The sequence below is a fragment of the Pelophylax lessonae genome (genome assembly GCF_965119305.1).
Source record: "Pelophylax lessonae genome assembly, chromosome: 1".
Taxonomy (NCBI): Eukaryota; Metazoa; Chordata; class Amphibia; order Anura; family Ranidae; genus Pelophylax; species Pelophylax lessonae.
In genome coordinates, this window is record NC_138768.1 from 181,754,245 (window position 1) to 181,806,044 (window position 51,800).

Consider the following 51,800-nt stretch of genomic DNA (forward strand, 5'->3'; position numbering starts at 1 on the left):
TGCGGCAAATGTGTGGTGTGTCGCACTGCAAAAACGAACCTCAAATGCAGGAAGGAGTTCATAGCTAATGCTACAGGGAAGAAATACGAAATAAAAGACCTGATCACATGCTCAACTACAGGTGTAGTATACATGCTCGAATGTGACTGCGGTCTGCAGTATGTAGGCAGGACGTCCAGGGCTCTGCAGACCAGGGTAGCGGAGCATGTACGGAGCATTAAAAAAGGCAAAACCCCCCACCATGTTACCCAACATTTCAAAAAACATCATAATAAAGACCCAAGGAGTCTGAAATTTTGGGGAATAGAAAGGGTCAACAAACATTGGAGGGGAGGAAATTTCATCAGGAAACTCAGCCAGCGTGAATCTTTCTGTATATACGAAACTAAAGTGGGGGTACCTCGTGGGTTAAACGTGGAGTTTGACCTTAATTGTTTTATTTCAGATCGGTAAATTATATATATTTTTTTCTGGTTTTATTGTTTTAGTATTTATGGATATTCATTTTATGGATGTATTTTAGTGTATTTTTATTGTGTTTTTATGATGTGATCCAGACGACAGAGGGACGTCGATAGCTCTTTTTATAATTATATATAGTCTTATATAGGGGCTCCCTGTATATAGATATATATTATTAATGTCTGCAGATTATTGTCTGCAGAACATTTACATTGATGGTATCTTTTGTGGCCGAGGGTTGATCGCAAACACTGAGAGCGGTATCATTGCAGCCATAATAAAAGATTTACCAGCTGATTAAGGGTTAAGCATAAGGTAAACAAAGGCTAATAGTCCTGTGCACCAGCTGAATTACTTCCGCCCACTAGTGGAATACAGCGTTGGTGTAGCTATGACCACCAGGAATAGCCACTATGCAGATCCTTAGTCCGCAGGGCCAATCAGCGAGCGGTGTAGCACGTATGAAGGGCTTATATCCCAGCTAGGCTGGCCAAATTTATACCTGCATATTCTCCCTTGTGTTTTCGTGGTTGCACTCAGGAGGGGACCATGGCGCATATCTGGTGGACATGCCCTAAGGTGTGCAGACTATGGATCAGGATCTATGCTTTGCTCCGTAATATTTTTCAGGTCACTTTGAAGAGGGACCCATATGAGGCGCTTCTATGCAAGCCTATACCTGACCTATCCCGTAGGCAACGCCAGTTGGCCCAGAATTTATTTACAGCTATGAAATTGACAATAGCCCGATCCTGGAAGACCCCGTTGCTTAGCTTTGAGGCGGTCAAAAATCGTATGAATGATATTCTAATCAATGAAAAATTGACCGCTATAGCCTCTGATTCTCATGACAAATGTCTTAAGGTGTGGGACCCCTGGATCTCGAATGTTGCCCCTTCCAGATTTCAGACCACTCTCCTCTCCATATAATGCCCCCCGAGTGCTTGCCCCGCAGGACCCACTCTCCCTTCCCTTCCCCACCCTTCTCTTTCTTTGGTCTTTTCCCTCTTTGTTTGTCTTCCTTTATCACTTCTTCTTTCCTTTCTTTTTCCTTTGTCTCTTTATGCCGCTCCTTCTTTTTGCTCGGTACTCTAAGACCATGACTATATCTGATTAATGGAACACCCTCGGATTTCTCCTCCTGTTGTTTTTTGCACTATGTGTCACTGAGGGACTTTTGGTCCCCGCTTAAAGCGGAGTTCCGGGCACAGATCTAATTTTTTGATGAACATACCCCCGGGACAGTCAGGGCTAGCACATTCCACAATGGCTAGCCTCTGATCTGTCCCGGTTCGCACTTACTTGCAAGAAGAAATACTTACTTTGAAAATTTCTTCCACAGCGTTTCCATCTCTCTTGTGGGCAGCTGAAGCCGACGCGGTCCTCTTCGGTGTCTTCTTCCGCGTCTTCTTCTCCCAGAATGCGCCGCACCGCCCCTCTCGTCACTTCCGGTGCGGCGCCGCATTCCTAAACAGCTTCTGGGCATGCCCAGAAGCTGTTTAGCAGGGGAATGCGGCGTCGCCCGGAAGTGACGTGCGGGGCCGGTGCCGTCGCATTGATTCCTGGGAGCGATGACGTTCAGCTCCCAGGAATCATCGCGGGGCAGGAAGTGACGGGGTGAGCCTCGGCGCTGGAGGAGGAAGTACCCCGAGGTGAGTATTTACGATCTTCGATTACAAGGTGAGTGTACAAAAAAAAAATAACTATCCAATTCCTTTTCAGGTTATGTGTAGCTAGCGGAGGGGCACAAAAAAAAAAATACCGATTTTGTGCCCGGAACTCCGCTTTAACTATTTTTTGCTGACAAATTCCATCTAGTTTACAGTATTTTAAGATGGGCTCACACACTATGTTTGTATCTTGTTTTGCTGCTACCTGCTTCATATGTTCCATTTTTCGCATTGTACGCACATACCTTGCTCTGATATGTTTATGCTTTTTCTTTAATAAAAACCTTTGTACAAGAAAATTGATGGAGGAAGCTAAAACTTCAAGTTGCCAAGCGACAGCCAAGAAACCTTAAGGATTCAGAGAAGATCTGTAAAGAAGAGTGGACCAAAATCCCTCCTGAGATGTGTGCAAACCTAGTAACCAACTACAAGAAACATTTTACCTCTGTGCTTGCCAACAACGGTTTCTCCACCAAGTACTAAGTCATGTTTTGCTTGAGGATCAAATACTTATTTTACTCACTGAACTGCAACTCCATTTATAACATTGGTATTGTGTTTTTTCTGGATTTTTGGTTGATATTCTCTCTCTATGATTTAAAATACACCTGTGATAAAAAATTATAGACCTTTCATTTCATTATAAGTTGGGCAAATTTACAAAATCTGCAGGGGATCAAATTATTTTCTTTACACACATATACAATTAATTTATTGTATATGTGTGTAAACGTACATACTCTCTCCTTAACTGACATAACATTTTCTGATCGAGCAATGATCATCAAATAGCAGATCCAGTTGAAGGTGTTGGTCTAGCCGAAAGCTATATTCTGTAAAAGGTATTGATTTAAAATATGTTGAGAAATGAGGAATGCATACAAGTGTGCTTGGCATTGGATTCACCAATGCTTATGTAGTGTCAGACTATCTAAACAATCCATATGGTTTACATCCGATAAGATGGGCTCCCCAGCCAAAAGAGTAGCTGTTATAGAGTCTTGTTGAGCATTCTATTTGTGCATTGTGGGTTGCAAAGGAATGTCTTGGGTTACTGTGAGCTCTGGCCAGCCTATGAATGTGCCCACGTATTACACGAATGAGCATTCTTAACCAATTCAATAGCCTCATGGGCTTTATTAATACACGTTGGTGCATAGATTATATTCTGTAATCAGCCTTAACTCAGAGTATAGGAACCTTTTCACTTCTAATCTTAGGATTTTCTTCAAAAAGATATATTGTCATAAGAATTTATGTTCTTTTTCTGTTTTATGTTGCGAATCTTCTCATATGTCAAATTTGATGTATTCATCTCTTTGGTGAATTATTGTGTCAACTATTTTGTTCACAATAAAATCTTTGTAAAAGAGAATGTGCCCAGTTGCCCACGTGGTGTTAGCGCCTGCAGGAGCTGGTCATAATTACATCCCGTGGAGGTGGGTTGGTTGTGAGCGGTGAGTATTGCAGCCAGAGCTGTTTTTTTCATTTTATATAGGAACTGAATCCGGATGTGGGTATTTGTGCTATCACCAGTGTGCAAGTACGAATTATGGCACACTTACCTCTTACAAGGAATGAACGGATATGAGCTTTGTTGCACCAATTTCTGTATGCACACTGATCAACCATAACAATATAACTGCCCACTATGCTGTCAAAACAGCCCCAACCTATCAAGGCATTGACACTACCAGACCTCTGAAGGTATGTTGGTAATATCTGGCACCAAACCATCTGGGTCCTATAGGTCTTGTAAGTTGCACATCCCACACATGCTCGATGGATTGAGATCTGGAGAATTTAGAGGCCAAGTCAACTCCTTGAACTTGTGTCCCTCCAACCATTCTTGAACCTTTTTTTTTTTGCAGTGTGGCAGGCTGTATTATCCTACTAAAAGTGGCCACTGCCATCAGCGAATACTGTTTCCATGAAGGAATGTACCTGACCAGCAATAATATTTAGGTAAGTGAAACGTGTCAAAGTAATATAGCACTGCCCCCTTGAGACTCCTGAATAGAACACTTTCCGGTCTTCCTGGGTTACCACTAGAACACTGTCATTCACAATTTAGTACTTGGCTCAGTCAATGATCAGTCCAGGGCTATGTCGTTTTTGGTGTTTTATTTCAAATAGGGATGGGAGAAGGGAATAGTGGGATACTCCAAATTACCTATTCACAAGTTGCAAGGACTCCTATCTGATGATCCACCTTGCCACATAGGTAGATTTGGGTTTAAATCTCTTGCCAGAAGACTTGGTGAACTACATTTCTCTTCAGGACACTCTCCTTAGTATCCCCTTTCTGGACTGCTGACACCCGTCCACTGACTATCCTACTTTTTGGGTGGCCCCTTGACACGATCCCCTGTACTCATGATACTGTTTTTCTAGGGTCTTCAGTGTCTCCCCACTAAGTCAGCTCCTGGACCTCTGGGTTCAGCTCTGTTGCTCTGCCCCTCAGGACGACTTCCTGATGCTGCGTGCCACTGCTACAGAGGAGGAGGCCGCTGCCACCCTCCCTCTGGGACTCTGCTCTCCAGCTAAAGACCCCGCAGCACATGTACTCCTAGCTTTTATACAGCATCCCATAATGCACCGAGACAGCCAGTCTCTACCAATCACTGGGACTGTATCAAAGCCTGTGCACCCATTGGTCAGGTTTCCTCCCACTGTCCAACATGCCTCCGTATTGGACCAGTGTGAAACACTAGACCCAATGAATCGTACACTGAGCAGTCCTAACTCACAGATCCTGCTCTCTGGTAGACAGAGCCAAAACCATACTTTCTCACTAGCACCTACAGTAACATCCACATGAATGGAAGGCACAAGGTTTCCCAGCAGAAAATTGCCCAAAGCATCACACTGCCTTTGCCAACTTGTATTCTTCTCATACTGCATCCTGGTGCCATCTCTTCTCTAGGTAAGTGACACATATGCACCCAGCCATCTGCATAATGTAAAAGAAAATGTGATGCATCAGACCAGGCCACCTTCTTTTTTTTTGCTCTGATGTCCAGTTCTGATACCTGCCCATTGTAGGTGTTTTTTGGCTGTGGGCACTGATCAGCATGGGCACCCTTATCGGTCTGTGGCTATGTAGCCCCATGCGCAACTAACTGCGATGCCCTCTTTTTTTTTTTTTTCTCCTTCCTCTTTCCACACATCAAGTTTAGTGGCAACTTGTTTGCTTGTTGCCATATGTAGCCCACTGAATTTCAGATGCCATTGTTAGTGGTCATGAAGTTATAGTTGATCGGTGGCACTTTACAATTCATTAATTTGATGCATGATGGTGGTGTGCCCTTCTTCCATAAACATCTGCCTGTCCTCTCCCTCCTCCAGTGCTGCTCATACTTTACACCACTGTTGTAATTGTGTACATTTTAGGACTCATTCACCTAGGCGCACCACACCATACCCCTGCCGAAGGCTGTGTTTACCCACATAGGTATTCTGTGCATCCCCATTCATGTCAGCTGGGACGCAGTGGCTGCATGGACACCGCCGCTCCTCCTAAATTGACAGCCATGCGGGTGCACACTCTGGAATGCAGACAGCGTGCAATCTGGGCCATGTACCTGTACAGCTGTCAAATAACAGGTTTTCATTTTAGCATTGCACTATCGGACCATAAAAAGAACTGCCACATCAGCACAGAACTCGTGTAATAGCATTGTGGATTTTGGTGCACCGCTAATACTGTCATACTGGCATGTACACTGTATACTGGGTTTCCTATTGTTAATCCCCACATCTGCAGCAATAAGTGGTTTAGGCTCCCACTGCTGCCACTTTCCCTGTTGTTTTGCCATTGATGCCCTCTCTGAGGAGTTATCGCCAGCACTATTCAGTTTGTATACATCATGGCGTACACTAGAAAGGAATGGAGTGCAGGACAAAATCTTTTTCATATAGCAAAACAGACTTTGCTTGCCTGTTTATCAAAAAAATAAATAAATAAAGTGTCAGCTTGCCATTTTATTAAACAATTATATGTTATTCATCGCCTAAAGATGGAGTTGGGTAAACATGACTCCCACAAACGCAATGCACCCTTCACGTTACAGATAAATAGTAAGCAACTGCGCATGTGCAGTATCACCACGCTGCGCTGACCCATTTCTCCGCCTCCTGTTACACAGACAGCCAATCATCAGAGAGTGTTTTGCTGGGAGTGAGGCTAGACACGCAGGCGGATGGTTTCGTGTGCACAGCGTGTTTCCGCTTCCTGTTTGTGGGTGCCCGGAAGTGCCAGTCAGCAGCAGAGAAAAAGGTATGGAGGGAGAGGGTGAAGGTATAGATGGCAGCGTGTTCTGTGTATGGTACTCCTGGCTCGTCCGATATATTCCTCCTCCATATGGAGCAATATTGTCCTATTCCACAAGTGTGCTGTGTGTTCCATCCTGTTATTGCAGTATGAATGGAAGCTAGTAATAGGGAGCAGACTGTACAGACACTGTGTGTTCTCATGTGCCACACCACCCTCCAATCTCCCATAGCTGGGGGTGATTGCTGGCCGTTTGTTAACCTTCACCATTGTGTGATCCCACAGTGCCAGGATGTCTGCACCTAGGCATGGAGGATTGCAGCTGCCTGCATCCATCAGGAATTAGTCGTGTCCTCCCTCATAGAAGTGAGTAATTGTTCCTAAACAGCTCTGGTCATTGCTGCTTGTCTGTTGTGAGGGATATTTCACTGAAAATGGCTATTATGCCCTTAAAGTGATATTAACCCCAAAAAACGTTTATTTAAAGCGGAGTTCCACCCTGGGACATTTTTTTTTTTTTTTTTAATAAAAATACCCCTGGGACAGTCAGGGCTAGTGCATTTAACAATGGCTAGCCTCTGATCTGTCCTGGGTCGCACTTACCTGCAAGAAGAAATACTTACCTTTAAAATGTATTGTCCAGCGCTGCCATCTCAGGTGTGGGCAGCTTGAAGCCAGCGCGATCCTCTTCTGTGACCTCTTCCGTCGTCTTTGGTCCCACGATGCACTGCACCAGCCCCGCCGTCACTTCCGGTGCCGCAGCTGCCCAGAAGCTGTTTAGCAAGGTATGACGGCGCCCGCACCGGAACTGACGTCGGTGCAGGCGCATTGATTCCTGGGAGCCATGACGTTCAGCTCCCAGGAATCATTGCAAAGCCAGGAAGTGGCGAATCGCCGTGGCCGCCGAGGGGAGGAAGAGGAAGTAAGGTAAGTATATTTTCTTCTAAACCAGGTAAGTAAAAAAAAAAAAAAAAAATTTGCGATTAGCCATTTGTTTTTCAGGTGGCCCGGAGCGAGAAGATGGAGGTAAGTTTAATTTTAGGGTGGAACTCCGCTTTAAACTGTAGCTGACCAGTTCTTACCAGTACCTACTGCGCAAAGCACGCTGTGTTTTGTAATTGGCCTAGCGCCACAGGAAAAAGGAGGGGGCCGAACTTCAGAGGGACAGCGCCGCAGCACTGTCTCCCGAAAGTGGGGAAGGGTACCTGTCAAAAACAGTTACCCGTTCTCCCCCCCCCCCCCCCCCCCCCCACCACCTGAAAGGTGCCAAATGTGGCACCGGAGGGGGGGGGGGGGGGGGTGGAGCATATAAGCGGAAATTCCACTTTTGGGTGGAACGCCGCTTTACGGGCTCATGCACACTGCTGCTCCTACAGGCTTTTGAGCTCTCGTTTTTTTCTGCCTAGAAACTCCCCTCCATGTTAGCCACGCACACTTTGGCTTTTTCAGGCAGAGCCCCCCCCCCAACTTGCAAAAACATTTTTTCCAGCTTTTTGTTTTGCTTATACAGTGGTTAAGAAAATACTAACTAGGAGGGTTTGTAAAAAAAAAAAAAAAAAAAAAAAAACACTTATGCTCAAAAAAAGCTCAAAGGAGCTTGAAGAGGCGCATTAAAAATGTGCACTAGAGCAGTGGTCCTCAACCCTGGCCTACAGGGCCCACTAACAGGCCAGGTTTGCAAGATAACTAAAATACATCCCAGGTGATATCATTTGCTGCTCAGTGATTGCAGTACTCTTGTCTGCATCTCCCCAAGGTAATACATAAAATCTGGCCTGTTAGTGGGCCCTGAGGACCGGAGTTGAGGACCACTGCACTAGAGCACAAAAAAGCACAAGCCTCTTCAAGCTGAAATAAAACCTCAAAGGCCTGAAAAGCAGTTTTTTTTTTTTTGTTTCCCATTGCTGTGTTTCCCATTGTTGGTGTCATTGGGAGGAATTGTACCCCATCATTGATGTCATTGGGCCCCATTATTGGTGTCAGTGGGAGGAATTGTGCTCCCTTCATTGGTGTCAGTGGGGGGTAATATGCCCCATTGTTTGTATCAGTGGGTGAAGTAGTGCCCCAAAGGCCGCAGTTTGGAGACCACTGTGCTAGAGCATCTAATGCTCCCCTGCCCCCAGACTGTCCAAAGGTGCCCCCTGTGCTCCTTCACCCAGAGTGGGCACACTCTAATACAGGAGGTGTTACTGGCCTGATGACCAGGTGAAAACAGGAGAAAAGCCTAAAAAAAACAAAAAAACCCCAATGCAGCCACATTACTTTCTGAAAGCGCACCAAAATCAGACCTAAAAGAAGTCTATGGGAAAGAGCAGCTAATCCACATGAAGATCGCAGGTTAGCTACACTTTGCTGTAAGCGCAGCAGGACAGTGTGAAGCCGCCCTTTGCATAAGTGTATTAACTACTTCCCACCTGTAGGACATCATATAACATCCTGGACTTGAAGTGGAGATATCCGGATGATACCTGCAACTACAGGCATCATCCAGATATCTTTATTTTCAGCCGGTTAATCCCTCTAATGTAAATGCCATCCTAGCAGCAGATTAGCCACTAGATTGCTTTTACATGTAGTCATCAGAGAGCCCGGGATCCAATCCGGTGGTGGGTTACAACAGAGCTGGCCATGATTTTTTCCTGGAAAGCAGAGATCAATGTTTTTTTTTTTTTCTTATCTTATTCTCCCCAGGGTAGAGGAGAGATGTGGGGTCTTACAGGTGTCTCCATAAAGAGGACCTGTTATGCCTTATTTCTGTCACGAGGGATGTTTAAATATCTCGTGATATAAAAAAAAATCAAAGGGACAGTGAAAAAATAACATAAAACAACATTGTTAAATCGTCCCCTCTTGCTCGCACGCAAAAGCGAACGTATTCGTAGGTCGTGCCCGCATATGTCAACGGTGTTCACACCACTCATGAGGTTTGGCCATGAGCGTTATAGCGAAAGCAATAATTCTAGCGCTAGATCTCCTGTGTAAGGCCCGGTTCACACCTATGCATTTTTAGTGCTTTTTGCAGAAACACGCCGCGGTCCATTTAACATGGTTTCCCATGGGACACGTTCACATCTATGCTTTTTTTTCAGCTGCTGCATTTTTGAAAAGAGGGCCAGGGACTTTTTTAAATAAAAAAACAGTGCGTTTTTGGTTCATTAAAAAAAAAGTGGGGACGCTGCAGAAAAGTACTGCATTTTTACCGCAATTTGCATTTTTATAATCTGCCCAACAACAAATTTGACAAAAACGTACCGCATAAAGCAGTGCAGAAACGTATCAAAAGCAAACTGCATAGGTGTGAACCAGGCCTTAATTTAAACTGGTAACCTATGGAGATTTTTAAGTACTGTAGTTTGGCGCAATTCTATCTTGGATCAGTATTGCTTGTTGGGGTTCAATACCCTGAGCAGCAGCACCATTCTCTACACCTACCTCATGCCTGGCTTCAGAGGTGGAGCACAGTTTTTGGGTCTGAGGATTTATATAGAGCAAACCGTTTGCATTGCGTTTTACATTATAAAGGGAGACAGTACATTTGAATACAATTCAATAAAGAGAAATAGGGGGGACCCAGCTCCTGGGAGCTTACACTTTAATCAAAATAATCTAAAGGCAGAATTTTTTCTCCTATTGTGAATACAGTGGTGTTTTTTTTTTTTTTTTTTTTTTTTTGCTATCTGTCTCCCTGTGGTGAGATTTCCATTAATTTCCTGTCCTGTGGACACAACAGGAAGAGTGAGAAAATCCAATGGGAGGAAAACAAATCACTGGAAGAAGTGTCCCCATTGAAAGAGTTACCCTCCATTCCTATTCTTGTGACAACTCAAAATTTCGGACTTTCCTTCACTGTCAGTAACTAGGTAGAAAGGGTGAACCTTCTTAGCAGGCTGGGGGTGCACACAGACAACAATAAACACCAGACGGGCTCTAAAGCCTCGTATACATGCAACGATTATCGGCCGACCGATCGGCTGTCTTTTGTCCAGTGTTGTTGTGTTGGTTGAAATGTGCTCTAGACTGCACACAAATTTTCTCGGCCAACAACAACCAACTTCAGAAGTAATGTCATGTGATGGTTTACTTTTCGTGTGTTTTTTCTTCTCTGAGCATGCCCAGTGTTGCTCATCTGATTTTTGTCTGCCGAAATCTGTACTGACTGACGGAAAATCGGCCGTTCTGTTGACGGCCAACAAAAATTTTATAGCATGCACACCAGATTTTGTTCGGCCGAAAAGTCGCAGTCGGTTGTCGGAATCATCATACTAACAAGCCGATAATCGGCCGATCGGACGTTGGCCGAAAATTCACGGCCAACAATCGTTGCGTGTGTACGAGGCATTACTCTTCACCTGTCTGTGAAAAACTGAACAAAAAAAGTTGACTTTAGATGCACTTTAAAGTTAAATCAAATTTGTGAATGAGCACTATTGGATGTGAAGGAGATGGAAGTGAAGCACATAAGTTTGCAATCTTATTCCTCTACCCCCATTAAGGCAGAAGATTTCACTTTGCTCAGTTCCACTGAGAAGAGACTGAAAGTAAATGGCCTTTTTATAATGAACGCTCAGCAGTTTATTAATCGTTTATTGTTCTGTACTCACCGCAGGTTTCAAATTCATTGTCTTCTCTTTTTTCTTCCTCAGGATATAAAATATTAATATGCAACACTGAGGAGACCAGACCATGGCAGACCTGAAGAAACTGTATACTGACCCATCCAGGTGACCAACGGGCTGGAAACTGAATTCTAAACATATATTTTAATGGGCAGCTCTGAAAAAAATGACACTACACATCCAGTGGTAAAGAGGGCAGCAACAGTTTTAGGACCTGTTCACATGGTCAGCTGCCAGTGAGAACCTATAATTTCTTGTTGGTGGAGAAACTACCTCCATGTGTGAGGGGCAGAAGCGTGTCTAAGTTTTTTCCCAGTACAAATAAATGGGCAGTGCCACTGCTGTTCACATGTAAACACTCAGATGAGGGCTCTGGCCAGCTCTGGACACACACAGTTTGCATCCAGGTACTGTAGTTCTGGCTGCACTCAAACGGGACACAGGTAATCCGTTAATTTTTATGCGGAAATTGGAGTGCTACTCCATGCAGGTCAGAGTTGAGCCACATCTTAATGCTGCAGTTTAGTCCCATCTAGATGAGCTTGAAGGGCTTATGTACATGGAATTAGACTCCGATACTTCTGAGTTGTTAAGGGAGTTACTTTTGGGTGTTTTTTCCCCACCACCATTAACTTGTATAGGCTCAGACACAGAGAAAAGCTTGCGTACATGAGCCCTGCCTGTGTAACCCTGTCTGTTTCATATTCCGTTGATGTCTAATAATGAGTGGCATGTGTTATTTCTAATAAGATAGCAGAGAATACGCTGTGAAAAGTACGATCATGAACAAATAATTAAGCAAACAAAATCTGAATAATTTATATATCGTGTATTTTCTGCTTTTAGCCAAGAGACTGTAAAATCCCATGTGAATACCAGCTTCTGTTCCATCGGAGCAGCTTGTTTGGTGAAAAAGGGCAGATTTGACTTTTTGGAATTTGCCAACAGTGGGTTGGTGGGGGTTTGACCAAGATACCTGCATCTTGGTGAATTTCGGTAAGCTCAGGGCTGCATACTTGACTCCCCCTTTTACTTTTTCTCAGCAGTGAGATACGATTTTTTTCACCAGTAAAATCTCACCGCTACAGCTCTGCAGGTTATTCGAGCTGCCATTTGCCCACAAAGAGGAAACCACAGGGTAAATGTTGGCATCACAGAGAGCACTCTAGTCGCCCATGCTGTGTCTGGATAGGGGTTTCATTGATAAATATAGATGAATAGAACTGTTATTCATGCAGAAAAGTGGTGAGCTGTATCTTCTGAATGATAAATGAATACTGTGGAAAAACAAATAAAAGTAGAACTCCAGAAAGAACACTTTACTAGAAAAAAAAAAAAGGGTTTAGAACTGCTCTCAGGTTTTTCTTGCTGTTTATACCCAATGAGCAGATTTCCCCTCACTACCTTTCTGCCATCAAACAAGTAGCTAGAGGAAATCTTGCCAACAGGGCCTTAAACCTTGGTAAAAATCTGACTGTTTAATGGCGCTTTTCCACTGCATGGAACCGAACGGTTCGGCTCGCTTTTGTGCTTTTCCACTGCTGGTACCGCATGCAGTCACTACTAGCCACTGATTGGTCAGAGAATCCCACCCACTTAACTTTAGTACTACTTTAGTGGAAAAGCAAACCATACTGTACCGAACCGTTCCAACACCGTACCATGCGGTACCAGCAGTGGAAAAGCAAACCGGGCCAAGCAGGGCCGAGTAGAGCCGAGCCGGTACTTGCAGTGGAAAAGTGCCATAACTTTCCCTCCATACTTAAATGTTGTGTTTGTTGTCTCCATCTAAGAACTTTCTCTCACTTTGGTCACCAGAACAGCTAATAAAGAGAAATCTCTCTAACAATGGCGACACCAACTGCTATTAAAAGTTGGCAAAGGGTCTAACTCGGAGGTCAGCAACCTGTAGTTTGTGTTCTAGCTGTAGATCGTGGCTAGGTGACTGGTAGGTCATGCTATGGGCTTGCTGACCCGCCATCCCTGAGCATCAAACAGTGCAATGCAGAGGGACTACTTGAAAAATTTGAGCTGTAGTAGAACACAAGAGCCACATAAGGTAAAACATTCCCTGTAGTGCTGGCTTTTGTCTCATGGGGAGTGATACCAACTGCACTCCACATCTTAACCCAGATAGCGGTCTCCAGAGTGGTGCCAGCAGCTGGAAAGAAGAGATCTTCAGGTCAGTGTGAAGCAATACACTGGGCATAATAGTATAGGGCTGCTTGTGCTTCAGTTTACCCACACTGCGAGTGCAGTGCAGTGTTCCTGCGAGTTTGCTGCACTTAACCATAGACGCAGAAGTCTATGGCAAAGCAAGGGTGACCCAGGAAAGTTGCAGAAGCACTGCGCTGTACCCATGGCGCAGGTAAACCGCACTGCACCAGTGTAAAAGCAGCCTTATAGGGAGGCTTAGCACAATATAGGTTCATTTACATTTTCAGTTTTGGGGGTGGTAAAACCCCATAGTTAAAACTTGTTTTTCAACACCCCCGCCTTTTTAGCTGCTTTGGCCAGGTGTGTAAACATGTCACAGACGTAGCAGGAGGTATACGTCCTGTCATGGTTAGTGAGTGTAACACCTGCCAAGCATGACCCATTCAAGTAAATGAGGCCACTCTGCAAGTGCCCTGCAACCTTGTGCAGTACAGTAAACGGGTTTAAAGCAGGTAGCATTGTGTTGCTTTCTCTCCACCTGCTTTAACCCCTTGGACCCTGCAAAAGCATGCAGTTGCGGGGCACTTGCAGAATGGCCCCATTTACTTGAATGGGTCATGCTTGGCAGGCGGTAGCTTCCACCAAAAGCAACGGGGTTTAATTCCTGCTGGTGGCATGCGTACACCTTTGGCTGCAGAAAACCCAACTGAAGGGTTTTACCACCCCCCAACTTTATATGTGAATGAGCCTTAAGGGTGCCACTTTGGAATGCAACTAAGGGCTCATTCACAAGTGCAGTGGGCACTGCTGCTACTCTGAAAAGTGATCTGTGTGTGTTTGACAGGTGGTGAGGAGGCGATGTGTTGCCGCCTCATCACCTGATATAAACCCATGATTGGTGTGCAATGTACGCGATTGTGACACGGTAGTATGGCAATTAGAGCTTTAAATCAGGTGTGAGGAGGCGACACTGTGCCCGGTGATCTTTGAATTCTCCCATGTTGTTGAGGTAGATCTCCACCTCTTTTGGGTTGCGTACTCCTGTTCTAACTTCCTTTCTGTATCCAGAAAAAAAATACAAAAAAGTTGTAGTTACAGTACATTTTAATCTGAATGATGGGAATAAGGGTACATTGACATGACCGCACAGGTGTGTGTGTGTGTGTGTACAGTGGATATAAAAAGTCTACACACACCTGTTAAAATGTCAGGTTTCTCTGATGTAAAAAAAAAATTAGACAAAGATAAATCATTTTAGAACTTTTTCCACCTTTAATGTGACCTATAAACGGTACAACTCATTTGAGCAACAAACTGAAATCTTTTGGGGGGGGGGGCAGTAAAAATAAAATCTAATATGGTTACATAAGTGTGCACACACTTAAACTAATACTTTGTTATAGCATGTTTTTATTTTGTTTACAGCACTCAGTCTTTTTGTGTGTGAGTCTATCAGCATGGCACATCTTGACTTGGGAATATTTGCCCGCTCTTCCTGGCAAAAACACTCCAAATCTGTCAGATTGCTAGGGCATCTCCTGTGCACAGCCCTCTTCAGATCACCCCACAGATTTTCAATCGGATTCAGGTCTGGGCTCTGGCTGGACCATTCCAAAACTTTAATCTTCTGGTGAAGCCATTCCTTTGTTCATTTGGATGTATGCTTTGGGTCCTTGTCATGCTGACAGATGACGTTCCTGTTCATGTTCAGCTTTCTAGCAGAAGCCTAAAGGTTTTGTGCCAATATTGACTGGTATTTGGAACTTTACATAATTCCCTCTACCTTAACTAAGGCCCCTGTTCCAGCTGAAGAAAAATGGTCCAAAAGCATGATGCTGCCACCACCATGCTTCACTGTGGGTATGGTGTTCTTTTGGTGATGCACAGTGTTGTTTTTGTGCCAAACATCTTTTGGAATTATGGCCAAAAAGTTCAATCTTGGTTTCATCAAACCATAACACATTTTCCCACATGCTTCAGATGTGTTTTTGCAAAATTTAGCCGGGCTTGGATGTTTTTCTTTGTAAGAAAATTCTTCCGTCTTGCCACTCAACCCCATGGCCCAGACAAATGAAAACAGGAGATTGCTGTCACATGTACCACACAGCCAGTACTTGCCAGATTTTTCTGCAGCTCCGTTAATGTTGCTGTAGGCCTCTTGGCAGCCTCCCTGACCAGTTTTATTTTCATGTTTTCATCAATTTTGGGGTGATGTCCAGTTCTTGGTAATGTCACTGTTGTGCCATATTTTCTCCACTTGATGATGACTGTCTTCATGGTATATCTAATGCCTTGGAAATTCTTTTGTACCCTTCTCCTGACTGATGCCTTTTAACAATGAGATCCCTCTAATGCTTTGTAAGCTCTGTGCGGACTGTGGCTTTTGTCAGGAAAGACCTACTAGAACAGCTGAACTTTATTTGAGGTTAATCAAAGGCACTTCAAATGATGGCAGGTGTGTACTGACTCCTATTTAACAAGAGTTTGAATTTGATTTTAAGGGTTATATGCTGTGCCAATCCCAATAGATAACACAAAAGCAGCTAGCACAAGTCCTGAATAACGGATACAAAAGAAGAAACAAAGAGGTGCAGCGCTTATATAAAATATATAGTGAACAGTTTGTTTATAGTCCACAAGCAGAGATGAAATGGGAGATCTGTGTTATCCCAATTCCAGTACAGATAAAAATCCAGGGGCCACCAAAAGTAATCACCCAGGTGTTCAAGCCTCTTACCAGATTTAAAAGACCCCCATTACAAGGGTCAGTCAGGCACATATAATAAACCTCCTGGAGAGTCCACACCAGTCCCCTCAGCAATCCTTGTCTTATAGTCCGATATCCACCGGTACCAGACCTCAGAGGGAAAAGAGAGAAAGATCAGAGATGATCAGAGAGAAAAGGACACACTCCTCATGTTGTAGTATAATAACAAGCAGGTTTATTAAGCATAAAATTGGCCACTTACACATTAAACAGTAAAGTGTTCATCTCATCTTGTGTCAGCTGCTGCTCTGGTAACCAAAAAGATGGCCGCGGTGTCCTCCGATGTACTGAGCGTCACGCCAGCCGAGCTCCGCCTACGTGTCTCATCGTAATCAGACGTCTTTAGGGGGCGCCACGGCTTGAACACCTGGGTGATTGTTGAATGTGATTTGCTTAATTCTGAACATAGCTACATCCCCAGGTGAAAGAAGGTGTGCCCTCCTATGTAACCACATTATTTTTGTTTTGTTTTTTATTCTTACCCCGCAACTCCCCCAAAAGATTTCAGTTAGTTTTTCAATTGAGTTGTACAGTTTATAACTCACATTTAAAGGTGAAAAAAAGCTCTGAAATGATTTATCTTTGTCTCCATATTTTTTTTTTTACATCACAGAAACCTGACATATTAACATGGGTGTGCAGACTTTTTTTTTTATCCACTGTAGTTTGCTGTGTTGGTTATATCCTGTTATGGGGGTTTTCTCTGCAGCAGGGACCGGAGAACTTGTGAGGATAGTAGAAAAATGAATGGGGCAAAATACCATCAAATTCTTGAGAAAAATCTGCTGCCCTCTGCCAGAAAGTTGTCAATGGGAAGAAGGTGTACCTTTCAACATGACAATGGTTCAAAGCACACAACAATAATGACCACACAGTGGTTGAAGGAGAAAAAGGTAAATATCCTTCCATGGCCTAGTCAGAACCCGACTTCAAACCCACTGAAAATCTGTGGAATAACTTGAAGACTGCTGTCCACAAACGGTCACTATCAAATTTATCTGATCTTGATAAGTTCTGCAAAGAGTCGGCTAATATTGCAAAGTTAATAGACTTATCTCTACAGACTAAAGGCTGTAATTAAAGCAAATTGTGGTCCAACAAAATGCTGACACGGGGTGATCCTTTTTCCAACTCGGTGATTCTGGTTTTTTTTTTTTTTTTCTGACATGTTGGTGTTCTATCCTTCACTTGAATGTTATAAGTTGCACTAGTAATCGATACAGCTGGATAAAACAAAAACCGAAACCGTGTCTGACTCCATTTCAGGCTGCAAGGCAACAAAATGTGATTATTTTAAAAGGGGGTGATTCTTTTCTATACCCACTGTATATACCAAGCCACCTGGGTGATTGTTTCTATCATCAGTACTTGGGCGAATGTGGTCTTTTAAGTAGATAGATTTATAGGTTCTGACTATGTTGTGTGTGTTTTTATTTTATTTTTTTTTACTTGACAGGTTTATCTGCATTTATCCAGCTTACATCAACAACAAGAAGACAATTGCAGAGGGAAGGAGGATACCAATTGAAAGGGTTCGTTTAAAATACATATATATATATATATATATATATATATATATATATATATATATATATATATATATATATATAGTCAGGTCCATAAATATTGGGACATCAACACAATTCTAATCTTTTTGGCTCTATACACCACCACAATAGATTTGTAGACTGAAATTAAACAAACAAGATGTACTTTAAGATGTGCTTTAACTGCAGACTTTCATCTTTAATTTGAGGGTATTTACATCCAAATCAGGTGAAAGGTGTAGGAATTACAACAGTTTGTATATGTGCCTCTCACTTTTTAAAGGACCAAACGTAATGGGACAATTGGCTGCTCAGCTGTTCCATGGCCAGGTGTGTGTTATTCCCTCATTATCCCATTTACAAGGAGCAGATAAAAGGTCCAGAGTTAATTTCAAGTGTGTTATTTGCAATTGGAATCTGTTGCTGTCAACTCTCAATATGAGATCCAAAGAGCTGTCACTATCAGTGAAACAAGCCATCATTAGGCTGAATTAACAAAACAAACCCATCAGAGAGATAGCAAAAACATTAGGTGTGGCCAAATCAACTGCTTGGAACATCCTTAAAAAGAAAGAATGCATCTGTGAGCTCAGCAACACCAGAAGACCACAGAAAACAGCTGTGGTGGATGACCGAAGAATTCTTTCCCTGATGAAGAAAACACCCTTCACAACAGTTGGCCAGATCAAGAACACTCTCCAGGAGGTAGGTGTATGTGTGTCAAAGTCAACAATCAAGAGAAGACTTCACCAGAGTGAATACAGAGGGTTCACCACAAGATGTAAACCATTGGTGAGCCTCAAAAACAGGAAGGCCAGATTAGAGTTTGCCAAACATCTAAAAAAAGCCTTCACAGTTCTGGAACAACATCCTATGGACAGATGAGACCAAGATCAACTTGTACCAGAGTGATTGGAAGAGAAGAGTATGGAGAAGGAAAGGAACTGCTCATGATCCAAAGCATACCCCACCTCATCAGTGAATCATGGTGGTGGTAGTGTCATGGTGTGGGCATGTATGGCTGTCAATGGAACTGGTTCTCTTGTATTTATTGATGTGACTGCTGACAAAAGCAGCAGGATGAATTCTGAAGTGTTTCGGGCAATATTATCTGCTCATATTCAGCCAAATGCTTCAGAACTCATTGGATGGCGCTTCACAGTGCAGATGGACAAAGACCCGAAGCATACTGCGAAAGCAACCAAAGAGTTTTTAAGGGAAACAAGTAGAATTTTATGCAATGGCCAAGTCAATCACCTGACCTCAATCCAATTGAGCATGCATTTCACTTGCTGAAGACAAAACTGAAGGGAAAATGCCCCAAGAACAAGCAGGAACTGAAGACAGTTGCAGTAGAGGCCTGGCAGAGCATCACCAGGGATGAAACCAAACGTCTGGTGATGTCTATGCATTCCAGACTTCAGGCTGAAATTGACTGCAAAGGATTTGCAACCAAGTATTAAAAAGTGAAAGTTTGATTTATGATTGTTAATCTGTCCCATTACTTTTGGTCCCTTAAAACGTGGGAGGCACATATACAAGCTTTTGTAATTCCTACACCGTTCACCTGATTTGGATGTAAATACCCTCAAATTAAAGCCTGCAGTTAAAGCACATCTTGTTTGTTTCATTTCAAATCCATTGTGGTGGTGTATAGAGCCCAAAAGATTAGAATTGTGTCGCTGTCCCAATATTTATGGACCTGAATGTGTGTGTGTGTGTGTGTGTGTGTGTATATATATATATATATATATAATATACCAACAAACTGCTTATTTTTTTTTTTCCTCATCTAAGAATGACCACTCTGAATATTGTGTTGGTCTCAGAGTGGTGTCTGCTTGCTTTAATGTTCGGGCTCTCCATCATTGGGGGGAAAAGGTTTCCACTTTTTTACTTGAATTTCTTGTAAAAACTGATTTTTGGTCTTGCATAGACATAATCACCAGTAAGTTTACCTCAATTTATATTGTGATAAAATTGGAATGTCACAAAGATTCCCCATAGTACTTGTGGAACGAAAGCCTCCTCCAAGGTAGACCCATGGTTGCCTCCTAATTCAAATAATGCCAGGCAAGTGCAGATAAGCAGTCTGTGTGTCACAGGTTTGTGATATCTCTGCCTGCCATTGAACTTCAAGTCAAGTGTTGATGCATTGCAATATAAAAGGCCTGTGCGTAATCCAGGCCTCGACAAAACCCGGGCGACAGGTCGCATTTGCGACTAGAATTAGCGACCTGGCGCCTGGGGTGCCCTGCAGAAGGTGTCCTGTCATTTTTGCACGGACTTCCGGGCCGTCCGAAAATTGAGGCCCCGGCTTTTCGGCCTACTTGAGATGAGAGGCTTCCAATGGGGAACTGGCGCCCTCTTGTGGTGGCCGGGAGTAATGACTGTTGTAATTACTGTTTCCACTGCCTGCCTGTTCACAATGCATTACCATCTCCCTGTCCAGTTAGTTACCTTTGACAGGGAGTGTGGTCATTTATTATTAATTTAATTTATTTTTTAAATGTAAAAACTAAATAATACATTTTTTTTATTTTATTTTTTTATTTTTAAGTATAATTAAGTATTTTTTAAGTATTATTATTATTATTATTATTATTATTATTATTATTATTATTAATAATAAAAATATATATATATATATATATATATTATATATTCTTTTTTTTTTTTTCCTCATCGCCATGCCACAGCCGAAGGCCCCTTTCACACGGGCTGTCTGATCAGGTCCGCCTGTCAGTTTTTCAGGCAGACCTGATCGGACCCTTCATTCTCCTCTATGGAGCAGTAATCTGCCGCCATCTGATCCTGTCCGCCAAAAGCAGGCGGATGGTGGTTCTATTTTCTATCCATCCCGTGGATCGGATCGGATGGAAAGAGACAGACATTCTGTTTTCATCCAATTGCGCTATAGGAGAGTGGGGTTCTAGTCGTATTTATGTGTAAATTTAGTATCCGTTTTATTAAATAAAGCTTGGTTGTTAGTTTAAAAAAAAAAAAAAACTGGCTCCTAACTTTTTTAGTTGGCTCCTAGATTTCAGGAAAATTTGTCAAGCCCTGGCGTAATCATGCAAATAAGAGCACCAAATAAATGTTTTGGGTTATCTAAACTCAACCCTCAAGAAAAAGGCAGCGGATGCGTTTTGGGGGTCTATAGATAGGTGGTGTCTAATGCGGTTCCAGTGACCAGAAAGAAATAATAAATCCTTTCACAAATCTCCTTTCTTTGGGGGGTAATTCAGTTGTGAAGCTTTAATTCATTATGAATTTACAGTTAAATACTGAATGCTGCATTTGTTCGATTTAGCAGTAATTACTGCATTATTTTATGCAGATTACTGCATTGAGCTGGTTGCTAAGGCGCAGACCAGGATTTGTCAAAAAGAGCATGGGGTCCTCCTTTGGGTCTGGTATAGATTTTAAGTGTAACACGCCACAATTAAAAAAAAAAAAAAAAAAAATCCATACCTGACCCTTATCCGGGCATGCAGCCACCAGATGGCCCTGCCCTTACCTATATCAGAAATGTCAAACTGCGAAGGAGGCATTCCGCTGCTAGCCGTGCTCGGGAGCGGAGCTCTTTTTTTGTGCGTATTTTCGGATTCCTGCGGTGCGGCGGGCGTCGTGATTGACAATGGATTTATATCGGGGAACACTTTTTTATATATATATATATATATATATATATATATATATATATATATATATATATATATGGACTTGTCAAAAACTGTCCTCTGGGTTTTCCTTACATTTGACACTTTTTTGGTGAATGAGTAGGGGTACAATGTAGAGGGCTGCATTGGGTTTGGGCTCCCGCGGGACCCAACGCAAATCTCGCGGGAGCAGGCAGTTTTAACTCTGCTGCAGGCGGTCACAAAATTTTGCGGGAGACCTGCGGGGAAAGGTGCGATTTGGTGTACTGTATTTTCCGGCGTATAAGATGACTTTTTATATTAAAAAAAAAAAGATACCCTTTTTTATTATAAAAAAGATACCCTTGGCGTCTTATACGCCAGGTACTGTAGCTTCTGCTAGTTACAGAATATCCTTAATATTTAATAGGGACGTAATGGAGTTGCGATAAATGTACAATAGTGTACAAACCAGTGCGGGCGGGAGTTACAAACATTGCGGGTGCGGGCGGTAGTAGAACACAAACATTGCGGGTGTGGGCGGTCCTGGTCATACATTTAGCTGGTGCTGGTTTAATAAAACAGTCCAACGCAGGGCTCTAGTACAATGTACCCCATACTCATTCATATGGGGGAGGGGAGGGAGGCCGGGATCCAATAAGCCCCCCTGCCCTCAGGCCCCCACATTTACCCAGGGCAAGGTGCTTTGGGGGTGGGGAGGGCAGACCTCCCTCTATCCCAAAGCACCCCCCCCCCCCCCCCAATGTTGAGGGCATGTGGCCTGGTATGGTTCGACCCACTTGTTCTCACACACACACACACATACACACACACACACCCCCCCTTTCCTGACCTGACGAGCTGCTTGCTCAGATAAGGGTCTGGTATAAATTTTGGGGGGACCCCACGCTGGTTTATTTTCTTAATTAGGGTGTGGGGTTCCCCTTAAAATCCATACCAGACCCTAGCTGACAGCTGAGTCATGGATTTGTTAAGGACATGGCGGCTGGCTTCCCTGCCCGCTGCTTAGCAACCAGCTATTTGTCAAAGAACAGCCTGGGGGTTGTCCCGACCAGCAAAATCCTGGTTGTAATTATCGCATGCTTTTTTACTCTCTGGTCCCTTTTGTGAATTGGACTTAGGAGCTTTTTATGCGATATTTACCGGTGAATACCGCATAACTGTTTATTTCTTCTTCTTTTTTTTTTTTTTGTGAATTAGATTTAATTTACTGCATGCAATGATTTATGCAAATGAGTAACATGATGCCCTCATCGCATGCGGTCAACTTTAGTGAATCAACCCCTGTGTGTCTAGTCAGCATTAAAAAATAAACCCTGAAACAGAGTCAATATTCCTGAGTTATTTGCATCATACAGGTACAATTTATTACTGACCATTCTTATTATCTTCAACTTTTATTTTTTTTCCATGCTTTTTATTCAGGCTGTACAGAATCCAACATGTACTGAAATTGCAGATGTATGTCGTGTAAACAAGCTAAATGCCATCATAGAGGTGACGTATTTTATCACTGTCATGACTTGTTCTGTCCTGCAAATCCTCCAGCCGTTCTAAACCTATTTCTGTGTACAGGCAGACAAGATGTACACACGTGAGTGGAACCGGGATGTACAGTACAGGGGTAGGGTGCGTATACAACTAAGAAACGAAGACGGCACACCGTGTGTGGAGAAACTTCAGTCAAGTAAGTCTTTTCTAAAAAAAAAAGGGATTTAGTAAATTAGGTCACATCTGCACAGCATCCAGATATTACAAGCATTTCAACCTTATTTTTAGATCCTTATTCTCTCATTGGGAAAACTATAAGGCATTGTCACTGAGTGCATGTTGTGAAGACTCCTAAAGAATGTGTTTTAAACGCATACCAGTAAACTCAAAGGGTAACTCCACTTTCGTGGGGAAGAAAAAATGGCTAAAGAAAAAAACGATAGTATATAAAATTGCTACACAAGCCATATTATAATTTAATGTTCTTAAAGATTACCTTTCCTTTTCAATCTGCAGCAGCTGTAAGTTTTTTCTTTAAAATTCATTGAAATAAGGCGACCTGGATGCATTCTGGACACTTTTGGTATATGGAACGCCTCCCCAGAAATGTCATTTCCTGCTTGTTTCATTGGCTTGCTGGTTAGATTGCACTAGGATACAAGTCATCTTTTGCAGCAAACATTTCATTTTTGGGGAGATACTCCCAAAGCGTTAATCGCAGCTGAAAGGATTCAGACCCTTAAATTTTCCTCATTAGAACTCTGCACTCAGCTGTTCTATAATGATTCACATTTACTGTGTACATTGACATAAACAGACAGCTTTTCTTTCAGAGAAAAAAAAGGTAGGAATCTGCTACCAAGTTTGCTAAAATCCATGCACTGTACATAGATAAAGGGGAATTTTTTTTTTCTCAACAAAAGTGGAAATACTCTTCAAATATGAGCACAGGTCAGAATATGAAAGCATTTAATGTCATGTAACTTTTTTTTCTATTACGTCCTCTGACAGGCGCAGCTCTCCATATTTCTTCACTATTGGGTAATGCTCCTCTCCACAGCAGTGGACTAGGCAGTGAAAACTTTTCACTAGACACGCCTATAGGGGCTGTCCCTCACGACATTACCCCAGACACACTGTGCTCTACAATCAGTTTCTTGCTGCCTAGTGAAGGAGTAGGGCCTAGGTTTCCCTGCTGGGACTTCGGTCTCAGTTTTTTGCTTGAGTTCCTGTTGCCCTGTTGGCTACGTTTTTAGCCTTTGGAAATGAGTTAACTGTTTTTTGGTTGCGTTCTTCCCACCCCTCATGCCTACACTGCTTTGGGACGCCCCAATAGTAAAGAAACATGGAGAGCTGCGTCTGGCAGAGGACGTAAGAGAAAATTGGATTTTTGTAAGAACTTACCGTTAAATCCTTTTCTCTGAGTCCTTTGACAGACGCAGCTCCCGCCCCTCTAATTTTGGGGTTGGTTGTGTCTTTTTTCACTGCTTGCTACGAAACTGATTGTTGAGCACAGTGTGTCTGGGGTAATGTCGTGAGGGACAGACCCTATTGGCGTGTCTAGTGAAAAGTTTTCACTGCCTAGTCCACTCCTGTGGAGAGGAGCATTACCCAATAGTGAAGAAACATGGAGAGCTGCTTCTGTCAGAAGATTTAGAGAAAAGGATTTTACGGAAAGTTCTTACAAAAATCCACATTTGTTTGATTTTTTTTGTTATTGGGGAAATTGACCCCCCTCCCTCTTTTGTCTCTGGTAAAGAAAGTGATGGGAATTCCAAAAATGTTGAGTTGTCACAGGAACAGTAGGTGAGGGTTGATTGTTCCAATGGGAACACCTGTTCTGTGACAGATGGCTAAGAGGGGAATTCTACATGCTTTTGAAGAGCACTCCCTTTACATTCTTCTGCGTCAGTAAGTGAAGAGAATTCTCCTTAATGAGTCGCAAACAAAAACACAGATAAGGGTCTTAAAAGATACGTTCACTTTCTCTATCGCTCATCGACAGACGCAGCTCCATATCTTCTTAGACCATTGGTAAGAAGATATGGAGCTGCGTCTGTCAATGAACTTCTGTAGAAGTAAAAAAAAATAATTTTTTTCCTAACATGTTACAACTATTTTCCACCGAGTCCCTGTTGTGACAGCAGGCCAGGTATCTACTCCCTGAACTCGCTGTCACAATTTAAAAAAAATAAAAATAAAGTGGCCATGTGGTACTCCGCTTACCCGGCCACATCATTCTTTCATTTCTGTGAATGGGAGAACTACAACTACTGTCATCCATTGCGGCTGGTGGCTTGTAGTTCTCAAGGAACTATCAGGCCGCTGATGAGTGCTCTAGGTAGGTCATTGATGCTTTCTGTCATTCAGTAACTGCCTGCTCTTACGAGGTACAAGCAGACAGCTTCACTGACAGTCTACAGGAGCCTGAGATTGCAACCGTGATCTGCTTATCATGGGTGCAATGTTTTACTGGCTCCTAATAATAATAATAATAATAAAATATATATTATAATAAATGCATATTTTCTCTTTTGTTCATTGACGGACACAGCTAACCATTGGGTTATCCTGCCCCCTACAGGAGTAGGACACTAGGCAGAAAAATAATCTGGCTACCCCAATGGGCAGTCCCGGGGGGTATATTCCCTCTCTCTGATATAAATACTCAGTTTTTTTCTGCCTAGTTAGGAGTAAGGATCTAGTTCCTTCCTGGGATCTCTGCTCCGGGCAAATTTTTCCCTTTTTAGATAGAATTTTTTTTTCCTGGATTTTTCCTTTGAGATCTACAATCAACTGCTGTACTGGGTGACGGGCTGGGTAATCTAGATCCAGTGGTCACTCCAGTCTGGCCAGCTAAGCGCGTACAGACCTCAGCTCCGCGCTAGGTCGGACGGGACATAGCCCCACTGGACAGGGGCTGGCCTGCGAGTTAAAACGCCTCACGAGGTCGCATATGACGGGTCTCGGCCCGAGTCGTAGCATTCCTCATGGCCGATTGCCCCCCCCCCCCCCCCCCCACATTTCGATGGCAAGGGGTTCTGTCTGTAGCGTTGCCCGTCTGGTTCCTGGTATAGTGAGTAGCTGTCCCCTCTCTCTCCCTGGAGGGTTAAGGGGCGGACATGGGCCCCTCCTTGGGACGATCGGACCCCCGGGTTCCCATCAGGCCCCCTTTTCATCTTTCCCCCATCCTACCCCCCCGCCCCCACTTATGCTGAGGCTATGTGGGTGGTCTGGTCCACCTCCTGGGGAGGGGGCAGGGCGCTGACTGGTGATGGGGCAGTGGGGTGCTCCTCCGGCCACCGGACGATCGTCTGTGCGGGGGGGGTTATACCTGGTTGGGGCTCCTGCCAGGGCCCCCCGCCCTGCCTGGGCCTGTCCTTGAGGCCTAGGGATCCCTCCTGGGAGCCTCATGGTGCCATGCGGGCCGTCCTTTTACTGTAGCCTGTGTGTTTCTATGCACAGTGGCCATGCTTGTGTAGTCCGGCGGCTATTTTGCGGTGGTTTGCTATTAAAAATAGCGTCCGCCATGACGGTGGTGGCCCTGTGGGCAGCGATTTTGGCGGTGGGAGCCCCTCCTCAACCTCTGAAGCTGACACCTGGATTTTTTTCACTTCTGATCCCTGCACGTGGAGTGCAGATTATTCTGGTGGCTGCTCCCTCTCTGAGGATCGCCTTGTGTCTGGCAACCGGGTAGTGCTGCCAGCGCGGTGGGGGTTGTCCCTTAGCAGTGTGTTACACTTTTTTGTGGGGTCCCCCTAGTTGACTCATGGAGTCTTTGGAGCACTTTTCCCCACCTGACCCCCCTCTCTGAAGGCTGCGGGGCCCGCCAGGTCCCAACCATCCATCGATGCACTGATGGCAGTACCAAAGTCCTTTGTGTCCCAGGTGGAGGTTGCTTCCTCCCAGGAAGGATCTGCTGTCCCAAGAACCAATCTCCCATCCTGCCTTAGTCACTGGCGTTGACGGCTTGGTTGTTGAACGCCGGGTACTGATGGATAGAGGTTTATCTGAGTCGGTGATTCCAACGATGTTAAAAGCTAGGTAATCTACTTCTAGGAGAATCTATCATCGTACGTGAAAGACATACATCGTGGTGTAAGTCTCTTGAGGTTCATCCTCACTCCTCGGTGGCTCGGACCTTGACCTGCCTTCAACAGGGGGTTGAGCAGAAACTGGCCTTAATTACTATCAAGGGTCAGGTGTCGCCTTTGGTGGTCATCTTCCAACGACTCTTGGTCACACACTTCCTGGTGCGTTCCTTTTCTTCAGGGTGTCCAACATTTGATTCTTCCAGTGCGATGTCTCCATTGCCGCCTTGGGATCTTAATTTGGTGCTTTAGGTCCGACAGAAGCCTCCCTTTGAGAATCTTTGGGAGATTCCCTCGCTTACGCGGTCTCGGAAAGTGGCTTTTTTGCTGGCTGTCACCTGCAGGGTGTCGGAACTGGCGGCGTTATACTGTTGTTCACCTTATTTGGTGATTCACAGAAATAAGGTGGTTCTTTGCCCCTTTCTGTCGTTTCTTCCAAAGGTTGTCTCAGATTTTCATTTGAGTGAAGACATTGTGTTGCCTTCACTGTGTCCCAGGCCGAAACATCCAAAGGAAATTGCCTTGCATGCCTTGGATGTGGTCCGGCAATTAGGGTGTACCTGGCAGCTACGGAGTCTTTTAGGAAGTCAGATTCACTATTTGTGCTCGCAGATGAGCCTCGCAAAGGGTTGCCCGCTTCCTCTGTGATCATTTCCAGATCGATCAGACAGACTGTTATTCAGACCTATTCCATCAGGGGTCAGGTTCCTCCTTTCTCTGTCAAGGTGCACTCTACTTGGCCACTTAGTGCCTCCTGGGCCTTCCGTCATCGGGCGTCAGTGACGCAGTTGTGTAAGGCAGCCACCTGGTCATCTGTGCACACTTTCACAAAGTTCTATAAAGTGGACATGTTGGCATCTGCGGATGATTCTTTTGGCCGCAAGGTTTTGCAGGCTGCTGTTTAGAGGACTTGAACCTCTTTGAGGGTGTATTTTTTTTTTTTTTCAGGTGGGCTCCATTTTGTTTTGGTTGAGCTCCTGTTGCCTGGTTGGCTACTGTTTAGCCTTGGAAATGTTTTTGCTGTTCTCCCCCCCCATTATGTTTAACACTGCTTTGGGACGTCCCAATGGTTATGAAGATCAGGAGCTGTGTCTGTCAATGAACGAAAGAGAAAATTGGATTTTTGAATTACCGTAAAATCCATTTGTCTGATGTTCGTTGATGGATACCGCATCCACCCCTCTGTGAAGTGGTGATTCTTCTGACACTGCTTGTAACAAAACTGAGCACCTATAGCAGAGAGAGGGAGTATGCCCCCTGGGACTGCCCATAGGGCATAGCCAGATTATTTTTCTGCCTACTGTCCTACTCCTGTAGGGGGCAGTATAACCCAACGGTTATGAAGATCAGGAGCTGTCCATCAATAAACATCAGAGAAATGGATTTTACTGTAAGTCAAAAATCTTTTTTTCTTTTTTTTTTTTTTTCTTCCTGGAAAAAAATGTGCATTTATTTATTTACAAAGGTACACTTATCTTTCACCTGCAAAGCTTAAAAAAAGATAATTGCTATACACATGTCCACTGCTGACCTCCTTCAATTTTCTGTAAATGCATTTCAGATCTTCCTTGGTTTTGTAGTTTTCCTTTTGTTAACTTGTTCACATGCAAAGCATGTTTTTGCTTGCAAATGAATGTTCATTCTGTGTGTGTAAAGACGCTTGTGTTTTAATACCCAGTGTTCTATTCTTTCCATTATTACTGACAATTTTGCATTTACTGCTTTTTCCTCTATACTAGAATTCATGTATATGCACTCCTACATACAGTATGTAGAGTTCTACAGCTCTCCATGCTATGGTTCAGAATCCTTTTCTTCCATGGACAATTTTTTACTGATCTTTAAATAGTCAAGCATGTCTCTTCCCCTTCCTTTTTTTTTTTTTTTTTTTTTTTTTTTTCTATTTCTTGGCTGACCACTGAGCATTAGTTATACTGCCACACTAACCTGTTGAGTCTTATTAGGAAGTGTTGTCTTCTTTCTATATGCTGTTATGCAATTGATATATAGGGAATCTGAACAGATGGTGGAAGGAGAATTTACATGCGGACAGAGCAATCACTTTCTTGTCAAGCTGCCTTTTAACAACATAGTTCTGTTGACTTCTCTTTTAAATGTGTATCGGCCAGTAGTGTTGGTTTAGGCCAGTTACTATTTTTCAGCTCCCCTTCACAGTCCTTTGTCTTGTTGTCCAAAGGGAAAGCTATAATGATTCGTGTGGCAGAGGAGATCCCGAAACTGAAAACTCGGACACAGAAAACAGGAGGAGGAGATCAGGCAGTTCAGCAAGGAGAAGGTGGCAAGAAGAGCAAGAAAAAGAAGAAGTGATGAACTTATGTAGATCGAGAAGAGTGACAAATTAGTTTCCATGGGTTGCTATATGACAACACTGTTCATTCACACAACACAGACCAATGTCTCCAGCGTCAGCACTACACTCTAGCTCAAGTCAATCATGCATTGTAATAAAGGACTACCGACAAATACCAATGTTCCCTAGTAATTGCTCATGTTGTGGGTCATTAGCCCACTACTGACACTCCCTGAGTTTGTTTGTCAGATAAAGTTTAATTTGTTTTCCTGCCATACACATTGAAGGTGGCAGTATGTCGCACTCAAATTTATTCTATTTCTGTTTCCATGATGGTTGCTATTTTTGACAGATCTTTACAGACCTGTACAAGTTTTTTTAGATTTTAAGCTGCCTGCATACCCATATACTAATTTAGAAGAAATCTAAAATGACTTAGATATGTCATTAAAAATTAAGAAAGTTACCTTGCTTTGATTTTATATTTTGGTGAGCCAAAAAGTTCATTTGGATTTGCTTAAACACGACGGTGATGTTATATTATGTTTCATAACTTTCTTTGTACAAATGGCAACAATTGAATAAAACATTGTATTTATGTTTTAACAATCGGTGGTAATGTTCATTTTGTCTATTTGTAAATTTTACTCGATTTTGAAGAAATCCTGAATAATTGCCTATTACAACAGTACGGTGTAGGTTTGGGGAAAATGCAGGATGATCTGGAGAGAAGTGTGCCCAGATACTTTGCCCTAAAACAGTTATAAGTACACTGATGACTTAAGAGTCTGGGTCATTTAGGCCATTCCAAAATGTGGATCCACTGAAGACAGGTTCCAGAAATTGTGCCACAGAAAAATATTCTAGATCTTTCTCTAAATACACTGGTGTCCAGAGGGTTTAATGAGAATCTCTAAGTTTAATACTATTCTCTGATCAAATTTATAGCAAGGAGTATAGTTGGGGTATAGGTCATTTGGGGGTGTTTGTGTGTGTATGTACAGTATCTCACAAAAGTGGGTACACCCCTCTCATTTTTGTAAATATTTTATTGTATTTTTTCATGTGACAACACTGAACATATGACACTTTGCTACAATGTAAAGTAGTGAGTGTACAGCTTGTATAACAGTGTAAATCTGCTGTTCCCTCAAAATAACTCAACACACATGTCCAGATTGGGCCCAATAAGCCATTTTCCCTCCCCAGTGTCATGTGACTTGTTAGTGTTTACAAGGTCTCAGGTGTGAATAGGAAGCAGGTGTGTTTAAATTTGGTGTTATCGCTCTCACTATCTCATACTGGTCATTGGAAGTTCAACGTGGCACCTCATGGCAAAGAACTCTCTGAGGATATGGAAAAAAAAGAATTGTTGCTCTATATAAAGATGGCCTAGGGTATAAGATTGCCAAGACCCTAAAACTGAGCTTCAGCACGGTGGCCAAGGCCATACAGCGGTTTAACAGGACAGGTTCCACTCAGAACAGGCCTCGCCATGGTCGACCAAAGGAGTTGAGTGCATGTGCTCAGTGTCCTATCCAGAGGTTGTCTTTGGGAAATGGATGTATGAGTGCTGCCAGCATTGCTGCAGAGGTTGAGGGGGTGGGGGTTCAGCCTGTCAGTGCTCAGACCATACGCCGCACACTGCATCAAATTGGTCTGCATGGCTGTCCTCCCAGAAGGAAGCCTTTTCTAAAGATGATGCACAAGAAAGCCTGAAAACAGTTTGCTGAAGACAAGCAGACTAAGGACATGGTTTAATGGAACCATGGCCTGTGGTCTGATGAGTCCTTTTGTGTCTGCTGGGGGGGGGGGAAAGAGTGCTTTCAGAGGCAGGGCTTCTTTACCGCAGTGGATGCCTAGTCGATCCTCATCGAGTGACTACAACAACTATGCTCCTGAAGAAGCAGAATATTATCTGCAAAACATGTTAGGGACTATATACACTCTATTCTGGAATGTTTTTTATATTGTTGCGCCTTTTGCATGTATACATATTTTGTTGTCTGTAATTAGATACTCAGCCATGTTTGGCCGTATCTATTTTGTCTGTGAATATATATTTCAATTGTTAAGCCTAACTTAATGAGATATTTAATAAAAATTTATATTTTTATGTTTGTCGAATTACATGTCAAGGTACCTAGAAAGTCCCGCTTCATCTCATACTTTTGAAGACTTGCTAGTTGGGGAACTAGTCTTCTGCCCCCCTTTTTATGTTAAACAGTGATATGGTAAATGGTATTGCCATAAACACACACATCTACACGCAAGATGGACTGTTGTCTTTATTCAAACTTACCAACTATGTAACATATGAATCAATGAATGTTTGGTTGTATTCTCAGTCTGCCCATTATGATCTTATGTAATCTGTATAGTGCCATGCCAGATTGCATTGTGTAGATATCCCCATATATAAATATTTCCCTTTCTTTACACTGCTGGGTTGGGAAAGAAGGTTTTCCTTTGAAACGTATTGCCACTCCTTCGTCACACATAGCTGCCTCTATTAGCAGACAAAGCTGCTGCAGTCGCTTCTCTCTAATAGGCTTCCTTTCCTGAGTGAAATTATTCACCACTGTTTATTCAGTTCACCTCTGTGGACTTACTATGTCTATTCAAAAAGTGACCCTTTAACCACAAGTAGCAGCCACCAGCTTGTGTGGATTTTGTTTAGCCGTCTCCCGGCTTGAAAGTGAACGTGATGTGACAGCTCCAAAGCGCCGATCACTTTCAGAGTGGGCAGCGTGGTACTATCCCCTCCTCCTGTGATTTTTGGGCTTTCATGCTCTTACCAGAGCAAGGAAACCCAACCACCAGCTAGGGGAGGGAGAGCGCTGTAAGACTGAGGCAAATCCATGACTTTGTTTCGCTTGCCAACAATGAAACCCGGGAGTGATGTCACCATTTCTTGGCCAGTACAGCCGGGGGACACATCTAACCAAGCCAATCTGTGCTTGGTTAGATGGTGTGAAGTACAGTGATAGCAATCAAGTAAAAATAAATGAATAAAAGTTTTAAATATATTAAAATAAAAAAAACAAATTGCCGTAACACCCATTGCCCCGCACACCTACGCAAGCCCCAGGTGTGCATGCGTATGGAAACCGCGGTCACAACTCATATGTGAGAAATCACTGCGAACGCCAGAGCGTGCACAATAATTTTAGCACAAGAGCTCATTGTTGACTCTAACCTGATGAGCTGTAAAGGCTGTTAAAGCATCACCTTAGTTTTTGGTGATCGTGGGTGCATGCAATTTTAGGACATGAAATGTTTGGTATCTATTTACTCGATGCAACCTCCTCTTTTATATTTTAACCAAAAAATGGGTATTTATATTGTGTTTTTGCAATAAAATTAATTTTATTATATATATGACCGAATCGACCCACACCATGCTTGAGTACTTCCATCAGTATACCGCTTCCTCCTCCTTTTGAACATAGATATCAGATATTATAGCCACACCATACAAGACTAGCCAACAGATCGCTTATGTGAGATCTGGAACTTTTTACTGAACAAACTCTCACAGAATATATACCCCACAGGAGGACACCCCCCTTTAGATCATATTACCCTAATGATACAAACTGTAACTAGAAACATAATTATCGACTTGCCACCCAGACATCGTCGATGTATAGTGGCAGGTTCCTGGGAATCGCCATACCTGTACGGTGGTTCGCGGGAGCGATCCTGGGGGCACGCGCCCCCATTGGCCAGCGGGGACAATTATTCACGGGGGCCGGCAGCCGCGATTGCCGCCGGGCACCCTCAATCGCTCCCCATAGAGAGAGAACAGCAGTCTGCTGTTCTCTCAGGAATTAATGCAGAGCAGCTGTGTTCCTCCTATTTAGTAACACAGGTCTCTGTGTTGATTCCATAAGCTCACCCCCCTCCCCACAGTTAGAAAACACCCCCTAGGCTCACATTTAACCCTTTGATTGCCCCTGAGTTAGCCCCTTCCCTGCCAGTTTCATTATTACAGTAACAGTGCATATTTCCAGCACTGATTACTGTAGTAATGTCACTGGTCCCCCCCCCAAAAGTGTCAAAAATGTCAGGTGTCCGATCTGTCCCTCGCAATGTCGCAGTCCTGCTAAAAATCACTGATCGCCTCCATTACTAGTATAAAAAATAAATAAAAATTACATAAATCTTTCCCCTAGTTTGTATACGCAATGACTTTTGTGCAAACCAAATAAAATACGCTTATTTGGAATTTTTTTTATCAAAAATATGTAGCAGAATACAAATTGGCCTAAAAGGATGAAAATTTTAGATTTTTCAAATTTTTTTGGGGAATGTTATATATCAGAATGTGAAAAACAATATTTATTTTTTCCGAATTGTTGCTCAGACCACTGCAAATCTACGAAGACCTGGCCGTCCCTCTAAACTTTCAGCTCATACAAGGAGAAGACTGATCAGAGATGCAGCCAAGAGGCCCATGATCACTCTGGATGAACTGCAGAGATCTACAGCTGAGGTGGGAGACTCTGTGCATTGGACAACAATCAGTCGTATACTGCACAAATCTGGCCTTTATGGAAGAGTGGCAAGAAGAAAGCCATTTCTTAAAGATATCCATAAAAAGTGTAGTTTAAAGTTTGCCACCTGGGAGACACACCAAACATGTGGAAGAAGGTGCTCTTGTCAGATGAAACCAAAATCGAACTTTTTGGCAACAATGCAAAACTTTGTTTGGCGTAAAAGCAACACAGCTCATCACCCTGAACACACCATCCCCACTGTCAAACATGGTGGTAGCAGCATCATGGTTTGGGCCTGCTTTTCTTCAGCAGGGACAGGGAAGATGGTTAAAATTGATGGGAAGATGGATGGAGCCAAATACAGGACCATTCTGGAAGAAAACCTGATGTAGTCTGCAAAAAAACTAAAACTGGGACGGAGATTTGTCTTCCAACAAGACAATGATCCAAAACATAAAGAAAAATCTACAATGGAATGGTTCACAAATAAACATATCCAGGTGTTAGAATGGCCAAGTCAAAGTCCAAACCTGAATCCAATCGAGAATCTGTGGAAAGAACTGAAAACTGCTGTTCACAAACGCTCTCCATCCAACCTCACTGAGCTCGAGCTGTTTTGCAAGGAGGAATGGGCAAAAATGTCAGTCTCTCGATGTTCAAAACTGATAGAGACATACCCCAAGCGACTTACAGCTGTAATCGCAGCAAAAGGTGGCGCTACAAAGTATTAACTTAAGGGGGCTGAATAATTTTGCACGCCCAATTGTTCAGTTTTTTATTTGTTAAAAAAGTTTGAAATATCCAATAAATTTCGTTCCACTTCATGATTGTGTCCCACTTGTTGATTATTCACAAAAAATTACAGTTTTATATCTTTATGTTTGAAGCCTGAAATGTGGCAAAAGGTCAAAGTTCAAGGGGGCAGAATACTTTCGCAAGGCACTGTATATGTACGAAATTCCATAAGGTATTTACCCTCCTAAAATGACTTGTAACCTCAATCAGGTGTAGCTAATCACCTTCTTGATGGCACAAAAAGCCATTTGACTCTCAACTGTGATTAGCTGTAGTCATTTTAATTAGCAGAACATGAAAAGAGCTTTCCTGGAGCATTTCAGTTCCGGTAGTGCAACTGAAGCAAACAATCAACTATGGATGGCAAGGCACTGTCAAAAGATCTCTGGGATAAAGTTGTGGGAGATGGATCCAAAAAAAAATTTTAAAGGCTTTATCAATGCCAAGAAGCACAGTGAAGTGTATTTTTAAGAAGTGGAAGGTTTTTGGTACAACATAGACCCTCCCTGGATAAGGATGTCGCTCCAAACTGAATAAATGAGCCAGGAGTAAACTGGTCAGAGAGGCTACCAGGAGGCCTACAGCAACTCTGAAGCAGTTGTGACATAAATATCACAAATTCTCTGCAAATGTGGCTTGTATGGGAGGGTTGCAAGGAAAAAAGCCACTCCTTAAGAAAGGCGACATGCAGTCATGACTGGGCTTTGCCAAAACGCATCTTGAAGATTCTGTATGTAATAGGTGTTTGCCCCCACATACAGTATAATTACAAATTTATGCGTTGGTATATACAGTATGCTGCAAGAAAGAGGCTCTCAAAGATCAGAGTTAAGCCCTGTACACACTAGTATTTTTTTTTTTTTTGTTCAACCCAGCAGGGTACAACTCATTAGGAGCCAATGTACTAACTATCTATTGTTAGTACAGCAACCTCTCCTACTGTGCTATTGTGTTCTGACGGGGACGCCAGAACATTCCAGTCAGCGCTCTCAGCCACTGGCTGAAAGTGTTGATCGGGAGCCAATTGGCAGACCTTTTTCAGGCATAAAATTTCGACAGAAGCTGGTTTCTATTGAATTGGCCAAAGCTGAACAAAAACAACTGAACCGATTTCACCATCTACACTATTGAGGTGATTGGGAAAATCTTTCCCGCTGTGTCATTGCATTCTGACAGCAGTATGGACCGCTTTAATTAGCTGGCTGTCCTGCTGATCCTATGGTTACTGTTTGATGTCACTTGTGACTTTCTAATCTGCATTTTGTTCCAGGTCAGTGAGTCAAAAAGTATTTATACCAGACACAGCAAGGCAGTTTATGGAGATCAAATACTAAAGAAAGGAACTTTTATGGAACTGAATGTAACGTGTAAGTCACTTAACGCCTAAAAAAATCTGCTTCATTAACAATTAAGTTGTTATATCCACTTTGTCAGTCCAGCTCATAACACTGTATGTTATATTGATAAACTAGTGAAAAATAATCAGGAGGTTGTATAGTCTGTCTATCTATATATATATACAGCTGGTAAAAGAAGTATTGAACACGTCACCATTTTTCTAGGTAAATATATTTGTAAAGGTGCTATTGACCTAAAATTTTCACCACTTGTGGGTAACAACCCATGCAATCCATACATACATCATTTATGTAATACTTTGTACAAAATCCTTTCTTGGTAATGACAGCTTCAAGACACCACCTGTATAGAGAAACGAGTCGCAGGCATTGCTCAGGTGTGATTTTGGCTCATTCTTCCACAGTCTTCAAATCTTGAAAGTTTTGTGGACCTCTTCTTTGAAACCAGTTGAGGGTTTCCTTGGCTTTGTGTTTGGGGTCATTGTCTTGATCAAATGTCCACCCTCGGTTCATCTTCATCATCCTGGTCAATGGCAGCAAATTTTTATCAAGAATGTCTTGGTACATTTTTCCATTCATCTTTCTTTCAATGATATGAAGTTTGCCAGTACCGTATGCTGGAAAACATCCCCACACTATGATGTTCTCACCTCCAAACTTCACTGTTGGTATGGTGTTTTTGGGGTGGTGTGTAGTGCCATTTGAACTCCAAACATGCTGTGTATTATGGCATCTAAAGGGTTACATTTTGGTCTCATCTGACCAGACTATATTCTCCCAATATTTCACAGGCTTGTCTGAATGTTGTGCAGCAATCTTTTAAACAGCTTCAACATGCTTTTTCTTAAGCAATGGAATCTTGTGTGGTGAGCGTGCATGCAGGCCATGGCGATTGAGTGCATTACTTTTCTTTGAAACAATTTTACCTGCTAATCAAAGGTATTTCTGAAGCTCTCTACTAGTGGTTCTTGGCTCTTGGACAACTCTTCTGATAATTCTTTTCACTCCTGTGAGAAATCTTGCGAGGTGCGGTTTATGGTGAAAATATGTTCTTTCCACTTGCGGATTATGGCCCCAACAGTGCAAACTGGAACATTCAGAAGTTTAGAAATCCTTCTGTAACCAATGCCATCAGTATGTTTTGCAACAATAAGGTTGTGAAGATCTTGAGAGAGATCTTTGCTTGTACCCATCATGAGATGTTTCTTCTGTGACACCTTGGTAATGAGACACCTTTTTTATAGGCCATCAGTTGAAACTGAAGCAACTGATATTAATTTGCACTGACAAGGGGCAGGATTGCTTTTTAATTACTGATAGATAAAAGCTGGTGTCTTGGCGTTCCATGCCTTTTTGCACCTCCCTATCTTCATGCGTTCAATACTTTTTCCCTGTGTCATTCCATTTTATTATACATAGCCTAATTTCTGAACTTATTTGTTTTAGTTGCTTTGTATGTATGAATTGCATGGGTTTTTACCAACATGTGATGAACTTTTCATATCTATAGCACCTTTAGAAATATATTTACCTAGAAAAATGGCGACATGTTCGATGCTTATTTTACCCGCTGTATGTATGTATATATATATATATATATATATATATATATATATATATATATATATATATATATATATCAAAAGTACACTAAATCTTTTTTCCTAACTGGAGGCTTGTAGCATCTATACAGTTTTATCTGAGTATGCTCCGCTCCTCGGTGTTCACTCCTCTTCCCGGGTATCCTTTGTATAGGGGCAGCTCCTGCTTCCTGTCACTGGTAGTGGAGGCTTCTCGCACACATTCAGCTTTACAATGTCTCCTAGAGATGGCAATATTTATTAAGTTAACAAAGGCTGCAGGAAGTGCTGGCCTTAAGTGTGGCTTACCTCAACTGGGGCTTCACAAATTTGGAAAAAGGCAATGTAATGCTGTGTCTGCCATACTTATACAGCCATTTTCGATGAGCCCCGTGCTAACAATACTATATTACTAGACTATATATGTTGCATTACAAATGGCTGTGCTAACCTATAGTCTTGCACGTGATGTTAAACTTCGCTCACATGACACGCAGCACCACTGTAGCTGCTTAACATTTATATTATTTCTGTCTGCCGTACTATGTAAAAGCTAAAAAAGGGAGAGGAGTGGCCATAATCTAGGCATCTTCTAGTGTAAGCTTGTCTATTACATTAACTCCCTTATTACCTGAATACATTTAGAAGGCCTACATTTATTTTAACACTGTTTCCTTCTTTTAATTACAATTTGTACAGTGTCCCAACTTTTTTGGGATTGGGTTTGTATTATATAGATTCATTACACACAGAGTGATATATTTCAAGCATTTCTTTCCTTGTTTTTTTTTTTTGATGAATATGGCTTACAGCTAATGAAAATTCAGAATTCAGTATCTCAGAAAATTTGAATATTACATACAGTATCTCTCAAAAGTGAGTACACCCTTCACATGTTTGTAAATATTTTTTTATATCTTTTCATGTGACAACACTGAAGAAATAACACTTTGCTACAATGTAAAGTAGTGAGTGTACAGATTGTATAACAGTGTAAATTTGCTGTCCCATCAAAATAACCCAACACACAGCCATTAATGTCTAAACCACTGGCAACAAAATTGAGTACACCCCTAAGTGAAAGTGTCCAAATTTGGCCCAAAGTGTCAATATTTGTGTGGCACCCATTATTTTCCAGCACTGTCTTAACCCTCTTGGGCATTGAGTTCATCAGAGCTTCACAGGTAGCCACTGGAGCCTTTTTCCACTCCTCCATGACAACTTCAAGAAGCTGGTGGATGTTAGAGACCTTGCGCTCCTCCACCTTCCGTTTGAGGATGCCCCACAGATGCTCAATAGGGTTTAGGTCTAGAGACATGCTTGACCAGCTTCTTTAAGGCAGTGGTCGTCATGGAGGTGTGTTTGGGGTCGTTATGTTGGAATACTGCCGCGCGGCCCAGTTTCCAAAGGGAGGGGATCATACTCTGCTTCAGTGTGTTGCAGTACATGTTGGCATTCATGGTTCTCTCAATGAACTGTAGCTCCGCAGTGCCGGCAGCACTCATGCAGCCCCAGACTATGACACTTTACCCATCATGCTTGACTGTAGGCAAAACACACTTGTCTTTGTACTCCTCACCTGGTTGCCATCACACACGTTTGACACCATCTGAACCAAATAAGTTTATCTTGGTCTCATCAGACCACAGGACATGGCTCCAGTAATCCATGTCCTTACTCTGCCTGTCTTCAGCAAACTGTTTGCAAACTTTCTTGTGCATCATAATTAGAAGAGGCTTCCTTCTGGGAGGACAGCCATGCAAACCAATTTGATGCAGTGTGCGGCGTATGGTCTGAGCACTGACAGGCTGACCCTCGACCCCTTCAACCTCTGCAGCAATATGCTGGCAGCACTCATACATCTATTTCCCAAAGACAACCTCTGGATATGACGCTGAGCATGTGCACTCAACTTCTTTGGTCAACCATGGAGAGGCCTGTTCTGAGAGGAAGCTGTCCTGTTAAACCGCTGTATGGTCTTGGCCACTGTGCTGCAGCTCAGTTTTAGGGTCTTGGCAATTTTTTTATAGCCTAGGCCATCTTTATGTAGAGCAAAATTTTTTTCAGATCCTCAGAGAGTTCTTTGCCATGAGGTGCCATGTTGAACTTCCAGGGACCGGTATGAGAACGTGAGAGCACTAATACCGAATTGAACACACCTGCTCTCCATTTACACCTGAGACCTTGTAACACTAACAAGTCACATGACATCGGGGAGGGAAAATGGCTAATTGGGCAGTGTGTTCAGTTATTTTGAGAGGACAGCAAATTTATACTGTTATACAAGCTGTACACTCACTACTTTATATTGTAGCAAAGTGTCATTTCTTCAGTGTTGTCACATAAAAAGATAATAAAATATTTACAAAATGTGAGGGATGTACTCACTTTTGTGAGATACTGTATGACTAATAAAAAAAAAGGATTTTTAATACAGAAATGTTGGCTTAAACCTACTGAAAGTATGTCCATGTACAGTATAATATTCACTCAATACTTGGTCAGGGCTCCTTTTGCATGAATTACTGCATCAATTTGGCGTGGCATTGAGGCAATCAGCCTGTGGCACTGACTGCTGAGATGTTATGGAAGCCCAGGTTGCTTTGATAGTGGCCTTCATTTGGTCTGCATTGTTGGATCTGGTGTCTCTCATCTTCTTCTTGACAATACCCTAAAGATTCTCTATGTGGTTTAGGTCAGGTAAATTTGCTGCCCAGTCAAGCACAGTGATACCATGATCATTAAACCAGGTATTGGTACTTTTGGCAATGTAGGCAGGTGGCAAGACATGCTGGAAAAGGAAATCTGCTTCTCCATAAAGCTGGTCAGCAGAGGGAAGCATGAAGTGCTCTAGAATTTCCTGGTAGAGGGCTGCCTCTGACGTTGTCTCTGGTTCAAGCATGGCTTAACACAAGGATTGCGACAATGGTTGGCCATGTCTGGATACGTATGTGTCTTGGCTCTTGAAGCACTGACACCAGCCGTAGTCCACTCCTTGTGAATCTCCCCCAAATTGTTGAATGGACTTTGCTTCACAATCCTCTCAGGGCTGCAGTTATCTGTTGCTTGTGAACCTTTTTCTACCACACGAAAGTTGGCTGGATAGACATAATTTGCAGCCCTGCTGTTCAAGATTTTGTAGGTTTTTATTCAATCAACAGCTGCTTGCGGATTCATGCTGGACCTTTCTAGTCCTGAATATCTGCTTGCCGACCGCCCACAGTATGTATACGTCATTATTTTGATGTTTAATACCAGAGTTATGACAGTAGCTAGCTGCCATTACTCTAGTATAATTTTTCACTGTGGGCAATTTTTTTTTTTTTTTTAAGTCAAAGTTTAGAAAAATGTTTTTTTTTGCTTTTAAAGGTAGATGAGAGATTCCAAGTCTTTTTGACCCCAGATCTCTCAATAAAGAGGACCTGTCATGCTTATTTATATTACAAGGGATGTTTAAATTCCTTGTAATAGGAATAAAAGTGATCAAAATAATAAACAAAAGGACAGTGTAAAATAAAAAAAAATTAAAAAATTAAAGCGCCCCATCTTTCCGTGCTCTCCCGCAGAATGCATACATAAGTCGCACCCGCATATGTAAATGGTGTTCAAACCACACATGTGAAGTATCGCTGCGATCGTTAAAGTGAGAGCAATATTGCTAGTACTACATCCCCTCTGTAACTCTAACTCTAAAAAGGTAACCGGTAAAAATGTTTAAAACATCGCCTATGGAGATTATTAGGTAATGTCGTTTGTCACCATTCCACGAGCGTGCACAATTTTAAAGCATGGCATTTTAGGTATCTATTTACTCGGCGTAACATTATCTTTCACATTATACAAAATATTGCGCAAACTTTAGTGTTTTGGTTTTTTCAGTTCATTTAGGTGTATTTTTTCCCAAAAAATTGCATTTGAAAGACCGCTGCACAAATACAGTGTGGCATAAAATATTGCAACAATCACCATTTTATTCTCTAGGGTCACTGCTAAAAAAAAAAAAAATATATAAATAAATAATGTTTGGGGGTTCTAAGTAATTTTACAGCAAAAAATACTAATTTAAACTTGTAAACAAAAAGTTCAAGAAAAGGCCCAGTCAGCAAGTCCAAACAAATAAAGATTTTTCGTTGCACACATTTGCAAATATTTGTGAAAGCTACAGTGCCTCGCCAAGGCTCTTCTGTATGTTCTCCAAGTTGGAGTACAAGTAGCAGTGGATAAACTAGGGGGAAGGTTTGCTCCCGCTGCTGCCAAGGTCAGTCAGCAATCAATAAAGAGAGGGGGCAGGCAAGGCTGGGTTGTGGCTCCGTGTCAGAATGGACACAGGGAGCTGTGACTTGGCTCGGATGCCCCCATAGCAAGCTGCTTGCTGTGGGGGTACTCAATAGGAGGGAGGGGCCAGGAGCACAAAAGGGGGACCCAAGAAGCGGAGGATCCAGACCACTCTGTGCAAAACCAACAGCACAGAGGAGGTATGAATCATATGTTTATTATTTATAAAAAAAACAGACTTTACAATCATTTTAAAGGCAGACATCTCAAGTCTCCCGCAAATCGCGGGAGACTCCCGTTTTCTGCCCTGAGCTCACGGACACCCGCGAGCTCAGGGTGATATCCCGGCAAGCTGCGAAGCCGAGTGGAAGCAGCTGAGCTATCAGTGAGAGTGACTCATCTGTGAGTCATCCAAGCTGTGAAGCTGAGTAGAAGCAGCTGAATTGTCAGTGTGACTCACTCACTCTGTGAGTCATCCTGAGCAGCTCCGTGAAGTGAGACACAGCCACTACTTCTGCCTGTGAGAGGAGGAGGGATACAGAGGAAACAGTAGCTTTCTCTCTACTCCTGACAGTGAGCCACGTATTTCACTGCAGCAGTTGGCCACAAGACCACATGTAACAACAGTAAGTATGCTAGATACATACAGATTGATTCCTCTATGTCTCCCACTAACTGTGCTTCCTAAAACATCTGCTTTAGCACAGAAATAAATGATGGGAAAAAAATAACAGGAGATAAAAATATTCAGCACTACAGCGGTTGTCCATAGCAACCCCTTCACTGATGTGTACTGAGAGCACAGGGGGCTTCTGGAAGCTTCTCCTCACTGTTTCTCGAACATGTGGACCTATGGTAAAGTGTACCTGTAGACATTCTTCTTTTACATTTTGATGAAGGAATAAAACTTCTGCCATAGTCATTTTTTGTGGTCTATGTGTCTCTGGGGAAATATACCCATTATTCCACTACCAGAAAGCCAACAGGAAGTCACTGGGCTTTTCCTGAAGGGAGGGGAATTACCCATTACCTAGAGATGCACTGTAAAGTACATAGCTAAATTCAAAACTTTTTTTTTTGTAAACCTCTTCTGTATACTGATTCCATTTCATTTGATCATCCTTTAGTTGTGTTAAATTAGCGCCGGAGGGGATGCGCGGGAAGAGTGCGGCGACGCGCGGGGGGATTTGGCGGCGCGGAGTGCCACCTCCCTGAAATGAGTTTTTGCAGGTTGGGATGTCTGTAAAGGCATCGGGACACACTGGACGCCCAGCAAGAGCACAATGTCAGATGAAGGCACCAAGTGTGTCCCCACGCTAAATCCATCAAATAACCTATACAAAAAGAAGGCAACCACCCAAGTTTATAACTAGATTTTGCACCAGGCGCACATGGAAGGACAATGACAAATAAAAAAAATTCTCAGCTAGCCTTCAAAAAACAAATTGATCCTATCTAACAATTCACACTAAAAATAGAGGGTTTAGTTGCACACATTTGCAAATATATCTGCATAGTCTCTTCAGTTTGCAATTGTGTGCAGATGTTCCCAGATTGCATAGAGAGTTCTCTGCAACAGTCCTGCAGGCTTGTTACTGCACCGAATCCCGGGAAGTACTTGGTACACAGGCAGTAGGCTGCTGCTTTCCAGGGCCAGAGCTGTAGCATTTTCAGCAAGTACTGACCCTATCTCTGAGGATCAGTTGCTATGTGTAAAGCTAGTAGCACAGGTTTTGAGGTGGGGCTCCCCTCTCTTTTATCTGTTCTTGGGGCCAAATATTGTTGTGTATAGGGTTGAGTTCGTCAACAGTGTTCTAGGATGCCACCGCCATCATTTTCACTATCTTATTTTGTTTACTCTCCTTACATGACAATGGGAAGGTTAAGAGAGAGATGACTGATGTAAGTCAACAGAGATCGCTCTGGCTTAAGTTTTGTTCAGTCGATCAAGCTTTCTAAAGGGCCTAATTGTGTTTAGGTAAGGATCTGCCACAAAAATTGTGCCTTCCTCACAATCTGAACTGTAGGAATCTGCCACTCAAATTGTCTGCTTTCCTTTGAAGTTTTCATTTTCCCTAGAGGTCTGCTGCAAACTTGCATCCTTCCAATGCTAATGCCTCCTTGGTTTCTAGCAAGCCAAGAGTTTCAAGGAGTCACAGGCGTATGAATCACCGACAGACCAATAGATACTCACGCTGTATACATGGACTCCCACATCCTGGATGCTCATAAATCTTTATATGCATTTAACCGCTCAGATGTGCAGTTACATGCGTACCGCCACGGTGTCTGTAAGCCTGTCATTGATTTATACAGACTTCACTACAAGGAAAGATATACTGAACTGAATTTATATGTGACGAAACCCCCTACTCAAGAAGAGTATGTCCGCTGTATAAGCTTCCCTTGTCTGATACCAGCACGATCTAAGATCCCTTAGCCCACCCAGTCGCTTGTCGAGACATCAGTATAGGGTGGTAAGAAGCATAAGACTGTTTATTTAAACACAGGCACAAAGAGATATACACACAGGGGACAATCCCCCCTTCTTTGCATAATGACACAGGGCGGGGTAAACTACATTCAGTAACATGACACACAGGTATCTTCAACTTTGCAAGAGTAAACAGTCTTTAGGAAGGGCTGCTGGAGAAATCCCCCTCCCATATAGCAGCTAATCCACATACACATATACATCCCATAATAGGTTGATCCCAAGGCAGACAGACACAAAAGAACAATGGGATAAAGGCACTTAACAATAGCAAACCCCACCCCACCTAAAACTATCTAGCAATGGTCTATGAGATAAACTCCTACAAGCAGCCTGAAAAGGTCACACCAATGTATCTTCATATATTTCCTGAGGGATATTGTTCATGAATATTACTGTCCTAAGTGAAAAAGCCCCTTCATTCTTTTAACACAAACCACACATATAGAACCCAGGATAACCAGAGTAACATGAAATGAATTAAAATTTGGTGGAGTTGTACAGTGAGTCTGGTTAGTGCAGATCCGACTGGGGTTCTCGCTCACCCTATGCTCCTAATAGACACAGCGTGACTTACGCTGGGGCCGGGGAAGCTGAACAAGGAGTTTCCCGACCTCTCTAAGGTAATCTGGGTTCCACAAGCCCTCTGCACAAAGGAAATTGGGATAAGAGGATCACCATTAATAGACCAATATGGTCACCTTAGTACAATATTGTTCACTTTCAAGTCATTACAAAGAAGAAGGGGGCAGACTCTGGTGTCTGGAGAGAAAGAAGTTTAAAGTAAAATAAAGGCAGATTGTGCTGATTAACTCACCTATTGTCTACTGTGGGGATGTGTTTACACTTATAGAAATGTGTATTGTACTTCATGAGTTCAATGACAGCAAGTCTGAAAATTAATTAGCTCAAGTTAATTAAATCACTGTCATCTATTAGTTGCTAGTGAGAAAGTAGAATACGGTTTGTGTTATTTGTTCCTTAGATATGTTAATTATATTTATGTACACAATTTCATCTGCATATGATAATGTAATCAGGCCCCTGACCTGGTGGGGTAAATATTCGGTGTGAGTTTGTTCCAGATCTTATACAAGCTATTCTTGGCTAGTTTTTTATGGGGGCAACTAAAATATCTGATATCTGTGTTAGAGTCTGAAGGAAGCGGATACCCTGACAGAAGAACACAAGCACCTTTTGGGGTCGCGGTTCCGTCACATTGGTGGCAAGCAGTGGGAGGCTTCCTGCAATCTGGGACATCCAAAACTCCACTGAGATCCAAGGAGGTTCCGAGAGATGCGAATACAGCATAGGGGACCAGTGTGAAAGCAGGTCCTGCTAGGATGGTATGATTCAAACCGCTTGGAACTCTGGAAGAAAATGCTAGCCCGTGAGCAGCGACACCAGGAAAAAATCCTCCCCTCCATCCAGGAAAGGTACTGGTCACAGTATGGATTGTGGGTGCTGTTTTTGGGAAAAAAGCTACACAAGGAGCAGACAGTTGAGTTAAGCAGGCTGGTCTGGGTAGAGATGCGTTTGAAAGAGAGCTATAGAGCCCTCCGGTGGCATGTATCCCAACCATGCCCTTGGATAGTGGATGACAGCCCAAAGGAATGCTTTAGCTTACCCTGCCTGGGACTCATTGTTGTACGGGAAACTGTCAGGGACCCTAACTTTGGGAGCGATCTGGAGTGGCAGTTAGAGGAAATAATGGATTATAGAGAAGGGATCCTGAACATCTCGGAAGTGTTCTGGGCTCTGGAAGATATGGGGTTTCTGGCCATTCAGGAATGGGAGCTGGAGATTGCCTACAGACGGCTGCTAGACTTTGCTCAGCGCCAGGGCTGGGCTCCCTTTGCCTGGGAATATCCAGAAGTACCAGCTGACAGTCCAGAAATCCTGGGTGAAGAGTCGGCAATGTGGCTGCTAGACTGCGGCAGTTCCAGAGGCCCAGGGCGAGAAGGTGGCGATCACTCCCTAGCAGCAGATCAGGATCCAGGGGGAGAAGGGAGAGGAGGTTGTAGTCCTTCCTCCCCAACAGTTAGTTTCCTCCGCACTGACTGTCTTCCCTCCCCAGCCAGGATCGTTGCACCCTGGAGACGGTACCAGGGAAAGGTTGTCCCAACAGCCAGATGAGAGTAAGGAAGATGGAGAGCTGACAGCGCCCCAGAATGATGACACCAACCCAGCAGAAGAGCTGGCATCAGAGCAGAGTGCTGTTGGCCTCTGCCGTCAACTCACAAAGAATGGCTTTCCTGAGAAAGTGGATGGGACTACAGTCTCCACCTGTATACCCCAGGGATACAGCATGACGAAGTGAGCCCAGCCACCCTGCCTTCTCTCCAGCGGCTGAAAGAACTCCAGGGAGAAGGGCCAGTCCATGCTTCTCCCCAGCGGCGAGTATGTTCTACGAGAGAGGCAGAGGTTGGCTGGGTAGGTAATGCTCCGTTTGGGACAATTTGTTGTGGGTGAGGGCATTGGGGGACTGGAACTACAGACTAACTTCGAAGTTAACTCGTCTGGGGTCTCCTCCTGTGTTAGTCTCCTTCCGAGGGGGGAGAAATGTGAAAAACTCACTCAGGACAGGGGCTTTTGGAGGGGACTGCAGGCTAGCCTCTTGCCTACTAATTATGGGCCCTGGCTTGTGAGGGAACGCTGCTCTTTATGGGGTGTATGCTGGGGGGACCCTTGAAGTAATGTTACTTTGGATTCATGTCCACATCTCCCCAAGACGCAAAGACTCTGGGACTCTAGGCCTAGGATCCATGTTAAAGGCCTAGTTGCCTATTGCCAAGTCAGACTCATGGCAGATTCTAATGTCATCAGCTCAACCACCTGTCTTCCACACATTGTTAATTGTGCTGATTAACTCACCTATTGTCTACTGTTGTGTAAATGTGTTTACACTAATAATGTGTATTGAACTTCATGAGCTCGATGACGGCAAGTCTGCTAGTTATTTAGCTCAAGTAATTTAAATCACTGTCATCTAGTAGTTGCTAGTGGGAAAGTAGAATACGGTTTGTGCTGGTTGTTCCTTAGATATGTTAATTATATTTCTGTACACAATTTCATCTGCATATGATAATGTAATCAGGCACCCGACCTGGTGGGGTAAATATTCAGTGTTTGTTCAGTAAATGTTCCAGATCTTATACAAGCTATTCTCGGCTAGTTTTTTATGGGGGCAGCTAAAATATCTGATATCTATGTTTAGGACTCAATGAAGCGGTATTCTGACAGAAGCACCCAAGCACATTGTGGGGTCGGTCACAGGTCCGTTACACATGTCCTGTGGTCTGATGAGACCAAGATAAACTTATTTGGATCAGAAGGTGTCAACGTGTGTGGCAACCAGGGGAGGAGTACAAAGACTACAGTCTAGCCTACAGTCAAGCATGGTGGTGGGAATGTCATGGTCTGGGGTTGCATGAATGCTGCTGGCAATGGGGAGCTACAGTTCATTGAGGGAACCATGAATGCCAGCATGTACTGTGACATACTGAAGCAGAGCATGATCCCTTATATTCAGGGACTGGGATGCAGGGCAGTGTTCCAACATAACGACCCCAAACACACCTCTAAGACGATCACTGCCTTGCTAAAGAAGCTGAGGGTAAAGGTGATGGACTGGCCAAGCATGTCTCCAGACCTAAACCCTATTGAGCATCTGTGGGGCATCCTCAAAACGGAAGGTGGAGGAGGGCAAGGTCTCTAACATACATCAGCCCTGTGATGTCATCATGAAGGAGTGGAAGAGGGCTCCAGTGGCAACCTGTGAGGCTCTGGTGAACTTCATGCCAAAGAGGGTTAAGGCAGTGCTGGAAAAAAATGGTGGACACACAAATATTGACACATTGGGCCCAATTTGGAGGGGTGTACTCACTTTTTTTTGCCAGCGGTTCAGACATTAATGGCTGTTTGTGGAGTTATTTTGAGGGGACAGCAAATTTACACTGTTAGACAAGCTGTACATTCACTACTTTACATTGTAGCAAAGTGTAATTTCTTCAGCGTTGTCACATGAAAAGATATAATAAAATATTTGCAAACATTTGATGGGTGTACTCATTTTTGTGAGATACTGTAAGTTTTATTTGTATATCTGCTGTCTTCAACTTGCTATATTTTTTAGAAAGAACACATCGAGTTGGAGATTTTTTGCTTCCTGTTCTGCACTGGGTGTGGATTCTGTGACAACTGATTGCAGGAATGGCACCCCCCCCCCCCTCCACATAGGCAAAGGAAGGAACATGCAGAGCTGTGCTGTGAATAGACCAGCTGTCTGCTAATCTATTTATAGCACCCACCCCGACACAAAGTTCAGGCTGGTTTTATCTTGGTTTTCAGAGAACTTGTCAGAAGTTATCATGCTGATAACAGAAGAACAGAGCAGCAGAAAGGCACGGGACTCAGGGCTTTGGAGAGAGAGAGAGAGAGAGAGAGATAATAAAACATTACAAATATATGTGTCAAATTTCATGAATCCGGTTTACATCCACTTTAAGGGAAACCCCACGTGAAATTTTTTTTAAAAAAAGAAGGCATGGCGTCATCCCCCCTCCCAAAATCCATACCAGACCACACATGCAGCCTGGCAGGCCAGGAAGGGCTAAAAGTGAGTGCCCCCCTCCTGCACCATACTAGGTCACATACCCCCAACACCTGGGGGCACTTTGTGGTGTGCCCCCCCTCCTGCACCATACCAGGCCACATGCCCCCAACACATGGGGGGCACTTTGTGGTGTGCCGCCCCCCCCCCCCCCAAACACCTTGTCCCTATGTTGATGGGGACAAGTGCCTCCTCCCCACAACCCTAGCCAGTGGTTGTGGGGGTCTGCGGGCGGGGGCTTATCAGAATCTGGAAGCCCCCTACTTGTTCACCAAAAAAAGTTTAACAAGTTAATAAAAACACAACACAAGTTTTTGACAAGTCCTTTATTTAAAAAATAAATAAATAATAATGTACCTGGTGTAGATCCATCTTCAATTACGCCATCTGAGACCCAGAAAAAAAGAAAGAAAACAAAAAACTCCCCCCTTCTTTCCCGACTTGCTGGATATGGATTTTAAGGGGAATCCCACACTGTTTTTTTTCATTGTCGGAATTTTCACTAGTCACACCCAAATCACATCTCTATCAGGCAGGTGCAACTTGAGGGTTTACATTGAGGTCTGTGGACTTCAAGTCACATTAAAGTCGGACCAAAAGTAATGCAGGAACTACTTTGAAGCCGCACAGCTGTGAATGGTTAATCATAGCTGCGATTTTGAGGTCCAGAGTCGCATGACAAGTCGCATAAGTGTGAATAGGGCCTTCGAGGATCAGAATAGTTATTTTTCCCGGTTAGGAACCAATTGGACAATGCTTTATCAGAGTTTGTGGTGTAGTGAGGCGATACTACCCGAGCCGAGTGATGATTTTTTAACTCCTAGTACAAACCCAGAAAAAAATAAATTTCCAGTGTTAAAGTGCAATCATGCCGTTTCCTAGTGTAATCAAGATTTTTTTTTTTTTTTTAAGTGCAATCAAGATTTTTTGCAAGTGCACTCAAGATTTTTGCTATATAGGATGCAGTGTACCACTACTATCCTGTGTAGGCACAAGTTTGGTTTATGTTTGGCCCTGAATATTCAAATTGTATGAAAGTGCAATTATGCAATATTAAGTGCAATCAAACAAATGTGCAAACCAATGCAAAATGTGCAACAATGCATAAAAATACATCAAAATCATTTTTCCATCATGAATGTTAATAAATTCCAAAGTGCAAAAGTGCAATTCCCAGTGCAATCAAGAAAATGTGCAATTGATGCAATATGTGTGGGTTCAAAAGTGCATGTAAAAAGTGCAACTATATTTGTTTTGCTATAGTCCACAACTAAGTGACAGAGTGCAGTATGTTCATAATAAAGTGCTTGGTGGATATAAATATGCTCAAAAAATTATATGAAAATAATTTATATATATGACAAGAAAGGTATGACTATTTTATAAGTGCAATATATTATATTTCAAAGCGTCCAAGGGAGTGTGGACCAATATATATATATATGAATAAGTGTACAGTCCAACAAAAATTCTGTGAGGTCTCTTCTATCCCGTTATTTGGAGTGATCCATGCCCAAAAATAGGTTGTGCTCTTGGTGAGTGATCCGTGCGCTCCAGTCTAAATATGTGCTAGCAACTCACCAGAAAAAAATGAATTTTTGTAAAATCTTAACGTAAAATTCCTTTCTCTGAGTCCTCCGACAGTCGCCGCCCACTCATACAGTCTTCACCAATGGGGTATTGACTTCCTCTCCACAGGAGTAGCTAGGCATAAGACTTGTTAGAAACAAAGCATTTTACATAGACACACCCATGGGGGCTGTCCCACTGGTCCAATACCCCCCTGCAATCAGCCATCCCAGCTCAGTTTGGTAGCAAGCAGTTAAGTGTATAAGAACCCCAAAAGAGGGGCGGGGGTGGCGACTGTCGGAGGACTCAGAGAAAGGAATTTTACGGTAAGATTTTACAAAAATTCAGTTTTCTCTTACGTCCGACAGTCGCCGCCCACTCATACAGTCTTCACCAATGGGGATGTCCCAAAGCAGTGTAGACATGAGGGGTGGGAAACGCAACCGTCAGAAAGGCAACGCAGTACCCACATCAGAGAAAGGAACCTTACATGAACAGCAAGGCAACCTTCTGGGCAACAAGAAGGCTCAACAGGAGCCACAACCTAGAAAAGCAAATAACCAAGGGGTAAACAACCCCAACAGTCAGGGACCCGCAACAAAACCAGGGGCCCCTACGGTACTGCCGCACAGAGAACTTTGCGGCCAAAGGAGGCATCAGCTGATGCCAGAACATCAATTTTGTAAAATTTGGAAAAGGTGTGCACTGACGACCAAGTCGCAGCCTTACACACCTGGGCCACCGACGCCTGATGCTGGAGAGCCCAGGACGTACTCACCGCTCTGGTAGAGTGTGCCTTGACAGGGAAGGGCAGAACCCGTTCTTTCAACGAATAGGCCTGGACAATTGTCTGTCTGATCCATTTTGAAATGGTCGCCGTAGACGCAGCCATACCCTTCCGAGGTCCCTCAGGAAGGACAAAGAGAGAATCCGACTTTCGAAAGGATTCAGTCGACGACAGGTAAACCCTGATCGCCCTGACAACATCCAAAGAATGTAAAGCAACCTCCTTAGGATGCTTAGAATTCGCACAAAGCAAAGGTAAAACAATGTCCTCATTAAGGTGAAAATCCGAAAACCACCTTTGGAAGAAAGGACGGGTTAGGTCGCAAGACCACCTTATCCCTATGAACCACCAGGTAAGGGGAGCGGCAAGACAACGCCGCCAACTCCGACACCCTGCCCCAGTGATAGCCACCAGAAAGGCAACCTTTATCGACAGCAGAGGTAACGAAATTTCCCTGATGTTTTCAAACGGGGAACGTTGTAACACGGACAGAACCAAGTTAAAGTCCCATGGAGGTAAGGGCTCCCTTCCAGGAGGGACCAAGTGACGCACCCCTTGAATGAAGGTGCGAATCAAAGAATTAGACGCCACAGGGCGCTGGAAAAGAACAGCCAGTGCAGACACCTGGCCCTTAATCGTGGCCAACGCAAGGCGCTGGTCCACATCAGACTGCAGGAAAGCCAACACTCTCGCCACCGAGTATTAACGAGAAGCCCCTAGACTCACTCCAGGCAAAATAAGCTTTCCATGTACGGTAATAAACCTTACCAGACGAGGCTTT

General features: G+C 43.2%; 1 protein-coding gene across 1 annotated transcript; it reads left to right on the top strand.

The window, feature by feature from the left end:
• Positions 1-11,048: 11,048 nt before the first annotated feature.
• SRP19 (signal recognition particle 19) lies at positions 11,049-29,215 on the top strand. The gene is made up of 5 exons (XM_082243917.1): positions 11,049-11,126; positions 17,402-17,477; positions 22,580-22,651; positions 22,730-22,841; positions 28,934-29,215. The coding sequence occupies exons 1-5, from the start codon at positions 11,089-11,091 to the stop codon at positions 29,062-29,064; spliced, it is 429 nt and encodes a 142-aa protein (XP_082100043.1). The 5' UTR covers positions 11,049-11,088; the 3' UTR covers positions 29,065-29,215.
• Positions 29,216-51,800: the final 22,585 nt, after the last annotated feature.

Bases quoted from the DNA above. Each gene is read 5' to 3' on its own strand.
- SRP19 (XM_082243917.1), top strand. From the start codon at position 11,089: ATGGCAGACCTGAAGAAACTGTATACTGACCCATCCAG. The intron at 11,127-17,401 runs GTGACCAACGGG...TTTACTTGACAG, and splicing joins CTGTATACTGACCCATCCAG to GTTTATCTGCATTTATCCAG. The intron at 17,478-22,579 runs GTTCGTTTAAAA...CTTTTTATTCAG, and splicing joins GGAGGATACCAATTGAAAGG to GCTGTACAGAATCCAACATG.